The 60,171-nt window shown below is 39.6% G+C and overlaps 2 protein-coding genes across 4 annotated transcripts; both read left to right on the forward strand.

Annotated features, from left to right (window-relative positions):
- Positions 1-1,271: 1,271 nt before the first annotated feature.
- Positions 1,272-20,762, forward strand: RRAGD (Ras related GTP binding D). 2 transcript variants are annotated; one of them, XM_041412438.1, is made up of 8 exons: positions 1,272-1,452; positions 1,960-2,038; positions 7,985-8,280; positions 8,701-8,900; positions 9,815-9,929; positions 15,685-15,827; positions 17,596-17,744; positions 19,668-20,762. In XM_041412438.1, the coding sequence occupies exons 1-8, from the start codon at positions 1,384-1,386 to the stop codon at positions 19,817-19,819; spliced, it is 1,203 nt and encodes a 400-aa protein (XP_041268372.1). In that variant the 5' UTR covers positions 1,272-1,383; the 3' UTR covers positions 19,820-20,762. The 2 variants fall into 2 exon arrangements, with proteins under 2 accessions (XP_041268372.1, XP_041268373.1); XM_041412439.1 differs by lacking the exon at positions 1,272-1,452 and having other exon boundaries at positions 1,960-2,036.
- Positions 20,763-32,734: 11,972 nt separating this feature from the next.
- On the forward strand, positions 32,735-58,629 carry UBE2J1 (ubiquitin conjugating enzyme E2 J1). Of its 2 annotated transcripts, none has more exons than XM_041412436.1 (8): positions 32,735-32,933; positions 40,558-40,631; positions 42,297-42,428; positions 43,009-43,093; positions 44,495-44,600; positions 46,474-46,603; positions 50,425-50,556; positions 57,560-58,629. In XM_041412436.1, the coding sequence occupies exons 1-8, from the start codon at positions 32,903-32,905 to the stop codon at positions 57,830-57,832; spliced, it is 963 nt and encodes a 320-aa protein (XP_041268370.1). In that variant the 5' UTR covers positions 32,735-32,902; the 3' UTR covers positions 57,833-58,629. The 2 variants fall into 2 exon arrangements, with proteins under 2 accessions (XP_041268370.1, XP_041268371.1); XM_041412437.1 differs by lacking the exon at positions 32,735-32,933 and adding an exon at positions 33,152-33,288.
- Positions 58,630-60,171: the final 1,542 nt, after the last annotated feature.

Consider the following 60,171-nt stretch of genomic DNA (forward strand, 5'->3'; position numbering starts at 1 on the left):
AAAAGTGGAGACTCCAAACAGAAGTCTAATCAATATACTGAATGCAAGGAGGGGGAACAGGATAGGAAGAAGCAGAAAAGAAGAAACAGAAACAGAGGAAAATTTGGTGCTGGAGAATCAGAAATTGAGCTGCCAGTCACCACAGTGGGCAGGATGGGATGACAGCCAGGGACTAACACACACACTCTGGAGCTTAGACTGGTACAAGATAAGAGCAGCACTGGAAACTCCTGAGAAGGAGCCTGGGTGAGAGGCAGGAGGTCTGTCCTTGCAGAGCAGACCTGGAGGAAGCAATGGCAGGGAGATGAGGGCACCTTGGTCTGTCAGGGGCATCAAAATCTCAGCTTCTTCAGAGATTTCACTACTATGTCTCTTAGTGTTCCTTATTAATCAAGTGAATTATTTCTAAAATAATCTAACCCATACTGCAAATACGTTACCTCCCACCATCAATGCCTAGCTTGACATTCAGGGCTTGCCCATATGATGACAGTCGGCATGGAAGGAGCATGGGGCAGGGCAGCAGGCAGCGCTTGGCAGATGGGTGAGCTGAGCAGCACCAAGCACACACTGGTCCTGCCCATGTCCTAGAGTCTCCCACAGGCTGGAAGGGTATACAGATGATGCAGGACAGTCCCACATCTGTCTTTGAGGTTTGTGCAGGATGAGGTTGCAGGACATGATCAAGAAGAGGAGGCTCGGGGGAAACCTTACCACTCTCCTCAAACTGACTGAAAGGAGCTGTAGCCAGATAGGGGTCAGACTCTTCTCCCTGGCAACCAGCAACAGGAGGAGAGCACATAGACTTCATCTGCCTCAGGGGAAATTTAGGTTCTACATTAGGCAGAAATTCTTCACAGAGAGGACGATTAGATTCAGAATGGGCCGTCCAGGGAGGTGGTGGAGTCACCGCAGGTGTTTAAGGAAAGACTGGACGTGGCACTTAGTGCCACGGTGTAGTTGACGTGATGTTCAGTCATACTACTGGACTCGATGATACCAAAGGTCTTTTCCAACCTATTTGATTCTGTGACTGTAAGGATTCTGAGCAGGGATGCGTGTAATAGAAACGCCAGGTGCCATCTCGGTGCTGCTGCTGCCGGGCACACCTGGCCATTCCGCTCCCCCACCGCGGCGCCCCGCACGCCAGAGGCAGCGCCTCGCGTGTGCACCGCTCCCACGGGCGTCTCTCGGGACAGCAGGGCCGGGGCGAGCGGCGGCGGCGCTCGGACCCGCCGGGGAGCCCACAGCGCCCGGCTATGCCCGCCGGGGGAAGGAGGGGAGCGGCGGCGGGCGCGGCGCCAGCGCGGGACCTGCGCCCCCCGCGCCCCGAGCCTGCCGCAGGCAGAGGGGCCGCGGAGCCCCGTAAAGAGCGCGGCCGGCATGAGCCAGGTGCCGAGGAAGCTGCCGGAGGAGGAAGAGGGGGACGAGGAGGAGGAAGAGGAGGAGGAGATCGTGGGCGGAGAGCCGAGGGACAGCACCGGGCTCGGAGAGGGCTGCGGAGTAGCGGCCGGCAGCGAGTGCGGGTGTGGAGTGAGGCGGGGCGGGGGCCGGGGTGAGGCCGGGACGGTGGCGGGGGACGCAGGGCCGCCGCCAGGAGGTGAGGTTTGGCGGCCCGCGGATGTGGGTCAGGGAGGAGGCGAGGCTCCCCGCGGGGTTTGGGGCACGAGGGGAGCCAGGGACAGGGTGCGGGGAAAGACGAGGCGTCCAGAGGGAGGGCAGGCCCAGTTGGAGACGGGGTTGGGCGCTGGGAGGCCGGGCGGAGCGAGGATGCTGCGGAGGTGGCCATGGGAAGAGCCGGGACGAGGACAGCGTGCTCGGTGGGTCAGAGGGTGCAGGGAGCTCCGAGGAAGGAGCAGGGCAAGGCTGACAGGTATCAGGAAGCGTTGGGAAAGAGGGAGGAGGCAAAGGGAGTGCAGGCAAAGTGTGTGTGTGTGTGTAGAGGAAGAGGAGGAGGAGATCGTGGGCTTGGCGGGCTACGCCGACGGGGCCGAGTCCTTCTCGGACGGCGACGCGGAGAGCGGCGGCGATGAGGCGTGTGAGTGCCGCTCGCGGCGGCCGCAGCGGCACCGGGGGCGGCGGGGAGCGGCGGGGCGGCGGCGTGTGTGTGTGTGTAATTTCTCATCAGTATTCTCCAAGTCTGGGGTGAGAGTTATTAGTTATTAGAGGCCACAGCTTGATGATGTGACCCCAGTGTGCCAGGGGTGGGGGGTTGGGTGTCACGCTATAAAAGGCAGCGGCCACACGCTACTCTGTGTCTGGGGCTGCTCCGCAGCTGCGAGTGTCAGTCCCACAGTGGCAGGCTCTGCTAAATGTCCGTCTGTCTGTGCTTGTGAGGAGCCGCCTTACTCACTGCATGTCCGTGTCAGTATGGATGGTGATGCTGAGAAGGACGGGCTTACCAGGAAAAGCAGTCTCATTCAGTAGAAAAAGGAAATGCCAGCTCAGAGCCTGTTGCGTTCATTCAGAGCCTGAATTCATTCTTCTGAGACATATTTCACAAAGGATCTTGGAGAACTGTCAGTATCACAGGATAAAAAAAGAAGTGCTTTTTTATAAGAACATAATAAAAGACCACATGTTTTAAGTCTAATTTGATATTAGCGTGTGGAACCCTTCTCCTTAAAGGCCCAGTCCTCCAGGCTGCCATGAGAGGTGCTGCATTGACTATGTAATGTAATTTTGGGGAGTGGAGGAAGGTCAGTGCTTTGAGTGTAAGTCTTCATGGTTAAAAGCTATAGGAATGTTAGCCTGTAAGAGCTACAACTGAGATTAATAAAGTTTTACTTGAACCTGCTAAAGAATTGCCTTCATTTTTATGCAAAGAGAATAAATTTTAATGTGATTCTTTAGTGCTACACTAACTTAGTATTTTCTGTAGAGAAGTAACCCATATACTGTCTTCAGACAAATTCATTTGGATATTTTTGAATAGGAACTTGTTAGACTGCTAAAAATTGCAGTTGTTTCTTTACAGTATATTGTACTTCACAGAAAGGAGCCTTTACATCCTGAATAGCAAAAGAAGACAGTCCATGCAGGGACTATTTTGCACAGGATTAAAACAAAAATATGTTTTAACTGTACAGATTCCCTGCTTTTCTGTTTCATTTTGAATTATCCAGAGGAAGAGACAGACAACATCTGAAATGGAGGGGGCTGGGGTTTGGGTCTGTGTTTTGTATTACACTGGGCTGCAGGGCAGGGGGCTTTCCCCTTTTTTTTGTCCCATCTTCCTGGCTCTGTACAGCAAGTAATCCAAAATTCAGTGTCACTGCCTCGACTTTTCTACAAAGAAAGAATGAAAAGGGCAGTATAAGAAGAACAGCTTCAATGCATGGCTGTTGAGGAGAGAAACCAGGCTTAAAAGTAAAAGCATAATTTTTTCTTGTAAGTATGCAGAAGATTTCAAAACTTCACATTGTTCATTCACCCTATACTGCGTTTGTGTCTCCAGCTTTGGTGCTGAAACCATGGCTCTTGTCCTTTGTTTACACTTAGGGTCATATTCAGAGACCTTAAAACACTTAAATTTACATAAAGCCTAGTCATATTTTTTATAAATGCAATTCAAAAGTGTTTAGAAGCAGGAAAGCCCTCTGCAGAGTGTCCAAGGAAGTGGCTTTAAGACATACCCCTGCACAGTGCCGCACTTGTGGCAGCGTGGAGCCTGGTCTTCTGGAAAAGACACTTCTGAGTCTTTTCTGTAGCCACAAGAATTTCTTTCCACCAGGCGTTTCTGCAATGTCTATGAACCCACATTAGCTGAACACCCTTCTTCATTGCATACAAGCTTTTTCTGTTAACTCTTTAGTCTCAGGCCATCTGTTAGCATTGAAGATGTTTAGTGTTTTGTAAGGGCATTGTCTTGACAGCAATCCAAAGTGTTGCAAATACCACAGTCACAGCAGTACTGGAAATGCTACAGGAATAATGGGTTTGAAGGTAAGAGTAGAAAGTTTGGGACTGCTACCTCTCCTTTACACAGAAATAGTTAAAACTTAATATAACTGAATTAGTGGGGGAAAAAAAATCCTCATTAGCTGGTTCAAAACTAGACTCAGAGGCTTGTTACCTTGCAGATGGTAACATGAGCAAAAGAATTCCTTTTGGCTTTATGTTACTTGAACAGATGAGCTGTGATGTTTTATTTGGATGTTTGAAAGCTGGTGGGATGTACAAGAACGTGGCATCCCCATCCCATATGCCCACAAAGCATGGGTAGTCACCTTCTTTGGCAATTAATTGCAACTGATGTGGAATTCAGGATGGGCTTCAAAAACTGTTTTAGTTATCTCTATATATCTAATAGCATAAAGGAGATACTAAAGTATTCGTTGTGTACTGGTGAGACAGGTCGGGACTGCTACGTGCGGTTCTCAACTCCTCGGAGCTGTGCTCTTCTGCATGTTGCAATGCATGCAAAACGCACTTCAGAGGCAAGGACACAGCTGTGGTTAACAGAAGTTTTGTAAGGAATAGAGTGCTTTTCTGGGGGAAAGTGCTTTTAGGTTTGTTGAGTTAAATTTGTGAATGCTTCAAAGGAATGGCCTCTAACCAGCATAGCTTCTGTTCTTTATGGCTGCTTAGCAAAGTTGAAACATGAAGGGAGCTGTTGATATACATTAGAGACTGGCATTTTACAACATTTACTCTTTGCAAAAGTGAATGAAGCAGGAAATGAGTGGCATCTCACAATAGGGAAAATTATCTTTCCCGTTATAGAACAGAGAAGAGTTTAGTGTTTCTCTTGGGCATATTATGATCTCACTCAGTAACCTAGTCTGGGAAGTTGCAGTGATACATCTACTGGCATTTCTGTGGCAAATTAAAAAAGGAGTTGTCATGTACTCCTGCAGAGGAATGTGGGCAGGCAATGCATCGTCCAATTCCTTTACATATAAGGTAATCTCTTAACTCTCTCTGAGAGGGAAGTGCTTAGAAGCCTTGCTATCTCGTCAGGTTTGGATGATACTCTTACATTTCCCTGTCTTTGAACTGGCAGGATTTCAAAAGCTAAGTAACAGTCTTACTAGCAGAAGAGCTTGTCTTCATTCTTCTCATTGCTAATTCTGTTTGCAGTTGCAACTGTATTTTTTTTTAGTATGGCTCTAATAGAAAGCAATTTCCTGCTATTAAGCATTACAATCAGTAAAAATCTAACAGCCTGGAATAATTTAATACCACAATGTAAAAACTCCCAAATTATTTAAAATATTTCTTCAGATATATGTGGTTTTTTAGGTTGTTTCTCAAATAAAAGGGACTTAGGTATGTAGCTTGTGCTCTGGTTGTCTCATCAGTGGTCAGAATCTTGGAAACTGCTGTCCACCTTCAACAAAATCTGAACAAAAGATGTCTCAATGATTATTAAGTTCCCACAAGTTTGTGGAAAATTGGCATTCAGAAGAGAGGAGAAAGCTAAATGAAGTGACCTCAGAGGGCCAAGTGAGCAGTTTTGTGTGTTCACTGTGACAGCAGCTGGCAGACGGGTGTAGACAGTGTAGCCAGCTGAAATGTGCTGAGCTCCAGATCAGCCACAGCATGTCACATCTATTATTTGGAGGAGATGTCATAAGACATACAGGAGGAAGTTGGTGTTATTGTGGTGGGAAGAGGAAGGGGACACAAAGTACAAATCCATGGCAGATGAGACTTTGTAAGTTCAGTTGCATACAGAGCAAATGGGAGGCTTTTTTTGAAACATGCAATAAAGCCTCAACTTGAAGACTGTTCTTTACAGGCTTTTATAAAGTCTTTATAAAGCTTTGAATAAATTATTTTCTCTTCTGATGGCAAAAGCCAGAGTGAGATGAAGGATACACCATTAAATGTTGCATATTTGGTTTCGTTTATTGATAAGACTGTATCCCCAAAACATTAAATATTTTTACATCATCTTAGAGCAGATGTTTATTATTTTTTTGGAGGTGTGAAGTATTGCAGTCATGTTTCTCCCAGGAGGTAGTACCTCTGTTCAAGTTGATGGGAAGAGTAGAGGAGCACGTTGATGTCAGTTTCTTACTTCATAAATTTCTTGTGTGTAGATCAGCAGAAGTGGCCATTGCTGTGTTTATTGGATGAGACTCTTACAGAGTTAGCTACCCCTGTTCTGCTTGAAAGCGTTTCCCGTGTTCACCTGTTCCTGCCTGGCAGTGTTCATGTGTGATAATTAACAAGAACACAGTAAGTGGTAATACCTGCCATGGTCTTTCAATTGTATTTGAAATGGACAGGATCCCTCCGATAATGAGTTGAAAACTTCTGTCAGTCACTGGTGACACGGACCTGCACTCAGTGGCACAACCTCTCACAAGCCAGTAGATGGTGCCAGGAGATGTTTTATGCTAACACTGCAATCTCTTCAGTTTGAGAAGCCCTACTTCTCTGTCACTCAAATTTGGGAGGCACAAACAGTCGTGGACAAAGTTCTGTACCCTCCTGGCAGACATACTGTGCTCCTTTGTTTCTGAAAGCTGTAAATGAGGCTTCAGGCACACAAGAAAATGCAAGATGTGGTCACCACCCCTGGGTGCAAAACATGCTTCTAGGCAAAGGATTCCTTTAAGCTTTCCATCTTTTTTTTTTGGCTGATAAGACTATGTAATAAATTGGCAGGTTCAAATTGTTACTGAGGTTTCTTGTTTTGGATTTTCATATTTTGGGAGTAAAGCTGACCACATATGCAGGGCATATTCAAGAATGATGCATGTAAATAAATGTGTGCCTGGAAAGTTTTGCAATTCAAAACTTATCCCAGCAGAAAAAAAAAAGAAATGCAATTATGTTGTGCTGTGAAGTATGATCTGAACAGTCTGTGGTGCAGTGGATAGGAGAAGGTCTACCAAACATCACTGCATAGTATGTTTAGCCTGTTGTGTGATCAGTATTTTAAACCTGACCTCTGTGTACTCTGAGTTGTACTCTGTGGATTTAGCACTGACAACTCATTTTTTGGTGCTGCTTGTGTTTGACACTGCAGAGTCACGGAGGTGTTTCAAAGCTTTTTACATATAAGGGCAGTGCCATTTCACCTCAGCACCAAAGGACATTTCAAAGTTATAGGCCAACTAGATGCAGCAATTTAGACTTTTTGGGTGAAGCTAAAGTTGCTGTGCCTATCAGAATGGGTAGCTATACATTCATGTCCTTACAGATGTAACAGCATAGTTTACTGTTGTAGCTACTTGATGCTGATATAATTGCATCAGCACCAGAAAAAGTAGTGCCAGTTTCAAACTGGGGTAGGTAACACAATGAAACCCCTGTGTTCCCAGGCCTTTGTTTTGCAAATAGGCAGATGATATGCTGTAATCTTATTTATTGAATAACAAACCTTTACAGCTTGTAATACAAATTGCTGAGCAGCAGGTGAAATCCTAAGCACCTTAGAAAAGGACTCCTCATGAGCTCAGTACTGTAAGCAATGTAGAAGCACTGTGTGCCTGCTGAGTTGAGCTCTTCCTGTAGCTCCTTGCATGTGTGATTTCATTTATTAGTTTATTTATTGGTTGATTTTAGAGAAAGGAAGCCCTCAGGTAGAAAGATCATGCAGAGGTACTTAACAGAGTCTTACTCTGTTCTTCCAGCATTGTGATGTAGCTATCTGCTGGAAACAGTATCTGTTATCAGATGATACTCTTTTAAAGGAGAATATATGTGGCATAGTGTCAATTAGAGTAAAATTAGGTATTTAAAGATGTCTGTGTGTGATAACAGATTTTTCACATACAAACAGAGCAGTCAAACCTTCTGTAGTTTCTGTCTTGGAGGTGAGAAGTAGATTTTCTGATAGTATACTCTAAGGGGCAAATAATTCAAGTCAAAATGCCTGTGGCACTGCTCTCTAAGCTTAAACATTGTTAACATTTGCATAAATTAATATAAAAATTCCATGAAAATAAATACCAAATGCATGTTATCTGGCAGTTACTAATTATATTGCCATAGTATATTCCTTTTCTTCTTGTGTGATTTTATTCAGTTTTGGATTTCAATGATCCCTTCAGTACTGAAGTTAAGCCAAGAATCCTGCTCATGGGATTGAGAAGAAGTGGAAAGAGTTCCATTCAGAAAGTTGTCTTTCACAAAATGTCGCCGAATGAGACTCTCTTCTTGGAGAGCACAAACAAGATCTGCAGAGAGGATGTTTCCAACAGCTCCTTTGTCAACTTTCAGATATGGGATTTTCCTGGGCAAATTGACTTCTTTGACCCTACGTTTGATTATGAGATGATTTTCAGAGGCACTGGAGCACTGATATTTGTTATTGATTCTCAGGTAAAAAAAGGGGCTTTAAGCTATTTTTTTCCCTTCCTTCAGGAATAGACAAATGGGTTGGAAAGCACAGGGCTTTTCAAAGCAAATAAATAATCTACATCACAAACACACATTAAAAGAAGTCATTAGAACTTGAAGAGCAGCTTGGCTATCTTTAATCTCTCTCTGCAGTGTGTTTGGAAGTTAACTAATTTGTTTTAACATCTCAAGGTTCTTGCTTAGATTCCTAAGTGCTGACAGCATGAGATTGGTGCACATGCTGGATGTAGGGTCAGGCTTCTACTTATAAAACATTAAAAAAATCAAGCTGCTGTTGAGCTGTAGTACTATTTAAAACCAAGTATCATAAAATATAATATATATATATATTTTTTTTTTTAATACTTTCCTAAGTTGTAGCTCTTCTTTTTCCTTTATTAGGATGATTATATGGAAGCATTAGCTCGGCTGCATCTTACTGTGACCAGAGCCTATAAAGTGAATCCAGATATCAACTTTGAAATCTTTATCCATAAAGTGGATGGTTTATCTGATGACCATAAGATTGAAACACAGAGGGATATTCACCAGAGGGCAAATGATGACCTTGCAGATGCTGGATTGGAGAAGATTCACCTCAGGTGAGAAAAGTTGCTGTGCAGATAATGCTAAAGAGGAGAGTTAGCATGTTCTGTCCTCTTGAAGCAGCAGGCAACATGCTTTTGATATATGAAGGAAAGGGATAATCAGAGATATCCTATTTATGATTGCTGTCTTGAAGGGAAAGATGGGGAGCTGCTTAATAACAGATGACAAACTTGCCAGATCAGGTTTTGCTGCAGTTGCTGTCTTGAAATAAGTTGGCTTGGACAGTGACAACAACCAGTAGAGTTCCAGGCCACGGAGTGTGTATGCCACCACATCACTTTTGCCTTCTTTGAAAGCTCTGCCACATGGTCCCCTCCCAGTCACTCATCCCCACTGCTGCAGCCTGCATGGAGCTGCTTGGGAGGACCTGTGCTGTATCTTTGCCTTGTGTCTTCTGGTAAAAGTCCACAAGTAGTGGACTTCGCAGGCTGGCAACCAGAGGACATCAAGTTGTCATGGCTTTCTTAGCACTTTAAAACCAAGTACAAATATATTAAAAAGAGAGGCCTGCTCCATGAACATGTCAGCTCTTTAGAGCTCTCAACTACTCAACTGCATCACTGCACTGATAAATGGGTCCAAAAAGTAGATCACAGTAGGTATACCCAGTAATACTCCTCTCCTGAAATTTGATAAATATTTTTGTAAGAATACCAGTGTGGGAGTTACATTAAAAAGTTGTACATTGAGTTCTAGGTTTCACTGTCTAGGCTGTTTTTTTGGTTTTTTTTTAATATAGAGATTAAGTCCTGTGTTTCAATTATATCATGACTTTTGATCACAGGAGGTAATTGCATTAGTGTAGGCACTTACTGTCTGACAATATTTTATTTCACTCATGTCATGAAAGGTACATCATGTTCACAGTATGTGGCTAAAAGGAAAATGTGGTGACATTTTTTTCCAGCTTTTATCTGACAAGCATATATGATCATTCTATATTTGAAGCATTTAGCAAAGTGGTACAGAAACTGATTCCACAGCTCCCAACACTGGAAAACCTGCTTAACATCTTTATTTCAGTAAGTACTTACTATGTCCTTTGTTTGTAGATCTGGCTGTGTCCAACATGCATGTTCAGATACTCTGTTCACTGCCTTCTTAGAGATCATGAGCAATGTGAAATCTTAGAGAAATTATCAGAACTTAGTTGAAATGCACCTCCATGCAGCTTGGCATCACCTCCATGTCTATTAAACAGCACCAATGAGCTGCTGAGATACTCAGAGTATTTCCTAGTCGCATAAAGTGAGTTAGCTGCCATCACTTTTCTGCTCATAACATCAGTCTGAATGTTGCAAAAGTCTGTGCTGCATGTATGTGTTGAAGTTGCACTTAAACCTTGTATGAATAAATATTTAAAGGAACATAATCTAGTCTGACCTCATATGGGGAACTGTCTGTAGTGCTTCCCAGAATTAATTTTACTTTGTATCAGAAAGTTTACTGAGCTTAAGAAAATCTTCTTATGTCATGAAATTTTTAGACATAGAGTCCACCACAACTTTCACTGCTTCCACAGTTACTCTGAAGGCCAGTTAGGGAGTTTTGTATATCTAGTGGTTTATTACCACTGTGGAAGAGGTTGCTTGCTCCACTCTTCCTGTATGTCTGATCCCTTCCTTTCCTTTGTACTGGCTCTGACATTCACTTGTTCCCTCATGGGGTTACTATACCATGCACTTATGCACTGTTTAATTTAGTTAAAAGCAGGTGACAGAGGAGTCCAAGATGCTCTTGTTCTGACACAAGGTAAGAGATGGAAACATGGGGCAGTGAGTGAAGGGAAGCACAGTGAGTAGTTTGTGAAAAGGGGAAACTCCCTATTTTAGTGATCGTTATATCAGGTCATAGTGCCTCCGAAAACTGCACCCTTTCTCACAATATTCCAATTCTGTGCTTAACATCTAGCACTAGTTTCTGAAGCTTCAATTTCCAAGCAAGATACTTTGTTGTGTCTTCTTGGGATTTTGATGTAAGAAATTATTTAATATCATTCAACAACTTGTAAGATAAAATTAGACTTCATGGTTTCTCAGCGTCAAAATGGAGAGAGATAAAAGTTGGATGTGACAGGGAAAGCTAGGAATAGGGGAAGGTCATTCCAAAACTTTTTCTCTTACTATTAAACAGAACATTTATACTGTTTCATAAGAAATAGTTTGCTACAAAGATCTGTTTCTTCCAAAACAGCTGGACTGTATACCAGTTATTATCATGTAGTCTCAAAACTCCATGAGAGAAAGGTAATGGAGAAATGATGACAACAATTCTAGAGCAGTTTGGTAGTGGTTTTGGCACACAGTCTTACAGAGAAAGCTGGCTAAATAATAGTCTTCCCTGTGCCAGAGCAACTGCAGTCACTCTTTGTGAGTCAGATCTGTATGGAGTCTCCTCACTGTTTGGAGTTGGTGAAGGGTTTGTACAGAGACTCCACATGAACTGAGCACAGGCAGCTTCCTGAATGACTGATGACAATTGCTCGTGTGTCTGGAACATCCAGCTCCAATCACACCTATAATATCAGGTATAGTTTGTAAGGAAGAAAAAGTATTTCAAATAAATGGGATGTCCAGAAAAGTGAGGGAGGTATGCTATTTCCCCTGTTCAGTATGGGAAAAGTCTCAGACGGTTTCTTTGCTCCAACTTCTAAATGACCTAAGGCCATGTGTAGCTGCATCACCATGTCCTCAGCATGCTTGCTGTTTTAACAAGTATCTTCTGTCTGTAGACAGAGAGACTCAGAATGATTATTTGCAACCACAGGAAGATTAAACATCATTCTCCCTCATACAATTAGTTAGGGGGTGCCTCTTTACCTTGGCAGCTTAGTAACAACAAATTTTGGCATGGATTTTGGTCACGCCTTACCTCAGGAAGCCAATGCGCTGCAGATCAGGGCGTGGGTGTATTCGTGTTCTACTTTTGAGTTTGCAGCAGCATTCACGAGGAAGTGCTTTCATTTATGCCACAGAGACTTCCAACACAAAAAGCTGACGATTACAGAAATAGATCTGCGATCACTCTTAAGTTCACAGCAGGTTTTTCCCAAGTTTATAACGCCACAGTGTGTGAGCATGTTTGAGCAACCATCAGTGCGATAATACTGCTTCAGCATTCTTTAATGTAACAGCTTGTAAGTCATTAAATAACTGGCACTAAAAATCCGCATTAATCTTATCTGACTAACACACCAGCTTCATGTAGAAGGATGCCTGTTTCTTAATTACCGTGGCCTTAACCAATCAAGTTGTGTGACATGGGAAAGTGTATTTTCATTTGAGGGTTGTTTGGTTTCTTTTGAGGGATATTAAAAAGTATGTATTAAGACAAACAATTATTATAGTAAAAACAAAACTATATACAGTTTTGATTATTTAATGATTTAAATTTTGTAATCTGTAAATTCAAATGTAGTGATAAAAATTAATTCATGACATCTGCTGTGTGATTAAGGCTTGTTTAAATAATTCCCCAAAATTCATTACTAACTGGATGTGACTGGCAATATCCTCTTAAATTCTTTTGAGAGTCACTTTTTAGGGCCAAATTCTGGCTTACTTTCATACATTAAAGACAGAAAAAGATAGGACTGCTTACCTATCCTGGGAATTGGAGGAATACTACCACTTTTACTGAACCCATTCTATTTAAGGAATAGAAACTATCTTCTATATCATCACATCCCATATAGTTGAGAGACATGGTTTGAATTTCAAGTACCTCACGGTTTTTACCTATCCAAAATAAAATCTCATATATTCATTGCAGATTTTTCACAATGAATCTCTTGGTTCAGATCAATGGAATATTCTTACATGAATTCAGAGTGCCTTTAGCACATGTTGCGTCTTCTCTGCAGACTGTAGGGTTGTGTCAGAGAGAGCTGGTGTTTATTCATACCCTGCTCTCATTTAATCAATGGCAGCCTTTCCTTTAGTAAGGAGCCCACCAGCTCCAGTAACAGAAACAATTGATTTCTTATTGTAGTTTTCCCTAAGCATTAATGATGTAATGTCTCTTTGAATAGTACTTTAAATCCACCTTTTCCTGGTTTTTTATGGCTTTTTATTATTGTTTCTAGCATTTCTGTGTGGGTTCTTTTGTGGGCTAGGGGTAGGAGGTGGAGGGTGGAGTGTTGAGTAGTTTCCACACAAAAATTCTGGGAAATCCTTTGACTTTTCGGTTACAGTTGTACTAAAAACCCCGGCAAATGAAATATTTGAAGGCATGCGGGTAAATTTAGTGGTTACTACTCCTGGCAGTCCATCCTACTGTTTCACAGAGGTTTCTGTCACCATACAAAGTTCTAAAGAAGCAAATACGTGCAGTTTCTCAGCAGGTCCTACCACAATGGATCAGTTGCAATTGAAAACAAGCATAGTTTAAGTTAAGAGACCAATTTCTGCCCTTACACCAGCAGATGTAACTGCTGGCATGGCAAAATGTCTCAAGACGTTCATGGCAAACATTCAGAAAACTTTCTGAACTGTCACTGCAAGTACAGGCAGGCTGCAGCACCTGGAGCTCTGAGATGAAAAAATCACTTCTCATTGTTAAATGTTATTATATTGTCACTGGCATCTTAATAATTTAAAGTGCATCTTACCTGTACAGCTGAAATTGTTGCTATGTCTCTCTTTTTGTAATACAAAACTTTGTAATTGACTTCTCATGAATGGCACTGCAGGGCTCAAGTTTCAGCTTCTTCTTTCTGAAATGACTTGTATTTTCAAATACAATTTTGGCAATGAGTTACAGCTATGTACTTACATAATATTTCAAAAGAGCCTTGTAATTAATCTTATTTGACAGCATCTGTTGAACTGTGTGAGGTGCTGTCAGAATTACTATTTTAAAAATAAAATTACAGAACTCCCGTATGTGGCCAGAACAACCAGCTTGAATATGCTTACATTTTTGTTCTTTGTGCTCAAAGAACACAGACTCATAGAACCCTGTAGGCTGAAAGGGACCTTTAGAGATCAGCTGCTGCTCAGAGGCAGGCCAGTTACAGCAAGTTGGTTATGGCTGGGTCCAGTTCAGCTTTGTGCATTTGGAAGGATAGAAATGCTACAAACGCTCAGGTCAGCATATTCCCAATCCTTCACCACTCTTCTGTTATTTTTTTTTCTTGTATCGAGTCAGAATTCCAGCCTATGCCTTTTGGCTTTTGTCCTTCAAGACTGTAGTTCTGAGAAGAGCTTGGCTCTGGCTCTGGCTTCTCTGAACCCTTACATTAGGTATTTGTAGATAGCAATAAGTCTTCTCGTCTTCAGGTTGAACAAAGCCATTTTTCTGAGACTCTCCTTGTACATTCTGTGCTTCAGCCCATTTACCTAAGGTATCCACAGTGTATATATACTTTGTTTTTAATATTTGTTTTATTACTGACTTACTGAAATAGGCCACTCAGAGAGTCTTTTCCATTATGAAACACAAGAAATTCACCTCTATACTCTGTTATTACTAATGGATGTTTGCAGCCTTAGCTCTGTGTGCAGTGATGGAAGAATGATACCTCTTTAAGAAGAAAATGCCCAAAATACTCCTGTCCACTGTTCAATAGCATATCAGGAAATATGGAAAGCAGGAGAGTCACTTTAGTTGCTTAACTATGTGTTAAATAGTTGACTTAGAAAGGAAGGAAGAAAAAATGGAAAAGTTCTGTAACTGTACAAAAGAAGCTGAAACTATTAAAACTTGTTAGGGATTTTCAGTGTGGGTTTTGGTGGTTACAGAACTACTGTGACAGCAGTCCCAAACCATGTTAAAATGGGAATCTCATATATGGAGACAGTTCAGTTGGATGGAGAAATTTGCTTGTCTTCCCATATAGATTGATACTGAAGAGTATTTTATAGCTTGTGCTTTAGCAATACTGGGGAATTGCCCTTTTTTTCATGCTGGGACAGCTGAGCAGGTGTAATCCTTTGACATCAGCCAGCAAGGCTACTGTTTTCAGTTAAGAAGTACACTTTTTTTTTCCAGGAAGCAGAGGCTTATGGCAGTTTACTTTATCTACACAAAGAGTAAGAGCATTCCTGGCTAGCTTCTCAGAGCTGTGAATACGATACATCTCCAGTGTGGAGAGCGTCTTAATCAGCTTGGCAGGATCACAGGAGCATAGCTGGCATCATTTTAGCATGCCTTAGCACTTTAAACATGGCTTTAACTACCAGTGCTGCATGAAACCTGAAGGCACCATCACTGTGCTGGTCTCTCTCCTGTGATCCTAGAAGATGTTCTACAGACATCTTCTGTAGAACAGCTACAGAGTGCAATGAAAGAATTTCTAAATTTCCTTGGAAATCAGTTCCTGAGCAATACTGTCTTCTTTGTCTGTCAGCGTATTCTTTCCCTTGTTTCTATCTTCTCATATGCCCACTTAGAATAACTTTAGATTACAGCTTTCTTTTATGTCTGTTGATACAATTAAAACACCAAAATCTTGAACTAGGAAGATTTTTCTGCTCCCCCCTTGCCCCCCCTCATTTTCCACTGAAAAGAAATCTCTCCAGGTGGAGCAGTTTGGGAGTGTCACTTGGCATTATGTCTGCTCAGAGGCAGAAAATGTTGGAAGGTTTGTGAGCATTGTGGTTTGCTACAAACACAACAGTGCTGTATGTACAATTCTTTCAAAATGAGCTTGATTGCAATTTAATTTCTTTAGCCTAGACTTTTTGTATAACAGGCAAGTAAGGGAACAGAAAAGCTTGGGATTAATTTGAAAACATGGATTCCACTTTATTTTTCTTTTTTTCTTCTCTTGAATAGAATTCTGGGATTGAAAAAGCATTTTTATTTGATGTAGTCAGTAAGATCTATATTGCAACAGACAGCACTCCAGTGGATATGCAAACTTACGAGCTCTGCTGTGATATGATAGATGTTGTGATTGACATTTCTTGTATATATGGGTAAGTAAATTGTGAATGTTTTCCATAAAGCTGTGTACTGAGAATCTAAATAGCCTTAAAATTCCAGTGATGTGTGTATAAACAATAATGAGAATGGGTAATTTGCCAGGACAGGGAAGGAGAAAATGGCTGGCTTCTGAGGGACTGATCCTTCCCAGCAACAAGCATTCGGTCTCTTTTGTGAGCATCTTCCCCTTTCTATGCTAATAATTTTATTTGGAGGAAGAAGTCAGAAGAAACCAACCTAAAATAAAAGGAAACATCATCTTTTTATTCCCTAGGGATGAAATCAACAGAAGGATGCCTCCTGTTTTACAAAGAAGTGGGGCCATATTTAGTTTAATTTAATAGCCAGTGTCCTCTAATAGCCTCAGAGAGTTGTTTCATTCTCAGTTCAGTTCTCTGTCCTGTGTTCCCTACATGACCTTTCAAACCCTTCTGGGTTTTTTTTTCAATTTCCCCTTCTTGCACATTAGCAAGTGTAAATCTCCTGGGCTGGCATGTACATCTCCTTGCAAGTTATGTGTTCAGTGGCTTGGCCCTTGGCCAAATGTAATGCTAGCCATTCCTGGGAAAGGCAGGGACCCATTAACAATTATTGCACTAAGATGCTTGCACTTGGAGGCCAATGCACAACATGCTTAGAGAGTGGAAGGCTGGGCTAGCTTTGCATTTGTACCCACTGACAGACTTCTTGCACTCTTGCAGGAGGTACAAGGGAGAGTCCTAGTGCACATGTGCAATAAGCACTGGAACAATAAACTGTTGAATACTTAACCTAAAATCTCTGAAGTTTGTATATTCTACCATGTGTTTCAGATTTTGGAGTCATCACTTTAGTAACCGTGTAAGAACTTGTTTTACAGAGGTATAAAATAAAGGATGCTGATTTTTGAAAAGAGAAAGATTCTGCTGTGTAGTTCAAAGGAGTGTGCATTTAATAATTATCTGTACAACACCACTTGTGGGGCTCTTTATTTACAAGATACCATTCTGCCACTGTGCTTGTGTAGCCATTTAGCATTTATCACCAGAGATCTGCTTGCCATTTTTTAGCTACAGCCTAAAGACGGTACTACAATTAATTTTTTGTCCTCTGTTCCTGGAGCATCTGTGGAACTTGCCACTTTAATATATTATTGAGACAATTGTTCTGGGAGGTTGGTGATAACTATCCATTTAACAATATCTGTGCGTGCATTCCGGAATGAGGATAAAATTACAATGTTACAATGTACAAAAACATAATACAGAGATCATAATGACACAGCATCTGTGAATGAGAAATCTCTTTTCATAACATGATGTTGCAAAAGCCAACATCTCATGAGGAAAGTCTCGTGATGTCTTATACTATCAGTCAGCTGCTACCAGTCAAGCAAGGTTACTGGGTTTGGAGTTATCAGTACAGACCTACTGTTTCACATGTTTTTGATAAGTCATAATATAAAGCACTGATTAAAAGAAAAGCAGCCTTGTAGTAAATGCGTGGTGACTTACTGAGATAAAAATAAGTTTCCAGTTCAGGCACTTGGCAATCAAACTATCTGATTTCTAGCCCCAGATTTGAGGTTTGGTGTGTGATGTGATAAACAATCTCTTTGTCTTCTTAGTTTACTAGTGTGTAGTTTGAAGAAGAGTCTCCCTGAAAATGAAGATTTCATAAAGTTTGAGATTCTTTGGTGAACCAATGTAGCAGTACTTTTATTAGCTAATCTGGTGTCTTATATTTTCTTGTTTGTTTGTTTGTTTGAATACTGCTTTTTAGGCTTAAAGATGATGGCACTGGAACTCCTTATGACAAAGAATCAATGGCAATCATAAAACTCAATAATACAACTGTCCTTTATTTAAAAGAGGTGACAAAATTCCTCGCTCTTGTTTGTTTTGTCAGAGAAGAAAGCTTTGAGAGAAAAGGTATTTTCCCCTTTTCTAGTATTGCATTAATTTTCCCTTATATTAGTGAGTTAATGAATAACTGAGGTTGTCATTAGCTGATAACAGTTTCTAACTGTATCATAAATATTGAGGTAAGTACAGCTTGATAAAGCTTACATAACATTTTTGAAGGGATGAAAGTACTTGTGCAGGCATTAAGATGGGATGAAATCATAAATGTATTTGACAAATTTCTGATATGAAAGCATTTGAAAGTTTACATCCAATGCAGTAGAACTGCCACCTGCAACTGTACACTGTGTTAGTTTATCTTGACTGACACTGATTTGTACCTGTTGATACCAGCATACACATTTGGAACAGCTTGCCTGCCATAACCAAGGGAAAAATTTTGAAAGTGACTGAAAGAATGTTCTTGCTTTTCTTATATCTGAAAGGAGGCTTTTGAAAAATTGGATATTTAGGACCTAGTCCTATTTAGTGCTTTAATATTTTGCAGTTAAAATGCATAAAATTTCTGTCATCTTTCTGACCATGGTCAAAGTCAATACTGACCCCTTAGTTCATGACCTCTCTGCCCACTAGTATGATGTTCACTGAGTTGCTGGTCTTTGTAACATGCCTTGGGACCAAACCTCAGCAGTGGAAGAGCAAGCTGTCATCTGGGCTCGTGTGCCACATCCTGTGATAGTAATTTCACCAGTCAGTGTTGTGAACACAGCACTTGTGCCATGTCTGTTTGACAGCCTGGTGAGCTTTTAATAGAACTTAAACTGGTCAAATATCTCTTCCATACCCCTACCACCTTTATTGCCTATTAATGTTGGATGCAGTTGCTTTCTGTGAAAAGCATAAAAAGTGTTAATTCTGCATACTTACTAACAGCACTGTTTCAGAAAGACACCATGTTAAATAAACATCCATTAGGGTTTGTCTGTAACTGTGTGAGGTTGTTGTTTCTGCATAGCTGGGACACTTGGTAGCCTTCACTCTTCTGCAGTATGGTTCTGGTATTAGAATGGAGATGAGCTTTTTGTGCCTCATGAATTCCAAATAATATTTCATCTGAACTATAGTGAGACAAAAAACAATTTCTGGGAAAAAAAAAAACCAAAGTGTAACATGGTGGATTGAAACCACTTAAAAATATGCATCTCCTGTTAGGGAAACTGAAGTGGAAAATGCTGCAGTATGTGAGTTAAGAAAGCTTATGGTATTAATATTAAATGAGGTCATGAGCTCAGTACCAAAATTCTAAAATTATATTGTAGTATTACAGAATTGTAGTACTCAGTAAATCTTCCAATTGACTACCAATATGGCTTTACAGCTTTTCTGTGGGATTACATTCAGCCCACTAACATGGTAATGTTATCTGCCTATTATGTAAGTATCTAATCTAACAGCATGTCTATTGTGTTACTTTTTAATTACAGTGTAAGATGAAATAGAGCTGGCTGAGATTTGGTAATAGTTCTATCAAGTATCCATTTCAAAGTTTATGTATTGTCAAAAAATGAACATTTCTTGATTAATAGATGGCACTTATTTTTATTGCAGTTATTCTGTAAAGCAGATTTCCAAAGTGGCACCATATTTTATGAAAGATTTCAGTTTTTCTTCTGGTATACTGAGCACTTCTTCACAGCCCTTTATTAAATTAAGGATCTGTTATCTGCCAATGAACTTCTATTTGATTTCTCTTAAAATGTACAAGTATATATAGTAGCAGACGTTGTATCAAGCTGTAATGCTTACTGAATTATTGTATTTCTCAAATGTGCTTTTGCTTAGCACAGAAAAAACTCCTGGACAGTTCACTGAGTATGACCTCCAGACAGAGAGTATGGTATTTCACTAAACTAGAATATAAGCAATATTTTCATTACCTTATTTATATGAATGTCTTTATTAATATGTAAAACATTTCTGTCTCTGTAGGATTAATAGACTACAATTTCCATTGTTTTCGAAAAGCCATACAAGAAGTTTTTGAAGTAAGAATGAAAGTAGTAAGATCTCGAAAACATCAAAGCCACCTGCAAAAAAATAAAAGACCCACTCCCAATGGGACACCAAGAATGCCACTGTAACTGAGGTTTTCTGGCAATGTGGCAAGCAAAGTTTTCATGAAGTTGATGTGACTTCTGCATCTCATTGCACTGAGTGAAGAGGAAAACAAGTGGGACTGATGTATTATATGAATTTTCCCTGAACGTTCAGAAAGCACTGTTTAAATATTTTTATCCAATCAGTTTTTTTCATATAGTGAGCACTTTGAGCAAAATGTTGTATATATAAACATTGAGGTGAGCACTTGTAAGAATTTTCTTAATATATGCTGTAAAACTTTTTCATGCCATATTAAGAAAAAACAGCTGTGACAGAAATACTGGGTACATAATTTGCACTTTTTCATGTTTTCCTTGTGGACTTGGACTTTGATAAACTTAGTTTTTACGGTGATTTTGATGCATGGTGTCAGGTAAAATGTATGCTGTAGTTTATTTACCTGCTACAATCAAATTGGTTAGTAAACAATTAAGAAAACTTGGTACAATGCCTTTTTAAATTTGTGACAGCTAATACCTAACATTCATACAGATCTAATTTCATATATTTTTCAATTTGTAAACTGAAGAATAATATTGAAGTATTACAGCAATAAGCACCTTACCAGGGATCGTAACTGGTAGGTAAATATTAGCTTTTATAAAACAGGCTTTTGGCCAAATTTCATCCAGAGTTCTCCTTAACACTGGTCATGCCCTCTCTTGGGTCTGGTTTTATTATTTACCTCAGCATATACCACTAAAATATCTTTCTATAAAGATGATTGTTTTGTAAAATGGCTCTATGTTGCACTGGTATTTTTATAAGGCTTCAGAGGAGTATGTTGTATCTGTACAGCTGGATTTACATTGCTAAGTTTGTGTCGAGAGCCTGCACGTGTACAATTGGTGCAATGAAGAATCTGTATGTATTTCCACCCTGGCATTCTGATGTACTGATAAGTCATAAAGGTGTGAGCACTGGGTTCTGATTCCCTCTATCAGGGGTACATCTGTGATTGAAATCAAGATGAGACCATTAAAACGAGGACTGGACAGTCTACCTGCTGTAATAATCAGCGTACATCACCTTTTTATTTTAATATTGAACATGGGCAGATTTACCACAGGATCAGCCAGGACAGCAGAGGACTCTCAAACCTAAAAAGAAGTAACACTTACTTTTCATGTTCTGTATTCAGTGTTTTTGTTTAATTAGTGATACAAAATTATAATTTCTAGATGGAAGGGAAACTCTAATTTTTACCAATTGCATGCACTGTCTAATGGTTTTGTTGGCAGCTTTTGGGAGTGAGAAGAACTTGACCAGAATGGGAGGCAGCTTGCTGTACACCAGAAACAGGTAAGGGGAAATGTACCTTATTCACAGCTGATCTGCCCCTTGCCAGAATATCTCTGGGGGTGCACAGGAAGATAGAACCAATGGCTTTGTCAAGAGTTGTGTGATAAGTAATGCAGTTCTAGGGGCTCAGGAAGGTAAGAAATACTGATAATAGTGAAAATCACTGATCCTGGTGCTGGTGTGAAGAACAGTGACAGTACTGTAGTAAAATCAGAGTGTTTCAAAAACACAGAGTTCAAATTCCTTTAGGTACTGTCACCACCTATCATCTTAGTTGAGGGCAATTCTTCTGACTAGCCCCTCAGTTAAATTAATGCAGAGCTGTTTTCAGAGTTCACCAAAGCAGTGATAGCTAAGAGACACCTTTTGTGGACAGCTTTCCGGTCCACAGGACTTTCATTGAAGGGCTGCCATAATTTCTGGCCATGTGTTTGTCTTTCACTTTGTTGAGATCCCCCATTGGGTCACAACCTCTGTCCTCCCTTCGCCCCACCAGGTGTAGGTGGGTATGTGGGACTAAGAACACCTACCAGGCTGGGCCAGATTTTTTGTTGTTGTTTTTATGTGTAAATTATCTCATCATAGTGGCTATGGTATGAGTCATAACTAAATGTAGCTTCCATATATTTGGCCTGAGTTCTATGTAGCCATGCATGCCCTTGTATTAGAGACCATCAACTTATTTGACAGTGAAGTTGCCTCTTGTAGTCCCATCTAGAATGTGGAATGACTGTCTAGCATAATTTAGTGAAGGTGATTTTAGCCAACATAAAACTTCCGATTCGATATTATCAAAATAAATGTAATTTTCATCAGATTACTTATGTTTCAAATATAACATTTAAAGAATGTTAAAATTCATGAGTTTTAGTGTTTAACTTTGGTATTTTCAGGTTAGGTGATAACTTATTTCACATTTACTTTTGAGTAATCATTTTCTAATGTTCTAGCTGAAGTGATTGAACACTGAGAGAGACATGCAGGGTGCTTTTTACAAATATATTTTAAAACTTGCTTTTACTTAAAAAAGTTATTTTAAATTTTTATTGAGATTCTAGTTTTTATTTTAAAGAAATTAAATACCCCATGTGCTACAAGAGCCACTTAAGGCAGTGCTGATATACCTTTTGTAAAATTAGAAATTGTGGAAGAAGTAATTACTTTTCCAAATAGTCCAGTATTTCTAAAGTACCTCTGATCCATGAGTCTCCATTTCTTATTTATCATTGAAGTTGACTAGAAATGCTAGGGACCATTAATGAACAAGCTATGTCTTTTAAAAACACTGGTTTACAATAAACCCAAACCAATTTAGTATCCCATAGACATTTTAAAGTCAGGAGCTAGATAACTATAAAATATTGGTTCCAAGAACTTGTTATAGTTGAGGGAATCCCTGTAAGTAATTCAACAGGCAGCAGCTCAGAGTGTGTGAAGGGTTCTCTGAAGAGTACAAATGCACCTTTGAGCATGCATTGGTGCATGTATACGTGCTATGTATATGGCTATTTAAAATGTTACAATGCTGGAATATGTTTCTGAAATCTGGTGATTACCCACATGCTGTGCATTAGCATGGAAGTGTAATTGACAGGAGCAAACTACTCTGATAAAGCATAATTCAAATGCATCATTTGACCTCTCATGTTTCATGATAGAACTGGTTTTTTTCCCACTAAAACAAAAATTTGGTGGTTTCTTGAATGTGAAATTGCACTCCTGATGATTTGATACTAAGGGATCTCATTCTGTGAAAGTACTGCAGCAATTTTAAAAAGAAATGTTGACCTAAGAACTCCTTCCATCTTTATATGCATCATCAGAGTAAGTGGAGAAATTGAGGAAAATAATCCATAATTGTATACAGTAGCAACTGTTTGCTTTAATGACATATTTGTTGTGCTGTCATTTGCAGTAGTCATTGTAGATTTTTTTTTCTTTAATTGAACACTGAAGTTTTCCTATTTTTGAACTGATAGTGTACATGACATCATGTAATGATTTTTGTGCTACAGCTTTGTCCTGTTAGATGGACAGATACATTAACAACAAAATTTCTTACTCAGATTCTAAATGTTTATCAATAGCTGCATGTGAATTGACTCAATTACAGATAAACACATCAAATTCTCCCATTTCAGCTGTGTGGAAAAGCAGAAATAAGCTTGGTTGGGAAGTTCTTTTGGGCTCCTCTTATATGGTGGCATATGGTTGACATCCCACTTGATTTCTCACTGTATTAATATTTGCATATTAGCTCATGCACATATCTTCAAATAGCTACATTTAGAAATGACACTAGCAGATTGCTGCTTTTAATTTGTTTTCTCCCTGGTATCTGTGTTACCTTTCTCAGTTTGCTATCTCTGAATTTCACATTTTGCTGTAACCAGGTCTGATACCCAGTCTTCTTGATTCCTGCCAGCCTATTCCCTTTGGCTTGTAGGCATTATGAGCCACAGGCTAGGTCTTGAGCTAAAACCTTCTGAAAAAATACTGAGTAGAAAAAAATCTAAATTGTAAAAATCCATTACAGGCTATTAACATCCCTAAAAAGACTCGACATATTTACGTAATCCCAGTTTGTATGCATGCCATAAAATATGTATTCCTATTGAAGTAACAGTTTATGTTCGCAGTCAGATTTTAAACATTTCTTAATCATGTCCAGAACTTATTTTAACATTAAAAAAACCATATAAATATATCCAGGACAAAAACCCATAGTGCAGCAGTTTATCACAATGTCTCTTGGACTAAACTAACGCATTTTTGACAAGATAAAAGATTTTCATGAGACTAGTCAGAGAAGATACTCTACTGAATATTCCCATGAATACCTGGACCTGCTACAAGTAGGAGGGATTATTTATTTCACGATTGCTGAATAGCAGAAGAAAAAGAGAAAAAAGCCCATTGATGTCCTTTCTTACAAAAAAAAACCAAAACAACAAAAACCCAAAAATAAAAAGAAGCAAACAACTAACATGCACTAGCCTAAATTGAGAAGCATTGGGATTAGACACATGGATGAGTGCAAACATGACAGGCAAGAACAAAAGTACAGAACATTTCAGTGTATTCAAGCTGCCTTAGACAAAATGTTCAGGTTGGGTATTCGGAGGAATTGCTTTACAGAAAGGGTGATTAAATATTGAAATTGGCTGTTCAGGGAGGTAATGGAGTGATTAAACATTGGAATAGGCATCCCTGGAGGTATTTAAGGAAAGACTGAACATAGCACTTAGTGCCATGGTCTAATTGACCTGGTGGTGTTTAGTCAAAAGTTGGAGTTGATGATCCCAGAGGTCTTTTCCAACTGAATTGATTCTGTGGTTCCATGAAAATGTAGACCAAGGAAAGATAATGGGCTTATCACAATGGGGTCAGCCACGGGGAGGTAGTGTGGGTGAGGTCAGTTACATCACATGGTCCTCAAAGGTCCAAGTAGTTGACAGGGAGCAACAGGACGGTATCAAAGCTGCCTTTCCTATTATAGCAGCATTTACCCTTTGTGTTTTTATCTCCATTCAGTGCAATCTAAAAGGCATTCTGAACTGTGCTAAACTGAAGCGTAGTGTCAGTACAAATGTAAGTATAAACCATATGAACGCACTGACGTTGGAAATCAAAAAGAATTCTAAAGCAGGAGAGCAGCACAGGGAGACCAAAGAGCCTGACTACATCCAAGAGGAACCTCTGCTTGTCAGGGAAAATGTTTGTAAGTCATGATGTGTCAATTCCTTGAGCGTGCTAGCATCAGGGAATGCTATTGTCTTAACTCACTTTCTCATCAGCACTGCAAGTTTCTGTCTCAGATGAACTCGTGTTTGCATTTAGGTGTTTCTGTGTCAGGTAGGTGCCCATTCAGCCAGTTCAATCCATGCATCACTGCAAATTCTTGGTCCTCAAAAAACTGGCCTGCCTCCTCACTCCTTCCCACACAAAACCCATGTCACATACCTAGTACATGCTTCCTAGATAAATACTGCCCTAGTCCTTCCTCAGCTTTTTGTTATCCAGATAAAACCATCATCCAACAGTTTGGGAGCCAGAAATGCTTTCAGACTCCTTCACAACTAGTGCTGCAAGCTCTCTTCTGTAGCTGGAGCTCCTCTTGATGCTGCTGATAAAACTGCATAATTGGATGGAGTGATGGATGTCCCAGAAATAAACTTAAAATCTTTCAGCAGCACTTGTGGGGTTCCTAGAAGCCCCACCATCCAGCGCTATCATTTAACTCTGACTTGTTCTGAGGTTCAGTCAGCTGTGGATTTAATTCTCCCTTTGCTTATGCCCATCCACATCTGGGTTTGGGGCTACTTTGATAATGAGAGCCATCTGGGCTGTGGGAAATGTAACCTGTTTCAACTCCTTTTGTAAGGCCATATGCAGAGAGAACAGATGTGCCTTCTGGGAATCCAGTAGTGCCAGATCTAAAGGTCCTGGGACTATCTCTGTCTCCAAAACCTGTGCTGAGAAGTGGAACCATACTCTGTTTCTCTGCAATGCCCTTTTCACTGACTGAATTGTCCTCTGGTGAGCAAAACGGTCTGATCCACAAATTGCTTCTCTTTCAATACTCCCTCTGCAGCTGCTTCAACTTCTTTAGATTGTATGCCATCATGCTGTCTTGGTCTCATATCCTAAGTGCTGAATGCGAGTTTTGCAGCAGAAGCATACACATTAACTCACTACCACCATTCCTGTTCCCCTTGCTCAGCAGTGTGTCCAGCTCTGTTCCTTCAGTAATTTCATATTTCAATTCCACATTTTCTGTCTATAAAGCAGCAGTTGTCATTCAAATTTTGTATTCTTCATAAAGTCTGTTATGCAGAAACTTGATTATTTGCTTTAAATTTAGTATTCTCTTGACAGATTATAAATGCCTTTCTGCTTTATTCCATGAAAGCTTCCAGCTCCCATGAACTAAATGCATTCATAAAAGTTCCTTAGCATGGAAGAAGTTCTTTCCTTCTTCTCTCCCTATAGTAATTCCAAGTGACCCCAACATCTGGGAATGATTGGCATCTGACTCCAAGGCTTCAGAATGCTGAACACTCGCTTTATTAAAACTATATTATATTACATTAAACTATACTATAACTATACTACAAAGAATACTAAAGAATACTTACTACTAACTCATAACTGTCTGCTGACTGACAGTCCACACACCTTGGACCTGATAGGCTAATTAACATAAACAATCTCCACCAAAATCCAATTACCAAATTCCTTCAGGTAAACAACCTTCCCAACATATTCCACACGTGCACAAACACAGGAACAACAAATGAGATAAGAATTGTTTTGATCATTCTTTTCTCAACTTCTCTCACAGCTTCTCTCTGTTCAGAGGGCATGTGAATACCACACCTCCCCTTTTTATATTGCTTCCATTAATAGTCCCCGTAAAAACCCAAGCTATAAATCTGTAATTTGAATAGTTATGACAACACCAGACTGCACAATTGTTTTAGCTTTTGTTATTTCTCTTTCAGAGTAACAGTAGCCTCTGCAGCCTGCATCTCCTGTGAGTCTGTATCCTCATGAGTCACCTTGCTAGACACCTTTCAGCAAGGAACAAAAAAAGCCTGCAAGCAGATACAGACATTTACCAGAGTAAAGTAATAATTTATTGGTTAACATAGGTAGCTATGACTAGCAAGCTACTAGACTAAGCATTAACGTGCTCATGTCCCCATGCAAGACAACAGATAGTATTCTCTGGCTCAAGTGTCACCACACTGCCATCTTTTGACTCTCTGCCTTTTCCTTCCAGCATTTTACACCCTTTTAACACTGCTGCCTTTTTTCTGGACCATGTGTCAATAGCCCTACCTCCATCTCTGGGTCTCTCTTACCTTGTGTGGCTCTGCTGTGCTGTTTTCTCTAAGAGTGCCAAACCAAGGTGTCCTGGTTTAGAACAAATTAGGGGAAATCTCCAAAAGGGAGCTCCCTAATAAAAAAAACCTCCAACCACCCCTCCCCCAATTACCGGGTTCGGGAAGGAATTCCTCGGAGGAGCACAGTGGAAAGCAAAACCTATTTATTAACAAATAACAAAAGGACACTCCCCAACACAAGAAAAGAAAAGAAAACCAGGCAGTGCTGTGGAGGGCGCTGAGCTTCTCTCGCAGACTCCGGGGTCCTGGACGTCCCAGGTCAGGTCCGGAGCCGGTCCAATATCTTCGGGGGAGGGTAAGAAAGAGGGAACGAAAGAAAAAGGAAAAAAAACAGCGTAGAAAGCAGAAAGCGGCAAAAAAGCAGCTAGCAGCCGAGGCAGGAGCAAGCAAGCAAGCAAGCCAGCCAAGCCAAGCAGCCAAAAGCAAAAGCCAAGGTGCCTGGTCACACTCACACCCCTCCCTCCCTGCCCCGCCACGGCAAGACGGCCAGGGGAGGAAAAGGCGCAGCTGCCAGACACAACACACGATATTGGGATAAAGGCTGTCACCCCACGACGCAAGGTTCTGAGACTGAGCCCTACCAGGGCTGGGCTGCGGAGCCCAAGCAGCTGAAAATGCAGAGGAGAGTGACCTGGTATCAGGCAGTGGAGATCAGGTCAATACAGTCAGCTGGAGCCCAGAGAGCAATGCAATTTGCCAAAGGGTAGGCATGTTTGGTCAGCAGAGACACTCTCTGGGCTCTCTCAATTGTTGTGATTAGGGCTCTAGTCTAAGTGTCCATATGGATGCCTTATGTCATTGAAGGCACTCTAGGAACTTCACCTGGCCTCGTGCTGCTGCTTTGTTCAGAATGGCACCAGTATCCCATACCTTTCTGCTCTGTATGGATATCTGGCATACCTTAGGATACCTCACACAGCATCAGATGCTTGTGAGTGTGCAACTCTAATCAAGCCCCAGATTTCCACTAACCATCTGAGAAACTCCTGTGTGTCCCAGATATCTACAAGGGGCAGGTGAAAACAGCTGGTAACTCAATATATCTTGGCTAATGACACAGTAAGCTTACACCAATTGGTAAATGCTTTTTGAGCAACTTTAAATAAAATGCCTGCTCATCGATCTTTTATTGCTGAGTCAGTCAGAGCTGTATGCAAGCAGGAACGTGCAAGTGCACAGTGAAGTGGTGAGTAACAGTTTTGGAATGGACGGGGTGGAAGGACTACTTCATGGCAGTCCGACAGACATAACCCTGACTGCTTTGCCTCTGCCTGATGTGTAATTGTGAGGACAGGTGCTCCCTTCCCAGAAGGAAGCTTATGGGAGTAAGTTAAAATGAAGGGGCATGCAGAGGAACTCACATACAGAAAAAGTGACAAGAAAATCTGGGGCCTGAAGCCCTAAAGAGATCATGAAAAACTGGCTGCATGGGTCAAAGGCCATGCCCAGCATTTTCTCCTGTAATAGTGGCACTGGAGCAAAATATTTTTAAATTTTGGTAGTTTGCAACTGCCTCCAGCTATCTAGTGTGCTCTGTAATTTGCCTGGTGAAGAATATGCACCAGAGAAAATTTCTGCCATTATCTGTAGCTGCTAAGGACAGAGTAACTAAATCAGGGAGGTTCAGAGTCGTGAACAGTTGTCACTTCGACACAGATTCAGCTTTGACTTGGGTCTTTGCACATGTCTTCTGAACCAGGAAATCATCTGAACTATTACAGCAATGATGCTAGAAGTCTGTGAGTCAACTGGTTGGCATGATTCTCCTCATTCTTCAGGGAGTAAAGAAAAGGTGAAACATATGTACCTTTATTTTGACTTCACATTGTGAAACATCTTGTTAGTTCACACTAACTCTTCACCAGTGGTCCAGATTGAGCACTCGCTTGCTTCAACAATTAAAGCAATCTGGTAACTTCTTTCCCTACTATCTTTCTTCATTTCTGAAATAATGCTAATTAAAAGTCAGCTGGCAAAGCCCCCATTTTGTGAGATGGTTGCCTTAGAACTAAGCTTGAAGAACAGACAGTAATTGCTTTCTTGAGATGCACCATCCATCTGTGCAATTGCTACAGGGCATTGGTTACACAACACCATGCTTGTTTTTATTGATGAGGAGGAGGTGCACTTGTTGAATCCAGATTTACAAGGTCTGAATTCACAAGAGGATTTTAAAAGCTGACTGTATTAGTCACAATGAATACCATTATGATTTCTCTTGCGAGTAAGTAATATCTGTTCCCACTGACAATATAGGCATATGAATATTAGATTCCTTAATTCCATTAAGAGTTTAATTCTGCAGCCAACTGTCTGTATTGAAAGGCTAGCATTATAAATGAGGCAAACCCTTCTACATTTTGTGAATTCATAAAAGCAGGGTGTGATTGCTCTGTAGAAAGAACTATTGTATTATCATAAGCTTCTGTGATCTCAAACTTTCTGTAGAATAAATAACTCGTAGCAGAATTTATGAGACAGCCTACAAAGCACACAAACCCCACTTTGAACTGACTTTAGATAATCACCTAACATATTTATACACTCATCTCATACAATTCCTGCACAGAGAAATAAATAGTAGTTCAGCGTCACGTTACCTAGCATAATTCCCTGAGATTTGTAAGAACATACACTGATGCATCAGACCTTTGTGCAACAACTGAACCCCTGTGTCACAGATGTTCTGCCTCCCAAAGAAAGAGGAGGTTTTGGGAGTAACTCCCTCTTTGTGGGCTCCTGCTGGATGCTTCTTAGTGTGCATCCTCTCAACTCTGCATGCTGACCTTTGGGATTCTCATTCCTACTGGATGAGCTTCCCTCCTGGACTTACGAGTTCTTCAAGGATCTTACTGTTAAAAATAAGAGGCTATATTGACTGAAATGCTTGTAATTCTTCTAAACTGGGGGGAAATGCAGGATACATATCTCTCAGGTATAGAGAGCTATGTATATCAGATGCAGCTATACATGCATACATATAAAAATACCTATGTATACATACATATAAAAATACCTAACCAGGGTAGTCTAGAACACAGAGCTTAATCTTCCTTTGCAGATAACTGAAAAATGCAGCAACTTTTAAAGAATGATTTGTTGGGTGTACAGCTAACATCTATTCCAGGCAAGAGGAGCTCTCAGTTCTCTCAATCAGCTATAAAGTGAGCCTCAGGAATCAGCTCAGAAATCCGTATCTATAGTTTGCAAGTGTTCAGCAGAATTTTGCCCATATGTTTACTCTGACTTGGCCCTTCTTTCACAGTAGAAACACCTTCATTTTATCAAACCTTATGATTGTCATTAATTTTGTAATTTTTTTTTTTTTTTTTTGCACCAAAAGAGCCTATATGCTACTTTGCTCTGAAGCTAGGTGGATCTATTAGAGCTTTCATCCAAAGATAACTAGAGAAAAAAGTACACACAAACATAAGTAAAAACCTTCAGCACAGATTCAGTGTGGCACTAAATAACAAAATCTTTGTTGCAGCAATGTTCAGGGAAACTTTCAGTTTCTATGTGCTTCAGCTGAGCATGTTTATTTTTTCACCAAGTTAGATCATATGACAGGATACACAAGCTACATGAAGTGCTGCCAGCATGTAGGATTTGACTGCAATTTTGCTACTATATTTGGTGTTTGGTTTTAAAACCCCACAAGTTCTAGTACAAAATGGCTTCTTCCTGCAAAAGTCTAAACAAAAGGCAGATGAAAAATCCAAAGAGTATTTTTAACCAGAGGCAGGAAGAGGAGGGAGGCTGCTGCTTCTGGACTGGCAACACTGACTGTGCAAGGGCTCTGCAGTGCCAGATGCTCATGTGCCCCAAGCAGCTGCTGAGATGTGGGGTTGGGAATTAATCCCCCAGATCTCTAACTGTATGCTGACTACCTTGCAGGAATCAGCAGCATTCATTTCATCTGGCAGCATTCACCTCCTGCAGCTCTGACTTTTAACTAACAGTACATGTGAAAATTAAAGCAGTTTTGTACTGCTAGCTCTGCACAATACCTCATGGCAATTCCCCTAGCTCCCAGCCAGGCCACTTTGTAGCTTACTTAAATGGGGAAAATGTGCACCTTCTTTCAGGGTATTTCTCTTGCTTTGAGTTTATTCAGCTCATTTTCAACAGTGCTTAGCTGTCATGCAGTTAGAATGACTATGTATCTTTTTTTAGCTGAAAGCCCAAGTTTCACATTAATTGCAGGTGTTTCCTCCTTGAACGATATAAAATGACACCGTAAGCACATCCAAGGGTCAAAGGCCAGAGCCCAGAAGGCAGAGCTGAACTCCACATTGTGCTTAAGTAGTTCATAATAACTACCACTTTGTACCATTCATGGTATAATACAACTTCAAAAATTATCTTCAACCAAAATATATTCCAGAATTTTTACATGGAAGTCCAGATTTCTGAATGGAGAATACCTGTCTCCTGCTTTGGGAAGGGCACAATTTTGTGACAGATTGTCCCAATGCTCTTCTCCATCTGCACAGCAAGGTGGCTCTGGAAGACAAGGAAAGATACTTATGACCAAAATAGTTTGTGAACCTGACAGCCAGTGCCTGCAGCTCACCATTTCAAATGGTCAGATCAACCATTCTTAGCTAGAAATGCTGAAATGTCACCAGGAGTTGTTGGCCATTTAATGTATCTAGGGTGCTTTTGTTGTAAGAGGGAACCCCAAGGTCTGATGCCATCTTTTCCCATCTCTGTACATTAATGACCCTTTATATTATCCATAGTGCTTTGTCCTGTAAAAAGGACAATCACTTTGCCCCTTTGAAAATTTTGCTAGTTGTTCAGGAGGAGTAAAGTTGCTTTCTTTACTTATTGCCGTTAACACATCACTATGCAACAGAACAGGAAAGGAAACACTAACACGATGTTTTGTAATACCGAGAGAGAACATGATGGGTGAAAAATAAGTACCTACTCAAATGTTTTTATTTATAGCTGTTTGCCATTGCTGTTCAGTCAAAGTGGGGAAAAGAGAACTAAGACCAACAACAAAAAATCCATTTGTAAAAAAGGATTATGAAGAATATAAAATTAAGATGAAATAAAGAACAACTAATTTCACAGATTAAGGACAATATGAGCTAGATACGAGCTTCAAACTTATGCTTTAGACAAGTACTTAAGAGGTTGATTCTTATTTACAGTTTGTATTGAAACAAAAGGAAACAGACTGCTGAGATTCTGATCCCTTTAATTTAGATATTCTTTTAGCTATGTGCTCTTAAAAGTTCTATCCCAAGTGTATTACACCTATAACCAGGTGGAAGAGAAAGAGTCGAGATGTAAGTAGCTCCTTGTCACTGTGGTATGGAAAAAGCGGCAATCAAGTTAAGCTCTTGCTGGTAATACTTGCCTAAAATAATAATCACTGACATATGACGCCATTTCAGTCTTTCATGATCCTGAAAACCAACAAACAAGATGCTACTAAGTCTTACAATGAAGTCTGTTGGGCAGGAGTGTGTTGGGTCTGTGGGTTCCTGGAAGGCCCTTTTCCAAGCCCCCAGTTTTCGAACCCACGGAGGCCCGGAGGCGCCTCGCCCCATCACGGCTGCGCTCGGGGCGGACAAGGGCCATTCCCGCCCGCGCAGCCACCGCGGCCCGGCCGCCGCAGCACCGCGTCCCCTCGCGGCCGCTGTTCCGGGGCCGGGCCGGGGCGGTGCCGGCGCGGCAGGTGCCTGCCCCCGCGGTCACGGCGGGGCTGTCGCCGCCGCTGCCACGTCAGGGGAGTGTCCCGAGGCGAGGCGGGCTGGGCCGGGGCCGGCCTTCCTCCTCCGCCCCCTACCCCCGCCGCCGGAGCTGCCGCGGAGGGAGCGAGCGGTGCCCGCTGCCATGGAGGCCCGGTACAACCTCAAGAGCCCGGGTAGGCGGCGGCCGCGCCTTTACGCGCCTCGGGGCTGCCGCGGAGGGCTCGGGGACCGGGGCCGGGGCCGGGGCCGCGGCGGGGAGGAGGGCCGGGGGCCGCGGCGGAGGCGGTGAGATCCCTGCGCCGGGGCGGTGGCGGCGTTCAGGCGGAAGCCGGCCGGGTTCGGTTCGCCTTCGCAGTGCGATGGCGTTGATACCTTCCTCCGAGCTGTAATTCGGTTGAAAACACCCTGACCGCCAGGCCTGTGTACATGTCTGTGTGCCCACCACCCATTTTGGTGGAAACGTACCTTTGAACGTTTAGTCAGGTGGCCGAGCCCCGTTCCCCCGGGCATCGCCTGCTCTCTGAATAGGTGCGTGTGAGGGGACGGCTTGCCAGGGGTAACGGCCTGTGTGGCGTCAGTTTGTTTTGCAGAAGTATTGCTGTACAGGCTCTGTTTACTTGCGTGTCTGTGTTTGTTCGCATGTTTGCTTTGGCATGTTTGCATGTTAAAATCTATGCCTATAATTCCTGGGCTTTCTTTTGAATCCTTGAAGTGAGAGAGATGTCTCAAGAGACGTGGAGAAAACAGCGCTAGAAGGGAAGGTTTTGGTTCCTGGGAGGCAGACAGTGGACAGGCCGGGTGTCCCCGCGTGGCTGTGGTGGAGCAGCGGCCTGTGAGCGGCTGTGCCGGGGCTTCACCTCCCGGGAGCTGCTGGCACAGCCGGCGGCCTGACTGACACTGCCGGAGCAAAGCCTCTTCCGCAGCTTCTGAGGGCTGGCAGGGTTTGTGTGTAGGCTGCTGTCCTGCCCCTGCTTTCCCCTAACCAGGTGTCGAGATATAGGCATTATCAGCTTAATGTTATTGTGATGAATAGCAGCTTTATTTTTTAATCATAGCGTCCTGTTACCAGCATGAGAGGTGGGGAGAAACTGAATGTTGTGATGATTTGTACCTTACAAATGTCAGTGACACGCTTGTTTACAAACATACCTCATGCGGATGATGTGGCTGTTGTTAAATTATGTCCCTTAGCCTCACACCCAAGTTGCATAACTGAAAGATAAGAAGGATCACTAAGCAAATTATGAACTTGTTGTAATTCAAAATATCAGGAGGCAATAATTTTTTTTTTTTTTTGGGAGATATGCAGGATGTGTGGCATATGTGAATTTACAAGGCCACACAAACATGCTCCCTGGTTGTGGTTCACCACGTCATGGGAAACAGTGGTGCTGTGCTGTATGACAAGCACCTGGGATCTGGGTGGAGAAGACAAATATTTGTGGCTTAATTTAGAAATGTTCTTCCACTTTGTTGTTGCTTGTCTCTCCTATAATAAAGAGAAAATTACTTTTACTGGAATTGATTTTCAGCACCTGTTGGTGCTGAAAACCAGCTGGAACCAGCTGTTCCATAGCAAAATGAACTTTATGGGGCAAAGATAAATAATTCATACGATGGCTTAATATTCTTTCTCCAAATTAAACATGTTTGGTTACATATTAATTTATTAAACTACTTCGTTCCAAATAGATAGTAAAAGTTTGTAAATTATATAAATAACTTTTTCTATAATGATTTAAAACATTGAGTTCAATAGTCAATATGTGTGAAATCATTCACTGAACAGATGGGCAAAAAGGTGTTGAATAAATATAAACAAATATTTTAAATAAATAGTTTCTTTAACAGTTGCACATTAAAATGAGTTGACAGTAATTATGCATAGCCACTGCTTTTAGTCTGGCACTTTATTTGCTAACCAGGTAGATGAGCATATGCAATTACTTAATATTTCTGTGTATGTTTTACAAATTCCTATCTTGTTCCAGTTTCCTGTGCACTTCAGTGGTGGTATCTCACTCTTGCCATTCGACTGAAGGTTAATGATGGAACTGTAGAATATTCTAATATTAAAGTAGTTTCAATTAATGTAAAGTCACTAAAATACATAAAAAGAAGTCTACTATGTTTTCTGTTTCAAGGGGTTGTGTCATCTGTGGACTGAAGGGATTACTTTGGTAACCGAGCCCTGTGGGGCTTTAGAACAAGTATCTGTTCTGGTGCCTGTTGTTGTTGCTTTGCCTTTAACAGAGGAAGAACCAAGCTGCTAACCTTCAGGTCAGCTTTAGGGATTTGGAACATGCTGTCTTGAGACTGAGTGGAAAAAGTAATCGTTTTGTACCTGTACAAGAGGCTTCTACTGTTGAAATCTGGTTTTAGACTTGAGCAAAATGCAAACAGTGACTTTTTCTGCTCAGTAGATTTTGAAAGGGCAAATCCTACTAACCCTTTTAGTTGCTTTAATGTAATGTTGTAGATGAAAATACATTTTAAATAGGAAAATATTGTTAAAAGAAACATGTACCTTTATTAATTTTTATTTTAAGCCAAATTCTGCTATAGAGTTGTGAAGGAGCTGAAGTTCATCTGTGGATAATACCTGGATCCTCTTCTGTGAATGGGCTAGGCCAGATTGATGAGTGGGGATCAGTTAGGTTCTCCAGTGCTGTACTTTGTGTGCTCTCAAGCAGACCACAGAAGAGCAATATTTCTACACGTCTTTGTCCTGCTGCTGATTGCTCCTAGGCAACGTGTTCATCTTCTTCCTTATCCCTGTTTCTACATCCAGTTAGTTCATCCCAGTGTATCTGAAATATGGTAGCTCTGCACAACACAAAGCAGCTTGTTCCCCTGCACACCAGGTCTCTGTCGATGAGAGGCAGCGCAGCTCTGGCCCGTCTCGGGTTGCCACAGGTACAGCCTGTGGCGGTGCATGTCTGGGATGGCCAGGCAGCTCCTGTCACTTACCCTCTGTGAGAGCAGGGAGCCATGGGGGCGTTTGTCTGATGCTGTCTTCTCACGCTGCCTATGAACTTGAGTTTCTTTTTTATTTCTTCCCAAAAAGACCATTAATTTTGGAAGGGATGAAACTTCACACTCCACACTTTAGGTTTCTTTTTATCACTTCAATGAGGCGAAGCTTTGTAAGCTGTTGCTTCATATTTTTCTGTGTATTTTTGGCAGTTATAAAAGGGCAAACTATTTTCTGTCTTAGGATTTCAAAATGGATTAGTCAATGTGTATCAGCCTGCTACCACATGGCTGATAAACCTCTCCCATCAATATTAAAGCTCAGCTGACTGAAGTAGAGGCTTCATCCTCTTCATGCCTCAGGAACATCCATCCCTATTTTCTGAAATTTTTAAGACAGCTACTTGGAATAATCTCTTTACCTTTTTTTTCCCCCCCAAGAGCTGTGTCCCTTAGCCTGCTGTAAGATCAGACCCCAAATCTTGTAGTCACTGCTCTTGTAGCGACAGCGTCTCGTTTTTGTGTAGGCTGTGACCAGGTGTCTGAGTGGGTATTAGCACAGACCCTTGAAGAATTATGAAGAACTACTTACAGTGCCTCACAAAGAGCCCACACAGTCATGCTTTTTAGTTTTTCGGGTGGCAGAGTTTGTTTTGCTTTCAGCAGACCACCTCATCGAGAATTTGGTTAGTGAGGGTACTGGAGGCCTAGGGACAGCGCATGGAGGGAGGCATGGTATGCTGTCCTGCATTTGTTGCCCAGGGGCGCTGCTTGGGGATCTTGAAAGCACACGGAACATAACAATGCTGAGATTGTGATCCTCTTAGCTGTCATCTTAAATATGGTTGCTGTTTTTCCTACAAACTGTACTTCTTTCTCCACTGCATTTTTTGTACAAGTAAGTGATCCATGCCAAGCATGCGTCAGTTCTTTGTTAACTAAACAGAGCTAATAGGAAATAGCCAGTAGCTGTTGTGCTGTTTAGTACCTTCCATGTATGAAATAAGGATAGATTGTTTAAAAATAAAGTGTTGAACAGATGTTTAAAATTTATTCATTGTTTGATCTTAGCGTGTTCAACAAGCACTTTGGACTTTGTAAGTTTTACCTCCGTTTGTGTTGACTGAGCAGTTGTTGTCAATTGCAACTACAAGAAGAGTACCGTGCTTCCTGCTGCCCTGAGGGAAATGGAGACTAAAGCTTGGCTGTTTCTGAGGGTGAGAGGAAAGCAAGACAAGACTAATTAAAAGTTTTTGTGTTTTTTAAATAGTTGTTAATACTTTATACAGGAGGCTTGTTGATCATGTGAAAGAATGTTCATGAGGCTGTGAAGATGTAAAGCAGCTATTCAGAAGGCTTATGGGTCTTGAGAAGGGATGTATCTGAGACCATGAGGATGGAAAACAGCTGGCCTGTGTCTTAGCAAATGGTGTTTACGTTTGTTTTGTAGCAGAAGTCAAAGGAACTGCCAGAGGAATGTCCTGGTCTTGGCTGGGATGGAGTTAATTTTTTTCCTAGTAGCTGGTTCAGTGCTGTGTTTTGGATTTATTTCTATTATTTTTAGTTCACAAATGATCACACATCATTCACAGGTTCTAAGCTGGCTAGGAGAATCACATCCACAAGGTGACACATAAGTCCTAGTGACACTGTGCAGGTTGCTGTGAACCTGTTAGAGTTACTGTATGTTTCGATTTAATTCTCTAGAGAGTACAGAAAAAAAAATATCATTGAAAAAATACCATTTTCCATAACAAAGAGCTACTGTGACTCTTTGTTTTAAATATGTTTTCTTACATGCGTCAGTGACCACATCACTTAAAATGGGATTTTTTTTTTTTACTTAAAATGTCAAAGTTCCTCAAGTGCTGTCATTTTATGAGAAATCCTAGGTACTTTACACAAACTTAATCCTGATGGGTTTTTTTAATGATGTGCAGTGGAACTACGTGAGAGTGTGATTCACTGTTATTTTTCCCCTTACAAGAAATTTAAACATTACCTTTAGTAAATGAGATTTTCTTTAAAATGCTGATGCAGTTTGGGTTCCCCGGTGCTTTGGGCTGCTGTGGGGACTGGTGATTCAGCAGGTGACCTCTGTGCACTGTGACCTCTGAAGTCACTTGATGGTTACCCCAGCTGTGGGTCAGGCACTCTTGGCTCAATGGTTGGGTAGAGAGTGAAGGGGGGAAGAAAACAAAGCCAGCTGGATTTTAGAAGACCCTCCCAAAATGTCATCCATGACACATCCATGTAATTGAAGGGACTTGATGCTTGTCTCAAACTGTTTATGTGATTTCATTTTTTTACAATTTTTTCTATTATTGTTGTGTAATATTTTTCCTAATTGTAGGTAGTAGCCTCATTAATAGAAAAACACATAACAAAGATGGCTTGTGTTTTACTAATCACTTAAGTGGATTGAGTAGTTATAAAAGTTTCTCTGAGATGAAGGGCTTTATGGGAGTTTTACTTTCATTGGAAAACCTGTATTTAATAAATAAATTGCATCCTTAATTGTGCTGTTTTGGTTAGCAGAGACATAGGAAAAAAGTTACTACTTCTTCTGTATTTCTTCTGAGTAGACCTCTAAATCTTGCTTAAAGTGAAAAAAATCATAATAGCAGCCATAAATAAAAAGATAGGAAACATTTGCCAAAGCAGTAAAAGCTGTCAGGTTGTTTTATTCTTCTTTTCCCAGCTTAGATAAGTCAACTTGAAAGATTGAGAGATCTCTAGCTTCATGCCAGCTATTCTGGATTCCATTGTTTATCTGTTCATTTTGTACTTTCTTTTTCAAACAGTGGAACTGAAATTTCAAACTGAAGTTTGAGAATTAATTTCGGAATAAAAAGGTTGCTGTACATTTGAGGAAGATACTGTCATTACTGTCATGCAGAACCACTTTTTTTTTTTTTTTTTTAAAGGAAAGACATAATGATTTACTAAGAAAACACAACCAGTGTTCAAATCCTGTCATCCCTTTAAGCAGTTACACTGACGTTTACAAAGACTGATCACTTGCATTTTCTGTGTCCAGAAGATTTCCCCAGCCACTTGGTACAGACTTGCCTGGTTGGGCACGTAGCAGGCGTACTTGAATGTGACCTGCAGATATATTCAAAAGAAGCAGTTCTATGAACTGAAGTTTGAGGGTAGCTTGAAGTAAAGGATCGTGAAAGTGGAATTTGACTGGACATGGTTTTTGGCAGAATTGAATCTATGAATCCCATATGCATTTATTGTACAGATTTTGCTCGTTAATTGTTATTCCACCACCACTCAATCCTAAAGCAAGCTGGTGGCTTTAAACTTGATTCTTAGACTTTTAATATCCATATTTTGCTTTTTAGAAAATTTTGTTCAGTGTAACACAAGAAGCAGATTGTCAGGCAGAACTTCTGACCTGTAATATTCTGTCTTTCCTCCACAGAGCAGTAGAGAGCTCCCACACCTCCTGCTTGGTGGGAACTCTCCTGTCTAGTCCAGAAACTTAATTTCCTCAGGATTTAATTTTGATGAACATTGATAAAGTGTTACTGGGTCTGTCTGTGAAAGTGTAGTTATTTTTCACACTGATGGTTATGTCACATTAAAAAATAACTTGATTATTTTGCCTCTAAAACCTGTCTTAGACAAATTCAGTGTCTGGACTTTTTTTTTTTTTTTTTTTTAGATACTCTTTGGCTTTACTGACAGTCTGTGATTCTCTATTTCAAAAGGATCCAAACCATTCTGATTTTTCAGAATTGCCATTGCCAAATGTTTACTTAGTGACTCAGTATGACTTAAGTGGGTTGAAATACCATGACTTATTGCAGACAGACTTTGTGAATTATGCTTGTTTCTTCCACTGCAGTTTTTGGTAGCCAGAGGAAAAACTGTTCCATGAATACTGCAGCAGTGCTTAAAGAAGAAACAAATTTTGTGCTTTCTTCACTGGATCACACATTCTCAGAATGAACCTTTACCTCTCCAGGCTTTTTTTTTGCAGCCTCTCAGTTGGTATTTTTCAGCAATGTGGGAGGAGAAACACAAAATGGTTTGGTTGGCAGGGATCTTTAAAGGTCATCTAGTTCAGCCTCCCTGCCTCAGGCAGGAACACCTTCTGCTAGACCGCAGCTCAAAGCTCTGTCCAACTTGGCCTTCAGTGTTTCCAGAGAAGAGGCATTCACAGCTTCTCTGGGCAACTTGTTCCAGTGTCTCATTGCCCTCACTGCAGAGAATTCCTTCCATATGTCCAATTTAAACCTACTCTCTTTGAGTTTAAAGCCATTCCCTCTTGTCTTGTCACTACAGGCTTTGGTAAAAAGTTACTTCTTTTTTATGAGCATCTTCTAGGTATTGAAAGGTCACAGTAAAGTCTCCTCAGAGCCTTTTCTTCAGTAGTGGTGTAATTGCCATGGGAGGTGTCAGGATAAAGCTTTTCAGCAGTTGTTAGAGATGCACATGATGTCCTGTATTGTAAGATACTCAGGTTGTTAGCCTTGTAAATCTTGTAGTCTGAAACCCTGTTAATGATAGGTATGTTTTTCCTCCTGTCTGGTACAATTACTAATATAAAACTACTTCACTCTCAGTGTTCAGTGCTGAGAAACTGTGTGACCATCCACGTATTTTTCATAACTTTACGCTTGTATAACCCATTTAAGGTTTATTCATCATAAGCAATTATATAGTGTCTTGAATTATGAAGCTGGAATCTGCTGGAGAAGATTAGTTAGCTGAAAAGAGTTCTTCAAGAAATGTTTTATGTATTTTTCTATGCAATGCATATTAAGTTATTTTCTTCATTTTCATGTCCTATGCTTTCTTTTTTTTCAGCTGTCAAGCGTTTGATGAAAGAGGCTGCAGAACTGAAGGATCCTACAGATCATTATCATGCACAGCCTTTGGAGGTTTGTTTCTCTGTATGTTTGCAAGAGCTTGTAATTAGGCAGTTTTATTCATACGTACTCTTAATTAATATATACTTCTCTAAAATGCATATATATTTTAAAGAAAAATATTTAAATGATAGCAAACCAATTTTTTTTCCCCTATGATGGAAATCAGCAGCAGAATTTAATTTCAATGGTCTTGTAGTTCAGGGTATTGGTGAAAGTACTTAATAACAGTTTTGCATGGCACCTGAGTAGTTTTATAGCATGGGTATGTTTCCCAAGACTATGGAAATACTTAATATTTAAATCAAGCTTTTTGTACCCAAACCTGACATCTGGCTCAGTTCTTGAGGTGAAACACTTAAACTAATGTGATCTCTAAGGATTACTGTTTTGCATTTAATAAAACCTGTGAAAAACACAAATGTGTGCAATTCTGGATGCATTGTAACAGAGAGGATTTCACTTAAGGAGTAGCTTCTTGTTTAAACACCTGGTTATGTTTTTGGGCTGAGAGGGCAATGAAGTTCTTAGTGGTTAGAAGCTTAAACAGAAATCCCTTCTGACTTCACTGGGTTAATTTAAAAAAGCAGTGTTCTGTGGTATTCACTTGGGAGGTTTGATTTTTAGCTGTTTGCAGAAATGCGTAACACACTTAACACGCTCACATAATAATGCATGTTCGTAGGTGCTATAAAATATTCCTTATTGTCTACTGGTTTTTATCTGTAGCTTGCTTCTCCTTCCTGTGGTAAATCGAGAGGTTTAATTCTTGCTGTTATTTGTAACCTACATGAAGATCTTATTTCTGGATTAGAACAGTGTCTCGCTGGGAAGAGAGTGGCAGATGAAAGGAAGTGCTGGAAATCTTGACAGTTGCCTCCTAGACCTGAAAAACTGCAACTAAGTGGGCTGTCCCAGTGCTGTAATACCAGTGTTTAGCATTAGCTGAGGGATCTCATTCACTGACAGCAAGCCTCATGTGGGCTTCTGTCCTAACAGTAGGAGTTGTTCTGCTTGTAAATATTTAGGAAGTTGTTGGCAGCACAAGTTCTGATACACAAATCCCAGCTCAAAACCCCAAAGAAATAATGTTCAAAGAGAAGTTATTTATATGTCCAGTGACGATAAAACTCTAGATTTCAAAGTTGTGCAGTAAGGCACAGTACCTGTTTCAAAATTGTTAGTGGAAGAGGGAGAATAGGGGCTCTCTGGGGTGTGAGTCAAATCCCTGTGTCAACTGGGGCACAGAAGGAGCTTTGGGAAGGCTGTCATTAGTGTTCTTTCTTGGTGTAGGTCTCTCCTTGGTTCTCCAGAAATTTTTGTTCAATGAGGCAAAGATCTAAAGATTTTGGATCTTACTCTTGACTCAGTTTTCTATCTGTTGGGTAGTAAAACTCCTGTAATAATTTATACAGCTAGCATAAAGAATTTGGAAAATGAATTAGAGGGTTTTGGTGAATTATTGCACAAGAAAATTACCAGAGGCCTACAATGCTTTATCCTTAGTGCTGCATTCTCTTAACTCTCTACTTGATTTTTGCTTCTTAATACTTCTGCCTGTGTGCTGTTTCTTCAGCCTGTCCTTGTTCAAGAAAATGACATCAAGTTGTCTATTTCTGTGATGAACACTTTTTTTTCCCCCCCTCCCCCCCTTCTTCCATCGATGGGGCATTTTAGGATAATCTTTTTGAATGGCACTTCACTGTTAGAGGCCCTCCAGATTCAGATTTTGATGGAGGGATTTATCATGGGCGAATAGTGCTACCACCTGAATATCCCATGAAACCACCCAGCATTATTTTGCTGACGGTAAGTAAGCGTGCTTACTAATTTTTCCTTTTTATTGTTACAAATTTTATCATCGGTAGAGAGAGAGAGAGAGAGATTCTTGTCGTTTAACATAATGTTATTTTTGTAAGAAAGGTGGCACATATAGTATAATTGAAGATCCAAAGTCTTCCAGGATTGTTTTGGTAATTTCTTAATTGTATGAAGCTTTATGCCTCATAAATGGGAAGTTCTTTCCTCCGGGAGCAGTCACATTGCTGATGTGATTGTCTAGCCTTTTGTTCTCCCCACTGGAGAGCACTGGGCCCTCTTGGTTTCTGTTGAATACATTGCTCAGATGTAGGAAGGCAGACCTGTAGTTAGAGTCAAAGGCCTTCCTTTGTGCATAGTTTTGTAGAACGTTTTCTTCATGCATTAATAGACTCAGATGACACAGTTCTGTTTTCAGCAAGCTGAATGCCACTTCTGTCATGTTGACAGTAGTATAATTGCCACATTTTTTGTATATGGAATTCTTTTGTTCATTATTTTTATGACTTTTACAAAAACTCAAGAGTTAACTTCTGGCATGCTTTATTGTATCCTCCTTCTTCCTTTGAAGGCAAATGGCAGGTTTGAAGTGGGGAAGAAAATTTGTTTAAGCATCTCAGGGCATCATCCTGAAACATGGCAGCCTTCATGGAGTAGTAAGTAACAATTCCTTGATAAATGTTACCCCCATCAAACAGCTTGTTCTTTAAACTAAAAAAAAAAAATCTCATGAAGAATGTTTATAGTGGAAGAGGAGACAAGATATTGAGGCTGTAAAATTATGGAAGAATTTGTCAAATGTAAGGTCATAAAAGAGTGAAAGTTAATGATTTAGAAATCATACTAAGTAAATGCCAGGGCTGAGAAGCTCAGGAGTGATGGTAAGCTCTTCTGTACTTGGATACATAAACATTAAGAATTCTCAGACTACTTAGAATATTCTTTGTGTATTTTGTTTAAAATTTTTCTTATGAAAATAAATCCTGTTACTTTACCCTGTTCTTTCATGATCACTAAGCCAGCTTGAATAATAATAGAAGTGAGTTTTCAATTCTAGTGATGTGGTTCTGAGCACTCAAGAGGAAGATAATGTGGCTTGAGTTCAGAATTACTGAATCTTCTCTTACCTTTATTTTTAAAAATACTGTTATTATAGCTGGCACAGTTCATCCAAGACAATATGCTTATGTTCAAGTAATGTTTTGCTGAGTACAGTATATAAAATATTTCTATATCAGTTTCACTTTTAAAATATGTTAGTACAATTTTAGGAGTTTTCTAGCAGACCATTCTTCAACTTTTGTTAAGTCTCTAATGATTTTTAAAGAGTAGAAAATACTGTGTTTCTAAGTAGTTGTATATATGCTGTCTCTTTTCTGTGGTACTTTTTTGATGCGATATTTATTTACCAAATCTATTAGCAAAGTGGCTTGAATTCTTAAATTTCATTACTTGTTTAAAACAAGGTCCAGATACAGATGTTGTCAAAAGAGATGCTTCAGATGACAATTCTGTTACAATAAATTATTAATATTTTAAGTGAGCTCCTTCCCCTATTATGATAACATAAAAGGAACAAATTCTTCAATACTTTGCAAAAAAGAAGAACTCTGAGCATGTGTGCACTAAATTGCAGAATTCATGTCTAATAGAAAACAGACGCAAAAAAATTAATTCCCTGTGAACCTTCTTATCTGTTTCCTCTCCCCCTGCTCCCCTTCTGCCCTCGACCACCATTTTATATGTTAGTTCTGCTTTACCTTTTTTCATCATTTTTAAAGTCTGGAACACTCACCTTAATGCAACATTTTTGTGACAATTGATTTTTTTCTTTGTTGGCTGTTGGCCTTTACTTTGTTTACAACCTAATGTTAAAACAGAGTTAAGAAAGCCTTGCAGTGTACCAAAAAAAACCCCAAACCAGTGTTGCTTGTAGGAAATTCAGACTTGGCGGAATGAAATTTTACAGTCAAAAATGCAACTTTTCCAAGTGTGGAATGAGATTACATAACTGTTGTTTCTGCCACTTTGTTTATATCTCTGTTTTCCCGTTTCAGTAAGAACAGCTTTACTAGCCATCATTGGATTTATGCCAACCAAAGGCGAAGGAGCAATAGGATCTCTAGATTACACACCAGAAGAAAGAAGAGCTCTTGCAAAGAAGTAAGTTAAGTTTGTTACTTACAAACTTACCTTTGTTAGGTACATTTACATTCACTCACTTTTAGGGTAATGCTTTGAGTAGGAAATAAGCTATTTCCGTCTGTTATCTTCAGTCTTTATCTTACCTATTCCATATAAAACAAATTTGATACCTTGTATGTGTAGGCACTTTTTCTCGGAATATTGTGCAAGCTTGCAACTTGAAGTCAAACAAAATATTTTGAGAGCACTCCATTCCTTCCTGCATTGTGTGATCATATTAGAGGTTTGTCTGAAATTCAGACTTGGAGATGTAATTAACATTGTGATACAGTACTAATTTCAGCATGGAGAGAAAGTGGATATGATTGAATTGATAGTAAGTGGGTGAGAAAACAACCTTAATAATGATGTATAATTGTCTTTAAGTAATAAGGAAATTAGTTCAAAATTCTGAAGCAACTTCTTCTAAATGATCTTTAGGAAGTTAACTTAAGATCAGGTTTGTGACTATGATGAATTGCTTAGCTTAGTGGACAAAGGGAAGGCAGTGGGTGTTGTTTATAGGGACTTCAGCAAGGCTTTTGGTGTCCTTTCCCTTATCCTCAGTCATGAAGTACAGCCTAGGTGGTTGGGGACAGTAAGGTAGATTAAGAACTGCCTGAGCTGCCTGGCTCAAAGGATTGTGATAAGCAACACAAAATCCAGCTGCAGGCTGGTCACTATTGGTGTATTCCTGGTGTCAGTACTGGGGCCAGTGCTATTCAGTGTCATTAGTGATCTGGATAATGGGACAGGGTGCACTCTCAGCAAGTTTGCTGGTGATACAAAGCAGGGAGGAGTGGCTGATACACCAGAAAGTTGTACTGCCATCCAGAGGAACCTCAGTTGGTTGGAGGAATGTCAGAGAAAAGTCCTGCCCCTGGAGAGGAATGACATCAGCTGACCAGAAGGGAGCTTGGAAGGGAAGATTCTGGTGGTCACCATGCTGATCATGAGGCAGCAGGGTGCCCTTGCAGCAAAGAAGGCTGATGGTATCCTGGGGTGCATGAGGAGGAGCATTGCCAGCAGGTCAAGGGAAGTGATCCTACTTCAGTACTCAGCACTGGTGGGACATGAGCAGTGCTGGGTTCAGGTGGGGCTGTGACCGGGTCAGAGTACAAGAAAGATAAGGACGTCCGGGAGCGAATTCAGTGCAGTGCCACAAAGGTGAGTGAGGGGCTGGAGCATGTTTCATCCATGGAGATAGTAAAAGAGCTGGGAGTGTTCAGCCTGGAGATGAGAAGGTTCAGGGGATCATGTCCATGTGTACAATTATCTGAAAGGAAGTTGTAAAAAAAGTACAGCCAGGCTCTTTTCAGTAGCATTCAGTAACAGGAGTGAGTCATTGGGGTAGGTTGGTCTTGATACTGTGCTGCCAAGTCTCTGTGGTTCCTCACTGGCCTGGAGAGCCACTTGCTGTGTGCCCTGTAGAGAGGTGATGTGGGAAGGTTATGTTCTCCAAGAAGCTGAAATTCCTGGATTGGAGGTGCAAGCTCCTGGGTCCAGTATAACATTTGTAATAATAGTTAAATCTTTATAATTTATAGTTTTTATTTGCTGCAGATATAAGTATTTTAATTGTAAGAAATTATTAATAAAGTATAAATAATAGTGATATTTAAGTCAGTTGTTAATACTTTCCTAAATGACATGAGAGAATTTGTGTTAGTAATATAGATAATTCTCAACATATTTTTTCAAGATAGTATGATTTGAAGCAGGGGGTAGTACTTCTGAGCTACTGGCCTTGCCACCACTTGTCTTTCTGTGGATTGTTCTGCAAATAGTTTATTAAACAAGCACACAGGAACACTGAGAACGTGCTATTCTGAGCTATGTCTTTTGTGGGCAGGTCACAAGACTTCTGTTGTGAAATGTGTGGCACATCTATGAAGACAGCCCTCTTACCACTGACTTCTGGAAGCGTGTCAAGCCAGGCAGACAAGGAGGCTAAAGAACTTGCCAGACAAATTAGCTTCAAGGTAAAGTCACTGTTTAAACTTTTATCTCTCTTGTATAGAATTATAAAAGAAAATAGTGAGGAAAAACTTGTAAATCACAGAAACATTCATCATTTCAGAAAACCTTCATCAATTGCTATGTGGAAACCTGTTTTCTCAGTATAGTCTGAAAGAGAAAATAAGAATGGATCTCTTGAAATTTGCCAGTTAATAAGTTGTGCATCTCAAGCATTGATTTACTAGTTTTAATTTTAGTGGTGGCCACTGTGGTAAAAACTGCCTATGTTGCTTTTATTTCCACATTTTCTGACACTAATAACTTGATTAAATTCTCCAGAATTAGTTTTATCATAAAAGTGTGATGAAAGTTTGGGCAAAGCTAACCTAAATTTTTTACCTTTGTGATTTTTTTTCCTTTTGGCTTATGGAAGGAATAAAACATATTACTACTGAAAAATGGTTGCAAATTCTTTTGAACTACTCTGCTACTATCTGAAGATACTGAAAGTTGAACTCTGGTGTGGAAGTTGCTGTGACCGAAAAATGTGTTCTCTAGCTTGTGTTTCAGTGAAAGCAAGGTTTGTTTAGACAAATACATTCCTTAGAGAATTGCATGTCTTGCATGCACAGTGTTGTTTTTCACTGGGTTTTCCACTAAACTCTTAAATCAGCCACTAAGGAAGACTACTGTGTATGAGAGCAGGGAACTACAGTTACATTATGACAATGTGGCGTTAGTACAGAACGCATCCTTACCAAGGTCAGGGCTGCCCCTTTTATAACCCATGTTCTTCTAATAGTGTCCTTAAGGCTACTTTTTACTTTTTTTGTGTGTGCCAGGAAAGTAAAGATTGTCTTCTCAGCATTCCTGCCAGTTTTGCAGGATGTGCATATTCCTGTGCCATAACACTTACCAAAAAAAACATCTCCAGATATTTTACAAAGATGAGAAAAACAGGGGCAGAGTTTTAAAGCTGAGCTACTTGGAGGAACAATGGATTGCCTTTTCCTGGCTTTTTACAGTATATAAGAATTTAAACTTGTAGGGTTGATTTTTACTTAAGAACTGCTAAACTTCAAAGAAATTATAGAAATATCAGAGTTTTTGTTTGGAGTTTTCTTTTGTGAGAAAGAACTCATAACTTACATTTCATACCTTTTTCAGTTTTAAAATTGAAGACTTAGAGATAAGTCTTTAAAGAATACAGGTGCTTTTCCTGTATCTATATGCTTACCACCACCTCCTAAGAAGAAGCACTTGTCAGGAAAAAAAATGAACAAAAGCTTTAGGTTTCTACAGCCTTTTACAATCCATTGTGGTGGGTTTTTTTGTTTGTTTGTTTGGTTTGGTTTGTGTTTTTTTGGTTTGTTTTTTTTTTTTTTTTTTTGTTTTTGGTTTGTGTTTTTTTGGTTTGTTTTTTTTTTTTTTTTTTTTGTTTTGGTTTTTTTTTTTTTTTTTTTTTTTTTTTTTTTTTAATAAGGTAAATCAGTTCTGTCCTCTGGTTGCACCTTTCTTCCCTTCTCAAATCGAATTTTAAGGGTTGGGGTTTTTTAAGTTTCCTGCTTCTCTGCTTTGCTTGACTTTCTTGTCTGTTTGTTGTTAGGCGGAGGTGTTCAATGGATGTGTTTGTAATAAACTAATAGTATGAATTACTAGCAGAAAATAAAGAAGTTTTTAATCATATGGATAAATTTCATGTCAATTTACAGGATACAATTTAACATCAGATTGCTGATTGAATGTGTAGTTTGAGAGAGTCTCTACTAGCAAACATATTAGCTTCATCCTTAAATAAGAGGTGTCCTAACTATGTGTAGATGATCCCATGGTTACTGTGTTTCTTACCAGCTTTAAACACGATGGTAACTTTTTAAAAAGTGGTATTGAGATAGGAATATGAAATTCAGAAGGGGGAAAAAACCCCAACTCTTCTTTTCATTACGGTTTTTCCTACTTCTGTGAGCATCCACCTTTGTTCCTGTCTGTTTAATAGTAAATTATATTTTGTATCAGTTTTATATTGACTTCCAAATAGTTTTCTGCATTTTAGGTGTTACATAACAGAAAATCTGTTTTACTTAAAAAAAGAAAAAGAAATTAGTAATAGCACATCTATCACTGTAAAACAGTATGGTTTACCTTCATGTTGCCATCACAAGGCATATTTTGCAGTAAAATTCGTTCTCTGCTCAGCCTCACACTATGTTTAAATATGTTGGTCATCTTCTAAAAGTTAGTCTGACTTCAGTCTAGATACTAGACTTAGTACTTTTATAAACTTAAGTAAATCAAATGCACATTTGTAGAGATTAACAGTAAAGATGAAATAAGCTCATCTTGAAAGAAGCAAGAGTATGAAAATCTGTACTCACAGGTTCTGGGGGACTTACGATTGGATATAGGAAAGAAAGATTCACCCCACGTATTGTCAAATGCTGGAGCAGACTACCCAGAGAGACTCTGGAACCTCCAGCTTTGGAGATGCTCAAAACTTGTCTGGACATGACTCTGGAGAGAGTTGGACCAGGGACATCTAGAGTTCCATTCCAGTCTAAATGTTTCATAATTTGTGTTGCTTTATTGATGATCCTTATTTGAATCAGAACATTTCCTGTCTAATATTACAGTTCATAATAGTCAAGTGCAAAGAGAAAGCAGTGTTCTTATAGATTCTAAGTGTTTAAATGTTAAATCCATCTCCAGATTGTTTTGGTGACATATTTTTTGGACTCTCTTGAGGTAATACATATAAAGAAACAGAGAACTTAATTTCCTCACACTAAATAGTATCATTAAAGACTATTATACTGTGATCTTATCAGTTTGTTATCACCGTAACTGGTTGTTTTCTAATACACTGTTTGTATTTCTTGCTACTACTACCACCACTACCTATGTCTGCATTTGAAGACAGTCACTAGATTTGAAGTTGTCGTCTTTGTAATAAATTGGGATCTAGACACATGACTTGGGAGGTGACTTGCTTACTGATAAAAATTGATCTGGTCACAACTTCTTTTTTTTTTGACGTGTAAATTTTAGAAGTATTTCAGTTCAGCGCTATGATGGTATGTCTTTCCATTCTCAAGAGATTACTGCTGGCATATATACTGGGGTTTGTGTTCTTCTACGTGTCTCTACTGATCTCTTGTCTCAGATTTCCTAAGTGTGAAACCTAAATTCTGGGAAATAACATGTAGTAGGCATTTTGTAAATGTGTATGAAAGCAGTATTACAAGACTTGAATTTTTTCTTTTAATCTGTGCTGAAATTTAAATACTGGACACTGGTATGCATATACTACCCAGTGTAGTGTTATACATATATGCCCACTCTGTCTCTGAGGCAACTTTGGTACTGAAACCAGTGTAGCCAGATTACACTGGCACTCACAAGAGGCTCCTTGGTCCTGTAGGGGAACAGGCTGTGCTGTTTCACTTGTATCAACAGTAAGCCAGCATTGTCTTAAGGACATGCAAAACAAAAGTTTTAAAAATTGTGTTATTCTGGCATAATGTCCTGCATCTTCTAAAGAATTTAATTTTTTGCTCTCTACATCTGTGCTTTTTTTGAACATTATATTTGTTGTGTGCAAACAAAATTGGTTTTTAAACCATTGTTTGCAGATTTGCGGTCTTATTTTTAAATAATTATTTTTAAATAATGAAAATTTCTTAAACTTGTTGCTGTGTCACTGAAATGCATTTCACTGGCACACCTGGTGATTACATTTTGGTAAGCCTCATATTCTCTACAATGAAATACACATTCCAAAATAAGCCAAATAGTTTTGGAGCAATTTTGATCTTGTCTGTGAAGTGTACATGTGTGCTTCTTGTAGGCAGAGGTCAATTCATCCAGGAGATCTGATGCTGGACCCTCAAACACATCAGGACTGAACCACTCTGTTGCTTCACGTGAGCCCCAGCAGGATGGTGCAGCTAGAGCCTTCCCAGATCCAACAAGTGCAACGGTATGGTCCATCTTTGAGCTTTATTGGGCATCATCTGAATATGAAATTGGTCCTCTTAAGCTGATGGGAGTACTGATTAAATATGTAGTTCACATATTAATGCTGGAGCTCCTGCACGCTTTTATATAAAATCTGTTAGTAAATAGTATGCTGAATCATTTTTAGAAATAGCAACCTCTGCTTTCGCTTTCTTCTCTTAAAACAAGAAATAATGTTCTTTTAGCAGTTGTTCTTCCCAGTGTTTCCTTTAATTACATTAAGTGTTCATTAAAACTTTATGGTGTCTGAAGCATTTTACCATCTGCATAATGTTTTTTTTCTACAGAATTCTTAGCCACATGCAAAAAATGTTTCAGTGCTAACCTTTAGCTTTTAAATATCAATCAATACTATCTTCTTGGGTTTTATAACCTCTTAAGTAAGTCTAAAATATTCTTACCATTTGAAATGTGACATTTGTATTTTAATACTGCTAGGTGTAGGGCTTACATAAAGGTTTCAGAAGTGACTGAGGTCTGGTGGAGGGCCAAGGCAGCTGCTGTTACAACTGTTGCAAATGCAATCTAAATTCACTGATAAATTGCAGACAAATCCCAGCTAAGCTGCCTTTTTTAGAGAGGATGGGGCTGCAGATTGGTTAAAAATCCTACGACATGTCCAATAACATCTGTTGTGTGTTTGCAACATGTTTTCAAGCTATGTAGAAATATAAACATGCTAATAGCAAACTTTTTCCCCCCACAATAAGGATTCTTCCAGATTGTTCAGGATTTAATAAACCATTTTATTATATTCTTCTTATTACAAATCCTGGCTAATATAGTAGAAAGATCTGACACACCAAGGCATTGCTGGCATTTTCTTAGGGAGAGAGACTTTTTAAAAATTAATCACATTTTTAAGAAAACTAGTTTTATCAATTATACTGATTTAATCATTAATGATTAATTTAATTTTCAGAAGTTCAGTTCTCTGGGAAATGAGACCTTTAAACATATAAGCATATAAATGTATGTAAAAATATTCATATATGTGATTAACTGTAAATGATAAGTGGTTCCTGTTTTAGGAAATGGAACTAATATTCAGGATTGTTAGTTTTCATTTGAACCAAGACCTGTGTTTCTGAGCTGTCACATTTTGAGTGTTAGGAATTATCTGGAGCCATTCAGTAGTGGAAAATAGCCACACAGTGGAAGAAGGAAATGTATAACAGGAAAGACTGTTTTAAGGAATTTGAGCTTGCTATTTTTGTGTTCTTATTCATGTGAAAGGTAATAGAAATCTTTTCGAAGTAGAGCACTCTGGGCCTTGATCTGCTTACAGGTGTGAAAGAGTACTCGTGCAAACCTCAGATCTTTTTTACTCAGCTGGGTTTCTTGCATGTGTAAAATCCGTTTATTGAATTATTGTTGTGTAAAGACCTAATTCTGCCTTATTAAGTTGTGTTAGATATGGGCAACACCAAAACATATTATTCTCTCTGTGGATAAAATGTTTGCCACTTACTCTACAAATGTGTACTTGATTAAAAACTATTCCAGAAAACTTGCTGGGTTTACTCTCTTTGTGGGCCAGTGCTGAATTCTTGTATTAACTTGTGTAATTCCTTCTGATATAATAGGTTAATATGTCTCACTCTGAAGCCATGGGACCTTTTGTCTTTCTAGACAATACAGAGGTGAATACTAAAAGTAGTCGTGCAGAAAAAATGGAGTGTTACCTTTCTTCTGCTCCTAGAACAGTTGTAACCAGTCTTCATGAAAGACACAATGGGTAAATAGGTGCTAAGGAAAGGGTCACCTCTAGGTGAAGGTGAAGGAATCTGTAGACTATTTTACTGTGGGTCTGCTTCGTGGTTGAGTTTGTTCTTTCCAGCAACAGTTGTCTGTTCCACGATTTTTTTACCTTTAAGTTTCTTGAAAGACCAGAGATTTTTGAAATGTGTTAATGGCAAGATATTTGTGAACACAGCAATGTCCTTACTGGGACAGGGCTAACTTAATTCTTGTGTGAAGAGCACTCTGAAATGGGTCTCTGGCATAGCATCACTTTGTGTCCATTTCTTTGTTTCACACAGGGCCTTATTCCTGAAGAGAGAATTTTTCATTCCATCAGAAAAAGAGATTTTTAATTAGCTCTCCCTTCTGTCGTCTTTCACCTAGGGAAAGGACTATAGCCTCACTGACTAAAGAAGAACCAAGTCTTACAGTATTTCCATTAAGCATACATTTTTCAGGTTTCAAAACTCAGTTTGAAACTGTTTGTTCATGTTTCGGCTGTCATTGTGTTACTCAGTACTTCAACCTTACAGATTCTTGCCCTTTGAAAATACTTACTGTGTAATTGCTGCATGTGTTTGTGCTGTAGGGAAGGTGCACTCAGAGCTCTTGACTTCTGGGCTTTCCCTGCATGAACACATCTTTCAGGTCACTTCCCTTCCTCTCCAGCTTCTCTTGTCTTTTTGCCAGACCAGCTAGTGGTTGTTCCTGTTCACTATCCTTTTAGTAATGACTGGAGTGTGCAACACTGGTGCAGATGTTGCACATTGGCTGTTAAGTTTTATGTGCCTGTATTAGAGAAAGTTCATGCAGCCTTTAAACAGCTGATTTTTGAAGGAAGAAGAAGGAGGGGAGGGGGTTGATTATCTTGCCAGTGAGACCTACTTCCCAAGAGAGCCTGTCACAACATTATTCAGGTTTGCCAGGTGCAAGGCAATGAGAACAACAGCAGGGGAACAAGGAAAGGAACAACGCTGCTTTGGAAAATGCTGCCACAGCAACTTGTCTACAGGATACAGAGCTGCAGAGAGCAGTCTTTAGCATTAATAAAACTAAAACAATAGGCTACCTAAGGCATTATGTAGCATAGTACTTCTGAGGAGTCTGAACCCCGTACAGAGAACATCTCTGACTGGACTACTTCTGACAGTACTTTATTTTATTTGTAATTTGTAAATTTTAATTTGCTGTTGATGTCTAATCAGGGCAAAGTAATAGTATGTTATTCTTGCTTGAGTATTGAAAGTGCAAGCAAGGTACTGCTGCTGAAAGCTGGCTTGATAAAATTAATTGCCCTTAGTATGAAGGTGAGATCCTTCCACATCTGAGCAAAACAATGTTTTTGAAGGAATATATTATGGATACTCAGGTGGGACTTGGGTCCAGTGGTCACCTACATTTTGGTACCAAAACTCTGATCACAGTGGGACTCATTAGTGGAGGCTGGAGAGCCGTGCAGTTTACTCAGCAGCAGAGGCTGGTAGGCTGCATTTCTGTCTTCCCCCTGATTGCACAGACTAAATCCGTGTGGATTATGGGTGTCGGAATTCCCACCAAATCTGTAGCAGTACAGTCGGTGTATTGATATGGACTGCTGCCCCACCTTGGGGCTTACAGCTAATGAATAAAGTTGATGCTTGGTGAGCTTTATAAAGTAACAAGGTAAAAACTGTGGTTAAGTTGTTTTCTGATAACCTGGGAATACATTAAGCCTGAGTACATCTGTTCTTAAGCAATATCCTATAGTAGTGACCTGCACTGGTAGTAGTGGCTAGATGAAGCATTATGAGGGGTGTTAGAATGAACAGTGTAACTGAAGCCAACTACTCTTGAGCTGGTGAAGGTTTCTGTCAGAAAATGAGGCTGTGTTCTGGTGCATGAGATTTATAAAAGCCCTTACCTTTAATCATATGTTCTGAATGATATATTGGTAAAAAGTATAAAGGGTAAAAAACCCTTTATCTCTGTTAAGTGATGTCTTAGTTCTGTAATACTACAGCAACCATTTTAAATGTCTTGACAATTGAGAGTACTTGGCCCAACTTTGTTTCAATAAAAAACAGGCATTTTTCATATTAGCCATTAAGCCAAACTGTGTTAAACTGTGTTTAACACTGTGTTAAACTGTGTTTAACACTGTTTCTTCAGTTGAAAGTTGTACAGACAAACAAGTATTTCACCTATCCTGATTTCTGCATCTCTCCCCAGACCATTAGTATAAGTGAGAGAGGCTTCAGTAACCCAGAGGATTTATATGGTTCTGAGTTCCTGAGTTTGTTGTATTTGTAAAACATCCCTTCTAGGATGATTAAATATCCTTCTAGTATTCTGATAACATTTTTTTTAAAAAATGCCCTGGAGATGCAATGAATTCTGCCATTTTTCAGTAGACTGAACATGATACAAATTTCCTTACTTGAATTTTTTTAGACGGTACAAGTTTTTGTTAGTTCTAATATAATTATATTTTACTGAACTAGCTTATTCATCAAATAATTGTTCAGATGTCCTTGGAGCAAAGTTTTCTGTCAGTCCTAACAGTTTCAGAAGCTTCAGAAATAATGTGACATGTAGTAATATAAGTAGTATGTAATAATCTGGCATGTGTGTATTAAATGTCTGTAAAGATCATATGCTCAAGGTGGCTATAATGTAACTATTACTGAATATTTCTATTTTTAGTCTGTTAGACCCTCATCCACATTTCCAGTATGGTTTGGCAGAAACAATAGAAATTGTGTCATGTGAGGTGTTACATTAGTCTAAAAATCTTGTAATATTTGCTTAGGAAGAGTTTAAAGACTTGCCATTAAGTTGAAGACAAGATGATTGTGATTTTTTTTTCTAAATAGTGCAGCCCATCTGCCATTTTTGGGATTCTTAACAGTTAAGTCCTCAAACAAATGAAAACAAATCTATCTATCTGTCTAACTATCTATATCTGCCTATCTATCTATCTGTCTATCTATCTATCTATCTATCTATCTATCTGTCATCTATATTATTTAAGATACTGTAATACCTGGACCCGAATTTATATTGGATCATGAATACTCTTTTCTTAGCTTTCTTCTGCATGTCTGGTATTAGCTAGCCATTGATTATGTTGATTCCGGAATCCCAAGGTGGTGCATTAGCTAAGCTTTGGGTGAAGCCTTTGGTGTGCTGCTGGCCCAATCCATCTATAGTTTCCTCAGAAAAATAACTTCAAGCCTTGAAATTTTCAGTGAGATTTCTCTTAAATCACAGCTCTGTTCATGTCAGTGTATGACAGCTTGTTCTAGTCAGAACAGGGTCTTTCTGTTTTATTTTTAAATTTAAGTTTTGCAGTATTGAGAAGATGTGTGTGACCTATAATTTCCTCAGAAAAATAACTTCAAGCCTTGAAATTTTCAGTGAGATTTCTCTTAAATCACAGCTCTGTTCATGTCAGTGTATGACAGCTTGTTCTAGTCAGAACAGGGTCTTTCTGTTTTATTTTTAAATTTAAGTTTTGCAGTATTGAGAAGATGCGTGTGACAGCCAGTGCTAGTTACTTTTGTTAGTAAGATGAAGGATTAGGAATATTTCTAGACTTCTTTATATCTTTAAAAACTGTTGGAAGAAGAAAACCATTGCTCATTGAATTGGTAGTTCTTCTGTCCTGCATTCGCTTCTCTCCCTCTCACCTTTTGGATGATGGGAATGTAGATGAATCTAGGAACTTCATTATTCAAAGATTTGGCTTCCCCAAATCTTTATTTTCCTTGGCATGAGGAGCTTTCAAGTGAGAAGCAGAATTACTTTCTTCTGCAGTGCACTGGAAATCACGACAGGTTGCTTGTGGTGTTCTTGGCTGTCTCTGCTGATAAAATGTATCTTTTAAACACATTTTTCTTTGAAGCTACCCAAGTTGCTTTGCTTATTTAGGCAAGACGCCTGTGTAAACAGGCAAGTTGTCAAATGTGGTGAGTAATTCCTTGCCAATGATAAATAGTGGGAAATACTCATGATGGGGAGGTAGGAATGGAAGGCCTCTTCCCATGGTGAGACAAATCACCAACTAGGTGGAAATTTTGAATTCTTTGTCCACACATAGGCAGTTGAGGGTATTCCATATTCGGTCACATGGAAAGGTTATCTTTTATTGGTATAGTTGATGGCTGAAGTGGTGCTTAAGGTTATGGATATTGTGTCCATTAAAAGGCTTTGGAAAAAAATCTAAAATGTCCAGAATTCTAGTTTTACCTGCTGTAATGATAATCTTTTAAAAGGAAAGGGGGAGGAAATAGAAATAGAAAATAGCTACAAATTTGTTTAAGTAGGAATACCAGAAAACCTTGTTTTCTGAGGACTGAAAATGAGACTTAAAAATTTTTAAAACCTGCAGTTTTTTCTCAGAGCTTCTTTTTTTTTTAAACACTTCTAAACTGAACCTTGTCAAAACACTTATTTCTAATGACTGTGCTGTATCACTATTTTTAGTATTAAATGTTGTAAGTTTGAGCTTTTTAGTATTGCAAAGGATTCGTTTGGTGGGAAATCAGATGTCATATTTTCTAGTTCATAAGATTGAAACTTGTTTTCTTCAGCATAAAATTCTCACGAGCAAAACATCATTTGCCAAAGTGTGTTTTTTAGTGCTTGTAATGTCAGACCGAGTTTGACCAGTAGAGGGCAGTAGGTAAGTGCCTGCACACGTGCTGTGCTCAGAACTCCTGCTGGGATCAGGTGGTTTGTGGCTAGGATTTTTGTTTTGTTTTTTCGGTGGTGGTCGTGATGAGAACAGACTTCTGGATCCAGCTGTCCACAGGAAGCACTGCAGCATTGCTTAATTACAGTTCTTGGACTTCTCTCCATCCTTCTTTTGGCTTCCCCAGCTTGTTTCCCCTTCAGTATAGGTGACATTGCAAATCCTCAGAGATATAACTATCCAGAGGATTTCTTGAGCAGCAAAGAGTTAAAACAAATCCTAGACAAAGATATTTGAAATCTCTAACACAAACACGGTTTGGCAGACTTCCTTCAGCCTTCTCTTGTCTATAAAACTGCTGATTTTCAACTTGCAGTATACTTCTGCTCAGGATAGTGTATGGATAAAAAAAACCAGCTATAACAATCCTGTAATTATCAGTGACATGCATTAACAGTTATCTGAAGAGCACATTTGAGTCCTTATGATTTTATCTCTTGCTAATCTTATGTGCTGCATTGTCTGACAGCTCTCAACCTTTCTCTTTTAGTCTGAAGCTCAGCACAGCAGTGCAGTGGCTGGCCAGGAGCATGCTCCAGCTGTGTCCAGCACCACCACCTCGCTGAGTCCTCGGCAGCGCCGTGCGCAGCAGCAGAGCCAGCGACGGGCCCCAGCTTCAGCCGACTTCAACCGGGCACAGCAGCCCAGGGCCAACACCAACCACACGGGCTCCACCGTGCTCATTGTCCTGCTGACCTTTGCGCTGGCAGCTCTCATATTCCGTAGAATATGTTTGGCTAACGAGTACGTCTTTGAGTTATAAGGTTGTTTGTCCTAACAGCAGTGACTTGAGTGCTTCGCTGAACGTTCTGTGTTGGCTATGACATGAGAACTGTTTACAAAGGTTACTTTTTGTATTTACGCTTAAATCCTTATGAACGTTAATGTACCTACAGATACATTACTTGTAGGAAAAGCAAAGCTGGACCTGTAAGCTAGGAGTTTTAATTGAGTGCCCACTAGATACTTGGAGAAACAGTGCAGTGGAATAGTAATATTAAGGCATGTGGGATGGGACTAAATTTGAATAATTTATGAACTAGTAAAAGACGATTTTTAAAAAATGGTTGATTCAGTTTTTTATGGGGCATAAATGCTCACATAAGTAGCCCATCTAAGTTAGTATAAGATTTGACATTGAAGAGGGGATTATAAAATGAAACACTGCTATGTGTTTGTGTCTGGTGAACTCCTAATTTAGAGGGAATACAGTTTTGTGACCACTTTTATTTGCCATGACACATTTCCAGAGGAGAAACACATACAAATTGGTTGTGATGCTGCTTTTTGTGTCTGGAAGGGGGAAAGGATTGTGGGAGAAAAGTAGGTGCCAGAAAACAACTTGCATTATTTTGATTTTTATTTTTTGGAAGAAGGCTTGGGTAGTCTTTTGAAAGATTTGAATGTCCTCTTCTTAAACTGTATATCTTGTTTTTAAAATTTGAAAATTATGCAAAACATGTCTATTCTTGCAATAGTTATAAATATGTAATATAATTATTTACCCAGAGCTGTTGTCTTTTAATTATACCAGAAATACACATAATGTGTTGAACTGAATGTTTCGTATGTGGTTTTATTTACTGAAGAAAATTTAAACCTTATTATACTTAAATTCTGATATATATATGAACATGCTTAACAGAAGTATTTATTACAATCCTGCTAGTAATAAAGTTTCAAGCCAGTCTTTGGACATGTGTCAAGTCTCACACAGCAGTTTGTTTCTTGCTTGTGTGAGGGTTTTTTTTGGTTGGTTGGGTTTTTGTAAGGGGTTTTTTTTTGGTTGGTTGGTTGCGTTTTTTCCTTTGTTTCTTTTTTTTTTTTTTTTGGGGGGGGGGGAGGGGGTTCAATGTGTTCTCGCTTTTTTTTTTTTAACCTAAAATCAATATTTTGTACCCAGAGATCTACTTATTATACGTCCCTGGTAATATTCATGAATACTGTGAAAAGGCATATACAAGCAGTAGACTGCAGTTGTTAGGGTTTTGAGAAGTTTTGTTTTTGAATATGTAAATACTGAAGTAGAAGAAGTGGGATAATTTCCCTCTTGTATTATTGTTCAAATTACTGTTCAGCATGTTTATTTCAAACACAAGGAAGTTTAGCTAGCTTTCATTTTGTTGCTGTCAAACATAATAGCACTGATTTAAGGAGATTCTCATCCTGTTTTTCAGCAAGTATTTATTAAGCTAATCCTAAATTTTATCAGCTATAGTATATATTACTGTATTACAACATTAAAGTAGCTATAACAACTTCTAAAATAAGGAGAACCCATTTTGTGTCTAAGGGAGATGTGTAAATTTAGAAAACCCTCAAAATCTGAGTATTTCTCTATATTGTTAATAATCTTGTTTGCAGGTATAATGGAAAAAGGTGAAAAAATAGCTTTTGTAAGAAGTTCAGACAAAAAAAAAAGTATGTATTTGTTCAGCAGTTAGACTTTCTGCTGCAGACCAATTTGATGTCAATACATTAATTAACATATTTTACCTAATTTGTCTTATTTCATTAGCAATTAAATAAAAACAAGTAAAAACAAGTAAAAACCAATACACAAATGCCCCCCCCCCAAAAACCCACAGAAACAAGCTAAAAACCTGCTCAGATCCTGTAGCCTCTAAGATGGAAGCCCTGTGTTTCCTTGTTGGTGTGGTGCTTGAATCCCTGTTGAAGTGCTGCAAACGTGGGCTCACAGAGGAGAGTTCTGGAAGAGGTCTGGCCCTCAGGACCGTTCTGCTGGATTTTGAGTCACTTGCTCCTCTGGAGTCTCTGCTCTGAGTGTGCTTTTCTCGTCCTGCAGAGTCCCTGCCGTGCCAAGCAGACTTCTGCCCCCGTACCACTCACTGGCTGTTGTTACACAGCCCGGTGCTGCGCAGAGAGGCCAAATCAGCATTGCCCTGTGGCTGGGCTGTGAGGAAATCAGCCTTGAATGGATTTTGGAAACAGCCTTGTCGTTGTGATTAAAGAAATAGCTGCTTTTAATTTTAATTTCGATCTCCTTTTATAAAAGTTAAAATGCCTGACTATGCAAATGCCTTTTGGAAAAAAAAAATTAATGGTGACTTGGTTTATGTAAAGGCAATTGCCTGCATGAAT

Source organism: Onychostruthus taczanowskii, unplaced genomic scaffold, assembly GCF_017590055.1.
Source record: "Onychostruthus taczanowskii isolate IOZ18803 unplaced genomic scaffold, ASM1759005v1 scaffold39, whole genome shotgun sequence".
Classification (NCBI taxonomy): domain Eukaryota; kingdom Metazoa; phylum Chordata; class Aves; order Passeriformes; family Passeridae; genus Onychostruthus; species Onychostruthus taczanowskii.

Excerpts from the sequence above, each read along its gene's own strand:
- RRAGD (XM_041412438.1), top strand. The coding sequence starts at position 1,384 with ATGAGCCAGGTGCCGAGGAAGCTGCCGGAGGAGGAAGAGGGGGACGAG. Across the intron at positions 1,453-1,959 it reads AGGAGGAAGAGGAGGAGGAG|ATCGTGGGCTTGGCGGGCTA; the intron begins ATCGTGGGCGGA and ends GAGGAGGAGGAG. Across the intron at positions 15,828-17,595 it reads GACATTTCTTGTATATATGG|GCTTAAAGATGATGGCACTG; the intron begins GTAAGTAAATTG and ends ACTGCTTTTTAG.
- UBE2J1 (XM_041412436.1), top strand. The coding sequence starts at position 32,903 with ATGGAGGCCCGGTACAACCTCAAGAGCCCGG. Across the intron at positions 46,604-50,424 it reads CCAGACAAATTAGCTTCAAG|GCAGAGGTCAATTCATCCAG; the intron begins GTAAAGTCACTG and ends TGCTTCTTGTAG. Across the intron at positions 50,557-57,559 it reads CAGATCCAACAAGTGCAACG|TCTGAAGCTCAGCACAGCAG; the intron begins GTATGGTCCATC and ends TTTCTCTTTTAG.